The sequence below is a fragment of the Myotis yumanensis genome, unplaced genomic scaffold, assembly GCF_028538775.1.
Source record: "Myotis yumanensis isolate MYYU_CA2020_CCGP unplaced genomic scaffold, mMyoYum1.0.hap1 SCAF_23, whole genome shotgun sequence".
NCBI classification, from domain to species: domain Eukaryota; kingdom Metazoa; phylum Chordata; class Mammalia; order Chiroptera; family Vespertilionidae; genus Myotis; species Myotis yumanensis.
In genome coordinates this window covers 1,162,286-1,233,756 of record NW_027223774.1, presented here as the reverse complement: position 1 = coordinate 1,233,756, position 71,471 = coordinate 1,162,286, and the positions used below count along the sequence as shown (strand labels likewise).

At 45.7% G+C, this 71,471-nt stretch overlaps 4 protein-coding genes across 4 annotated transcripts in view; all 4 read left to right on the top strand.

The window, feature by feature from the left end:
- LOC139000225 (zinc finger protein 154-like) overlaps positions 1–1,933 on the top strand; it is a 2,790-nt gene extending 857 nt beyond the window's left edge. The window contains exon 2 of the mRNA XM_070402486.1: positions 1,155–1,933. Within this exon, the coding sequence (XP_070258587.1) occupies positions 1,155–1,933 (779 nt within the window). The remainder of the gene's footprint in view (positions 1–1,154) is intronic.
- A 10,077-nt stretch (positions 1,934–12,010) lies between these two features.
- On the top strand, positions 12,011–26,003 carry LOC139000224 (zinc finger protein 154-like). The gene is given in 5 exon segments (XM_070402485.1): positions 12,011–12,131; positions 12,793–12,864; positions 13,742–13,812; positions 23,182–23,305; positions 24,724–26,003. Coding segments are annotated over 5 exon segments (1,668 nt in total).
- Positions 26,004–50,886: 24,883 nt separating this feature from the next.
- On the top strand, positions 50,887–54,020 carry LOC138999643 (zinc finger protein 551-like). Its single transcript, XM_070401815.1, has 2 exons — positions 50,887–51,007; positions 52,285–54,020. Exons 1-2 carry the CDS (start codon positions 50,887–50,889, stop codon positions 54,018–54,020), a joined length of 1,857 nt encoding a protein of 618 aa, XP_070257916.1.
- Positions 54,021–64,991: 10,971 nt separating this feature from the next.
- Positions 64,992–68,030, top strand: LOC139000223 (zinc finger protein 551-like). Its single transcript, XM_070402484.1, has 2 exons — positions 64,992–65,112; positions 66,379–68,030. Exons 1-2 carry the CDS (start codon positions 64,992–64,994, stop codon positions 68,028–68,030), a joined length of 1,773 nt encoding a protein of 590 aa, XP_070258585.1.
- The last annotated feature ends 3,441 nt before the right edge of the window (positions 68,031–71,471 follow it).

The window sequence follows — 71,471 nt, the reverse complement described above, 5'->3', positions numbered from 1 at the left end:
TTACCATTAATGACATTTTGATGACTGATCATTTCATCTGTTACTTCATGGCTTTTGGCTACCTTCACCTTTGTCACCTTTTTGCATCATCTGACCCTCTGTACTGATCCCTGTGCAGTATTCTCCTACATGGACCAGCACGTGTGTTATGAGGTGCACATACATGCTTCAGTAGTCCTCGAACACTTGCTACTGAATTTTACTTGGATTAGACATAAGCACCCTTCTACAAAGCTCGCCCATGTCACCCGCAGATAAGCCCTTCTGAACACTGTTAGCAGAACAAGGAGCTGACGATCCTGCTTCGATTCCATGTGGTGCTTTCCATCTTTGTGTCATATTTCTGCTGAGGCTTTCCTTGCTTTATGATATTCAGAGTTCCAGAACTTCACAGGAGCTTGTTCCAAATACTTCCAGCACATCTCTTATTTTCAGGCAATTTCGTGGAATGCATGTATGATGTACAACATATTTTTGTAATGGAACTTCCCTCATCACCGTAGTCAACATCCAGTTCCTCCTCATTTCTCTGTTTTCAGGTTGCTTGCATAAAATGGATGATGAGGAGGCCTGTCCTGAGCATAGTGTATCTGTACAAGGAGAGTCACAGATCGGGGCACCTACGTCAGAGCCAGGAACCCAGAGTACTCATCTGTGTAAGTGGTGTTTCTCTCTATTAAAAGACATTCTGCACCTCACTGAGTCACAGGCAGGACACCTTGAGCAGAAAGCCTTCTTCAATGACACACGTGTGAGAGACTTCTGTGCAAACCCTCACCAGCAAGAGAGGGAAGCCAGTGGAGAGAAGCCCTGGAAAGAAGCTGTGAACAGGGACTCGTTTGTGACCAGGTGCAGCTTCTACTTATCAGGGCTGCCTTCATCCAGTAGGGAGGGTGGGGAAGACTTGCCAGCCATCTCAGAGCTTCTCGAGCACCAGGCCCCTCTCGCCACCAAGGAGCCACACAGTGGCAGTGAGATTTCCCTGAAACATCGCAGTGGAAAACATCATAACCAGTGGGGTCAATGTGAAAATGCTGCCAGCCACAACCAGAAAGTTGTTCAACAGAACGTCTGCTCTGGTGAAGTGAATAATGATTGTAACAAATCCAGAAAGATTTTTAGAGGAAGCTCTAGCCTCATTCAACATGGGATAGTTCACACTGAAGAAAAGCCATATGAATGTAGTGATTGTGGGAAGGTCTTCAGATGGAAGACTAACCTCAATCAACACCACAGACTTCACACTGGAGAAAAGCCGCATGTGTGTCGTGATTGTGGGAAGTCATTCAGGTATATGTCTGTTCTTAATCAGCACCAGAAAGTTCACACTGGGGAAAAGCCATATGAGTGTACTGATTGTGGCAAGACTTTCCGTCATAGGTACAGACTCACTGAACACCAGAGAGTTCACACTGGAGAAAAACCTTATGAGTGCAGTGAATGTGGGCAGTCCTTTAGCCTAAGGTTGATCCTCACTGATCACCAGAGAGTTCACACTGGAGAAAAACCTTATGAGTGTAGTGACTGTGGGCAGTCCTTCAGTCAAAGGTGTACCCTTATTAAGCACCAGAGAGTTCACACTGGAGAAAAACCTTATGAATGCAGTGAATGTGGGAAGTCCTTTAGACAAAGGTATACCCTCATGGAACACCAGAGAGTTCACACTGGAGAAAAACCTTATGAGTGTAGTGAATGTCGGCAGTCATTCAGACAAAGGCATGCCTTCACTGAACACCAGAGAATTCACACTGGAGAAAAACCTTATGAATGCAGTGAATGTGGAAAATCTTTTAGATGCCATGGTCACCTTTTTAACCACAAGAAAGTTCACACAAAAGAAAGGCCTCATGAGTGTATTGAATGTGGGAAATCTTTTGGCCGAAAATCTCACCTCCTTAGACACCTGATTGTTCACAATGGAGAAAAGGTTTAAATGAGCAGCAAACACTTTCTTTTTCTCATTGATAATAACAACACTGAAGGGGTCTCTTAGATACACATTTAACGGAACATAAACCCCTTTTATCACAACATGCACTCCACTAGATAAAAGTAAAAGTGATGCTTTAAATAACTGCATGGCACTTGCTAAGCTGCTCAGGCCTACTACCCGATTGAAATCAGTGGGAGTATTTCTGGCTGAGGCGATTTCACCTCCATGACATTGCTCACCTGAACAGGGTGCCTCAGTCACAGCCCCTGCGTGGTCAGGGAAAAGGAATTCTGTGTTTTCACCTTGGCCTGAGCAAACTGTGATTACTCCAAGCTCCTGGCAGGATCTTCATTCCTTTCTGACTAGGAAATGGAGTTGATTGAGGGTTCATCCAGTGCACCCATCCTCAGCTAAGTTGAGCTACCTCTCTCACGATATCACCTTACGCTGTGATGACTTGTTTCAGGTTCTAGTTCACCAACCTGCAAACCCATTGAATTTTCTAACATGTCTCGGGATTATGATCTTTTTGTCCAGGTGCATTTGCTCATGTACTAGTACCTTTCATTTTGTTGATTCTATTCATTGCCTGGATTTATTTGAAAGCACACTTGGGATCTGTCAGCATGTCCAGGGGAACAGATATTGTGGGAATCCCCAACCCGCTCTGCTTCCGAAGGCAAAGCGTGCAGTCAGAAAATCACTGTGTCCGGTATTCACTTGTAATGCAGTGCTGCCCAAGACCTGAAAAGAAAGCCGGCATGACTTGGTGGTTCTCATTTTCAGCCTTGTTCCTCCTGTGATTGCGGTCTGAGGTCATCCTGAAGATGGGGGGGGGGCTTTGTTGGGCTTCTGTGAAAAATGGGAATTATATTCTCTGTTCACAGTGTGTATTACATACTGTCAAGTTGCTCTGTGCTGTTAGGAATGACATTTCATAGGCTGGTGTCGCTTGTCTTGAGATTCTGAGGGTTAGGTTGAACTACAACTGGGTCAGAAACCCTGTATTCAGAGTGAATGGGAAAGAATGCAGTGAATTAAGTGAATCACACTTCTTCTGAATGTTTTTTATTATCTTTAAATTATTGTAGTAATTTCCATGCCAACAGCTCTACACCTACCTGTGCCACATCCTGTATTTACCTCTTGCCCTTTTGTAATCTCTCCTTCTATCTTCCCCAGCCCTAAATGCAGTCATTGATTTTCTTCCTTTACATGATTGGTTAATATTTTTTAAAGATTAGTTAATATTTTTCCTAATTTCAGAAGCACTATAAGGGGTATACAAATATTGCTTTCCTTCATGCTACACAGTTATTTTGAGATTCAACACGAATGCTTATGTGAATAGTTAATTATTTTTCATGGCTGAGTCATACTGTGTTCTGTGAATAACTATTTTTCCTATTGATCTGTCTATGGTTTTAGTTATTTCCAGGTTTGAGATATTAAAAATAAATCTGCTGGGAATATTGCCTGCAGGTCTTTATATAGATGTATGTACTACTTATCAAACTGATGCAGTGTAGGTGAATATTTTACCTGTTAGTATATGCAGAACTGTGGTCAAAAATGGTCATTCCCTCTGCCTTGCCACCCACCCACAGTAATGAAAATTCTAGTTTTTCCACAAACCTGCCAGCACATGTGATGTTTAATCGTTTTACTCATAGGCCGAATAATGAGTATAGTTTTAACTTGCTCTGTTTTAATTCCATTTCTCTAATAAATTGTCATGTTGAACGTTTTTTCAAGGAAATCTTTACACTGTCTTTGTCTCCTTTGTTGAAATGTCTGGTCAGAATCTTTTGCCAATTTTTAAAATGAATTTATTATTTAACTAGTAGGTTAGTGCAGCATCAAAGATATATTTATTCATTTCACTCAATCCTCAATGACTCAACTGACTTCTTTGCAATGTGAAACTATATTTATATATATTTATAAAATATTGTATTATTGATTTTAGAGGGGAAGGGAAAGGGATATAGAGATAGAAACATCAATGATGAGAGAGAATCATTGATCAGCTGTCTCTTGCACACCCCCTATAGGGGATCAAACCCATAACCTAGGCATGTGCCCTTGTTTGGAATCAATCCTAGGACCCGTCAGTCCCCAGGCCGAAGCTCTGTCCACTGAGTCAAACCTGTTAGGGATCAACCCCTTAATTCTTTTTTAAATAAATATATTTTTATTATTTCAAAGAGGAAAGGAGAGGTATAGATAGAGATAGAAACATCAATGATGAGAGAGAATCTTTGATCAGCTGCCTCTTGCACGTCCCCTACTGGGTAATGAGCCCACAACCTGTGCATGTGCCCTTGGCCGGAACCAAACCTGGGACCTTTCAGTTCACAGGCTGACGCTCTATCCACTGGGCCAAACGAGCTAGGGCCCCTTAATTCTTCTTGAAAAGTGTAATCCTCACCATAGGATATTGCTTTGAGAGAGAGAAGAAGGGTGGGCACAGACAAAAAAAAAGGAACATCCATGTGAGAGGAAACATGGACCTGTTGCCTTCAGTAATTGCAGGAGAGTAGATCAACCCACAACGTAGGTCTTCGCCCTCAACGGGAACCCAACATGCCCTTTGACTGAAGTGGGCGAATGAAATGAAGCTGCAAGAGATTGAGCCGCCTGGCCAGGGCAGCACCTGAAATCTTCACGTTTCCTTCAAGACCGTGAGTTAGTATGACTCAAAATTTGGGGGTATGTTTTGCATGTTGCCTGTTGGTTGTATGTGTGAATTGGCTGTGCCTTTGGGTGTTCCTGATGTGTGTATTGTGTTCTCTTTGTGTCTGTGTTCTATGTCTGTGTATGTCTGCTCTGGTGTGTGCGCGTGTGTTTGCATTGTGTGTGTGAGTCTGTGTTAGTGTGTGTGTGTGTGTGTGTGTGTGTGTGTGGTGTGTGTGTGTGTGTTCTCCGCAAGGTGTTCCCTGTGTCTGCAGTGTGTGTCTGTGTGAGCTTGGCCATAAGCCCTGCACCTGAGTGCCCAGCTAAGCCTGGGGGTGTCCTGTACCTGCATGTTCCTGTGTTTGTGGTGTCGGCATGTTTCCCTGGGAGTCTGTGCACTCCAGACACAGGCAGCTGCCTTGGCAGTCTCTGTAGGGATCAGGAAGGGGCCCCTTCTGTCCCTGCTCTTCCTGCCTCTCCTGTACCCCAGGGGGGGCCCTCTCAGGATTCAGGGATGGATGAAGTGAAAGGTCAGTTCATAGAACCCCCGGCTGTGGGAAGGGGAGGAATTAGGGAAGATTCTGATGGCAGACTGGAGTTAGAGAGTGTGCATGGGGAATGTGTGTGAAGGACACTAGGCTTCATGGATGAGCAGGGGATCCAGGTCCCATGAGAATGAATGAATGGGTGGGTGCATGTGGGGAGACCTGAGGGGAAAGGCTTCCAGGCTCCTAACCCCCCACTAGGAATGAGGAAGTGAACGTCCCTGGAGAGGGGTGTCCCTTGCCCATGTGAAAGCGAGGCTGACCCCTAGGGGAGGAAGGTGCCCGGGTCTACCAGAGCATCACTCCTAGACCGCTGGGACCTGGTCAACTGGGAGTGTGTGGCCGCAGAGGACACTGGGACCAGGAGGGAGAATTTGGCCCAGAGATCTCTTCACTGCGTTTGGGAAGAACTGTGGAGGGACTGTATTTTGCACAGGTTCCTGCACAGAACAAATGGAAATCACAGGGTCACCACTGATGTTACCGGCAGCATTTTCACCATCAGCCCCACCTGCTGGGGCCCTCACCTGGGCAACACAAATGACACAGGGCCTTGGAGGCAGGGAGGGCCTGATGTTCATGTAAAAGCACATGGATGCTGGAGGCTTCCAGCCTGTGCCCTTCCCAGTCAACACCCTTAACTTGTGGGTCTTCACCTCCACCCGAGTGTGGGACCCGAGGCAGCCAGGGGTTTACCCAGGTCACACTCAGAAGTGGGTTCTGAGTTCGCTGCCAATGCCATCTGCCAGAACTCCTTTTCTGAGGTTCACTGCTTTGGAACTTGCCAGTGATGGTTTAGGGCAGCGGTTCTCAACCTGTGGGTCGCGACCCCTGTTGCAGTTGAATGACCCTTTCACAGGGGTCGCCTAAGACCATCCTGCACATCAGATATTTACATGACGATTCATAACAGTAGCAACATTACAGTTATGACGTAGTAATGAAAATAATGTTGTGGTTGCGTCACAACATGAAGAACTGTATTTAAAGGCCCAGAAGATGGAGAGCGAGTGGTTTAGGGCAACCAGGGGACACAGTCCAACTGAATGAGGAGACAGGGACCCATCATGACAGATTCCCGCTGTCATTTCCTACCCATCCCCACTCCTCTCCTTGGCCCTGCACAGTCCCCACAAGAGCCTGGCACCACGTGGTCATGTTAATGGGGCCCATCGATTAAGTATGTCAGGTTCTCCTCCTGACCACCTGAGTGTGACTTCAACCTGTGATGTGCTCCGACCAATGAAATGTGCTGTGTTTGAAGCCTGTCGCCCCTAACAGAAGAGTCTGGACACACGGAGACTGGCCACTCCTATGTCCATCTCTAATAACACCCAGCAGCACCTACATGGGTGGTCTCTCCATTATCCTGGTCTCAGGAGAACAAGGGTGCACATGGGGTATGAACAAGAAAGATACCTTCTTTAATAAAAGCCACTAAAACTTTGGGACTGTTTATTACCCATAACACCCAGCTTGTCCTAATAGGAATGCATCTCCTATTCTGCCCTCTAGGAGGCAGCAGAGCTTAACATTAGAAGCCAGAGCTCTGTTATTACAAACACATGGGATTGACTGCCAGCCCTGACTTTATTAACTCTACAATCAGGCAATTTACCTTGTGTCTCTGAGTCTGGATTTCATTTCGATAAAATAGATCCTGAAATGATCTCAAGTTGTGGAGAGAATTGAGTGAAATAATAATAATGGAGGTAAAGCATTGAATCCAGGGCCTGGCACATGTAGTGAACATTCAGTAACTGTTAGCTCCATAGCTGCACAATGTGTGCTGACTACAGACATGCAGACAATGTAGGAAATGCTGACTTGTTGGCCTCTGTGTCCATTCAAATATTGCTTTTAAGCGAATAGGATAGAATTATGTATATATTCTCACAGCCTTATTTTTCTCTTAATAATGTGCTATTTCTGTGTTAAAAACTCTGTCCCTAACCAGTTTGGCTCAGTGGATAGAGCATGGGCCTGAGGACTGAAAGGTCCTGGGTTTGATTCCAGTTAAGGGCATGTACCTTGGTTGCCGGCACATCCCCAGTAAGGTAATTGCAGGAGGTAGCTAACAGATGTTTCTATCTCATCGATGTTTCTAACTCTCTATCCCTCTTCATTCCTCTCTGTAAAAAATCAATAAAATATATTTTATAAAATGATAATTAAAAAAAATAAGAACTCCAAGGGCAGCAGTGGTTCCATTGTTTGATTGTCCTCCCAAGTACAAAAAGGTTGCAATTCCTGGTGAGGCCACAAGACAGGTTCCTGGCTGGATGCCCAGATGGTGGGTAAGGGAGTGCAGGAAACATCCCACCTGTGTTTTCCTCCCTCCCTCTCATTTTCTCTCTCTCTAAAAAGAAAATTTAAAAAAGTAACTATATATCCATTTAGATTTGTAGTCTTCAGGAATAATTGATATAATTTCAACTCAGGGATCATTCTGAGCTTCATGGAATCTGAAATAATATCTCCAAATAAGAGCTCAGTTGCAGACAACACTCCCCATAACCCTGCCACCAGCCACCAAAACCTACGGTTGTCATTTCCCACAGCCATTCGGGCGCCCCAACACCAATATTCTCAATGGCCAGCCAGTGACTGGGATCCTAATGCCACCTGCGCGGCCTGGAAAGTACCTTACCCAAAGGGCAATGCGCCTAATGATGGCTGCGTTTAGCCAATGAAAGCCCAGGAGAGGCGCATGAGCCTGGCGCTCATTGGTTTGGGCGTGGCTTCCAGATTAGTCCTCCTGGTGGTCATTTTCACCTCTTTGTTCTATCGACTCAGTTAAAAATCCCAGTGGGAGGTATCAAGACTACAACAATCCGTCCGAGGCAGCGTCCCCGCTGTGCAGGGGGTGTCTGAGGCTTGTTGACCTTCAGCAGGCGGGATTGAGGTCTCCATGCTTCCCGGACTCCTCTCTGCTTACTGAGGTCAACTCAACCTCACCCCATTTACCCTCCATCCTACGGTGCTGGCGTCCCTCAGGCCCTGCAGCTGGCGTCCCAGCACCCAGAACAGTGAGTAGCTTGTAGGTGACACAGCACGTGATGGGGCGAAAGAGGGTGACGGGCTGCAATGCCGCTCAGTCAGGCCGTGGGGGTGTGGCTGAGCTGTGAGGACTCGGGAAACCCAGGCCTGTTTTGTGTTTAAAGGCAACAAAGAAGATGAGGAAAGTTTTGTGTGAGGAGTTTTACTTTCATCCTCAGGACGCTGGGGCCACGGGTGGTTGTGAACAGCAGAGGGACGCTGTCTGAGGTCGGGTTCTAAACATTTCCCCAGACTGCTGATAAGATTCACACCTTAAAAGGGAGAGGAGAGCAGTTAGGGATGGGAAGGAGGAGTCCTTTGAAAGATAAGGAACTTGACAAGAGTGTGCACTGAGGACCCAGCCCTGGAGGAATGCAGGCATCACCCAGCACCATGCCTGGGCCAGGACCCTGAGCAGCCTGAGCCCCTGGGTCCTAGGGTGGGTGCCAGGCCCTCAGGAGACCTTTAGTTCCCACAGGTTCCTGCAGGTGCAGAGGCACTTAAGGGTCTGTGTTGTGGAGCAGATTTCAGGGCCTCACACTCTCGCAGCCTCTTAGGTGGAGGTGTCCTGGGGCTGTCCGCCCCTCCTCCTGCCCTGGGACCTGCAGATACTCAGTCCAGAATCCTAAGTGCGTGACTAAGGTTGGATGAAGGGGTCCATGTTGTTCTGGAAAACAGTGGAATGAGATGTGCGAGGTCCTTCCAGGCACAGGTTCACATGTGGCAGAGGCTCAGAGTGAAGACAGCTGGTTCAGGAACCTGCAGGAATGCTTTTCTCTTTGATGGGAACAGGTAAGAATGGGAGCAGAGTCAGGTGTAGAGGAGCTTTGTGACAACACGGTTGTCTGTTCTGCAGGTGATGGGGGCATAGGGAGATGTAGAGCAGCAGAGGCAGGTGATCTGACTCAGGTCTCATTAGACGCCCTGTGGCTGCTGCATGGAGAGCAACATGGGTGAGAGGGAGGTGGTGTGATCATCTGGGACAGTGGTTGGCAAACTCATTAGTCAACAAAGCCAAATGTCAATGGTACAATGACTGAAATTTCTTTTGAGAGCCACATTTTTTAAACTTAAACTATATAGGTAGGTACATTGTTATTAACTTAATGAGGGTACTCCTAAACTGGCCTTTGCTAAAAACGTCCTCAGTCTGACTGAGGTACATTCGCTCAGGTCAACCCCTTCTAACTCTCCCATCCTCAACTCGTGCATGAATCATGCGCCTCTCCCGTGCTGCATATTCCTTGGCCCCCCTGCGTGCACTGTGTCTCCCATCACCCATCGACTGACACCCCCACTTTCTCTAACACCACTTCTTCAAAATAGACTGGACCAGGCCTAAAACTATCTTCTGTGCATGGGCCACGAAGTTTCAATCACACTGTACATGCGTGCTGGCATGTGGTATTTTGTGGAAGAGCCACATTCAATGGGCCAAAGAGCCCCATGTGGCTCTCAAGCCGCGGTTTGCCGAACACTGGTCTGGGAGAGTGTGATGGTAACTGGCCCCTGATGGTGGCTGTGGAGAGAGAAGACACAGTTTGATCCGGGATTGGTATTTTAGGCATGACCACCTTGATTTTCTAATTTTGAGACTGAGAGAGAGAGAGAGAGAGAGGGGGGTAAGAGCTAGAGATGAGATGAGGTTTGTATTTAGCATCCGGGGATATGGAAGCACCATCATCTTGCATAAAGACATTCATAGTTGGAAGGTTTATGTTCATTGCAGATAAAAACAAACAAACACTTATTTAGGCCTGTTACGGTGTGAGATATTTCAGAGAGCAGTTAAAGAGCATCTGGAACTCAGAGTAGTTGTTCAAGATGAAGACTACTGAAAAGGAGTGAAGCCTGCCTGGACCAGAGAGGAATTGTAGATCATCATTTTATTTTAATTTGAGGCCCTAGGTCCATGGAAACAAGGTGAGATTGGTGCTGTTGCATATTTACTTATTAAACACTCACCAGGAATATTCTGTGAGGCTTGGTGTGGCCTGGGGTGTTGCATTCAGTCTGGTTGATTTGCTTAGGGACATGAATGGCCATCTGTGAGACTGACCGGGCATGGGGTGAAGCATAGTAATCCCTCCTTTGGAAAACTGCTGTTTGAACTACTCTGTGATTCTTAGACAATCTCTTATTCTGTAGGTCTACTCTGTTATTTTTAGACTGTAAAATAACTTTGCTTGTTGCTTGAATAGAAAAGATAAACTTAATTGTCTGACCTTGCAAGCTAGCCATCTCACTGATACTCTGATATTGATGTCAGGTGCCTGTATAGATATGCGACTCAAGTTTACAAGTGTCTGTATAGATATGACAGGTGTTTGCTAGATATGATATATACCCCAGGTTACAAGTTGTCTACAAAAACAACTGGCACAAGGGCCTAAGAAAGATATAAAAAGAGAATTATTCCTCCTTTGGATGATCATAATTTGACAGAGGTAATCTGCTCTGAACCTGCATGCAATAGAGATGACTCCTAATAGGCTCGTTAAGGCATCTTGTCCAGCTTGCTGATTTTTGATACAACAGAGGTAAAGGGCCATCAGCCATGACACTTGAGTGGTGAGGGCTGTGACTGGGGATGGGCGATCATGTGCACCGCTGGTGGAGGTGGGCTCTGGATATCTAAGACTTGATGTGGTTCTCAATAGGTGAGGTTGAAGGAAAACACAATTTGGGAGTGAGGCCTTTATAGCAGGGCTCAAGGCTGCCTCCATGAGTGTGGACTCTCAGAGTTGGTGTAGAACATATTCCTGTTTGAATTTGCCAAGCAGTCACTACACCACACATACTGAGTTATGAGCAGGAAGTCAAGGAGATGACTATAGGGGCTGTGGGTGTGGGAGTGCAGGTGAGAGAGAAGTGTGGGAGAAGGAGTGATGTACCCTTGGAGAGGGAGTGAGAATTTATGGCCACAGGACACTGGATGTTGCAATAAGGGTGAATAAGGAGTGAGTCCATTTTTGGTGGTTACTGGCTGATATGATATATGATATGATATGATATGAGAAATTTTAGTGTAATTGTCTGAAAATAGGGGTGTTTTGGTGAGACCTGCCAGAAGCAGAGCTGAGTTGTCACATAGATGCACACCTTCCTATGGTTGTCGAGGGCTGACACATTGATCAATGGGAAGGAGATAGCATATATTGGTGTCAGCTGGGCTTGCATGTTTGCAGTGAATTGCGAAGGGAGATAAAAGAAACACATTACAGAGGCTGTGAATTATACATTTGGAGGAGAAGATGAATAGGAAATAAAGTGTTCTCGCCACATCAAATTTGTGTTGCCTTTAAAGATGTTCCCCTGGAAATGAAGCTGTGTGAGAGAAGTGTGGTTCAAAGAATTATGTTGAGCAGGTAGTGCAAGGTGATGGCCTCAACACCATGGTACCAGAGTCAGAAGGGTGAAGCACGAGGCCATGTTTTTTCATGTCTCTGAGGGAGATTACGGGCGATAACAAGAGTATTGCCTGACAAAAGCAGTGATAAATCATTCACATTTTCTTTATGGCCAACATCTCTCTCTTCCTTATGTTGGTGACACTGACTGTATAAACAAGAGGCTGTTTGGCTTACATGTGAGGACCAGAGGCATCTTCTCTCTGCTCAACTACCTTTATTGTTGTGGTAGGAACACTATTTGTAGGAATATAAGGAGAGAGTGACTTTGATGGACCCAAGGCCTGGTGTCTTGTCTGATGAATGGTAGAGGGAACAAATGGATGTGGAGGGTGGGAGGTATGGAGAACTTGAAATCCTAAGAGAGAAGCTAATCGTGGATTGAACTGTCCCCATTTTGACAGAATATGAACTTTGAGGACGTGGCCATTGTCTTCTCTGAGGAGGAGTGGGGGCTCCTTGATGAGGCTCAGAGACTTCTCTACTGCAATGTGATGCTGGAAGTGTTTGCACTTGTCTCATCTGCTGGTAAGACCATCACGTTTCTCCCAATGTCCTGAGGTGATGTCTACTCTTCCTTTTTTCTCCAAATGTATCTCTCATAGCCAGACCATGGGCTCTACTAATATTCCCCACTGTCCTTTCAAATCGGCTGTGGCTGCCAGGGGCGAGCTGTGTGGGGAGTCCTGAGCTCTGGAATTCCAAAGCATCCCTTACACCCACTGCCTTAGAAAATGCAAGAAGTGTCTGGAAGTCAGGAGTCTTGCAATGAGCAAAATGGGACCCACTTTGAACTTTCTCTTCCTGGGAAGGTGACTATGTCCTCATGGCATCCACTTCTACACCATTCATCTAGGTAAGGCTCTTTGTGACAGCCTGTGCCAGGTTATTGTCTTTATTTACATGAAAGTTCTCGGCTTGGGTGGGGCGGGGTCTCAGGAAATCAACATGGCAGAGTGAGCAGTTATGTCTGCTCTCACTCCTGCCCTCAGCGGATCCACTTCTCAGTGTCCCGGCAATCGCTGCAAGCACCTCTGAGTGAAAGCCGCCTTCGAGTTCCGACCAATGCCAGACAGTCCAGTCTCTCCTGTATGAGTCTGGGTCCCCAGAAGCTCGCCCAGGACGGGAGTTCAGAGCAGTCGGGAGTTTGAGACTCCCTCCCGATTGAAAATGACAACTGTGTCCTCAGCCCCCAGCCCTCTGCGCATGCGCATCCGTACCTCTGTACTTTACTTCCGCACCATACCTCCTCTGAGTCTCGGTATGCTTTTCTCTTTCCTTCTAGTTGTGGAATTTCCACTCAGCCAGCCTTCCTGTGATTCTGGATGATGTCTGTTCTGTCTTTCAGTTGTATTTTTGAAGTGGTTGTGCAAGGCAGCAATCTCCTGTGTTTACATATGGGGCCATCTTGGTTTTCCAAACCCTGTATTCTTTCTCAGGGTGAACTGGCAAGATGGTCTCTGATGAGGCCTGATCCTACTGAGTGGAAACTGGGGGAAGGTATCACATGAGGGCTTTTTTCAGATCAGACCAGGAACCCGCTTGTGTCCAACCATATTTAGGTGCAGGTGCATTTGTCCAAAACTTATTCTACAATTTGTTTACCATTATTGACATTCTGATGACTGATCATTTCATCTGTTACTTCATGGCTTTAGGCTACCTACACTTTGTCACTTTTTTGCATCACCAGTCCCTGGGCACTGCACCCTGTGCAGTATTCTCCTGCATAGATCTGCACATGTGTTATGAGGTGCACATACATTCTGAAGTAGTCCTCGAACCCCTGCTACTGAATTTTACTAAGAATAAGACATACGCAACCTTCTGCACAGCTTTCCCATGTCATCAGCAGATAAGCCCTCCTCAACACTGATAGTAGAAGAAGGAGCTGATGACCATGCTTCAATTCCATGTGGGGCTTGCCATCTTTGTGTCATATTTCTGGTGAGGCTTTCCTTGTTTTGTGATATTCAGAGTTCCAGAACTTCGCTGGAGTCTTACAAATCCGGCCAGCACACCTGTTATTTTCAGACAATTCCATGGAACACATGTATGATGTGCAACATATTTCTGTAATGGAACTTCCCTCATCACTGTAGTCAACATCCTTTTCCTCCTCATTTTTCTGTTTTCAGGTTGTGGGCATAAAACGGATGATGAGGAAGCCTGTCCTGAGCAGAGTGTATCTGTACAAGGACAGTCACAGGTCAGGCCGTCTAAGACAGAGCCAACAACCCAGAGGACCCATCTGTGTAAGCGGTGTTTCTCTGTATTAAAAGACATTCTGCACCTGACTGAGTCACAGGCAGCATACCTTGAGCAGAAAGCCTTCTTCAATGACACACGTGAGAGAGACTACTGTTTCAGTGCAAACCCACGCCAGCAACAGAGGGAAGCCAGTGGAGAGAAGCCCTGGAAAGAAGCTGTGGACAAGGCCTCGTTTGTGACCAGGTGCAGCTTCTACTTATCAGGGCTGCCTTCATCCAGTAGGGAGGTTGGGGAAGACTTGCCAGCCATCTCAGAGCTTCTGCAGCCCCAGGCCCCTCTCGACACCGAGGAGCCACACAGTGGCAGTGAGATTTCCCTGAAACATTGCAGTGGAAAACATCATAACCAGTGGGGTCAATGTGAAAATGCTGCCAGCCACATCCAGAAAGTTGTTCAACAGAGAGTCTGCTCTGGTGAAGTGAATAATAATTTCAAAAAATCCAGAAAGATTTTTAGAGGAATCTCTAGCCACATTCAACATGGAATAGTTCACACTAGAGACAAGCCATATGAGTGTAGTGATTGTGGGAAGGCCTTCAAATTTAAGACTAACCTCAATCAACACCACAGACTTCACACTGGAGAAAAGCCCCATGTGTGTAGTGATTGTGGGAAGTCATTCAGGTATATCTCTGTTCTTAATCGGCACCGGAGATTTCACACTGGGGAAAAGCCATATGAATGTAGTGATTGTGGGAAGGCCTTCGGATATAAGACTAACCTCACTGAACACGAGAGAATTCACACTGGAGAAAAGCCCTATGTATGTAGTGAGTGTGGGAAGTCATTCAGATATGTGTCTGTTCTTTATCACCACCAGAGAGTTCACACTGGGGAAAAGCCATATGAGTGTACTGATTGTGGCAAGACTTTCAATCATAGGTCCAACCTCACAGTACACCAGAGAGTTCACACTGGAGAAAAACCGTATGAGTGCAGTGAATGTGGGAAATCTTTTAGATGCTATAGTACCCTTTTCAACCACAAGAGAGTTCATACAGGAGAAAGGCCTCATGAGTGTAGTGAATGTGGGAAATGTTTTAGCCAAAAATCTAGCCTCCTTAGACACCTGATTGTTCACAATGGAGAAAAGCTTTAAAAGTGCACCGAATACTTTCTTTTTCTCATTGACAATAACAGCACTGAAGGGGTCCCTTTGATACACATTTAACATAAACCCCTTTTATCACAACATGCACTCCGCTAGAGTCCTCATGAAATTTCAAGTAGAAGTGATGCTTTAAATAACTGCATGGCACTTGCTAAGCTGCTCGGGTCTACTACTCGATTGAAATCAGTGGGATTATTCCTGGCTGAGGCGGTTTCACCTCCACCACCTGGCTCACCTGAACAGGGAGCCTCAGTCACAACCCCTGCGTGGTCAGGGAAAAGGAATTCTGTGTTCTCAACTCTGCCTGAGCAAACTGTGATTCCTTCAAGCTCGTGGCAGGATCTTCATTCCTTTCTGACTAGGAAATGGAGTTGATTGAGGGATCATCCTGCGCACCCATCCTCAGTTAAGTGCTACCTCTCAAGACATCACCTTATGCTGTGATGTATTGTTTCAGTTTCCAGTTCACCAACCTGCAAACCCGTTGAATTTCTAACACATCTCTGGTTTCTGATATTTTTGTCAAAGTTCTTTTGCTCATGTACTAGTACCTTCCATTTTGTTGGTCCTATGCATTGCCTGGCTTGATCTGAAAGCACACTTGGGATCTGTCCGCATGTCCAGGGGAACAGATATTGTAGGAATCCCCAACCTGCTGTGATTCTGAAGGCAAAGCGTAGTGTCAGAAAATCACTTTGTCCCGTATTCACTTGTAATGCAGTGCTTCCCAAGACCTGGAAAGAAAGCCGGCATGACTTGGTGGTTCTCATTTGCAGCCTGGTGCCTCCTGTGATTGAGGTCTGAGGTCATCCTGAAAATGGGGGTGGGGGGCTTTGTTCTGCTTCTGTGAACAATGTGAATTATATTCTCTGTTCACAGTGTGTATTACATACTGTCAAGGTGCCCTGTGCCGTTATGAATGGCATTTCATAGGCTGGTCTAGCTTGTGTTGAGACTCTGAGGGTTAGGTTGAACTTCAACTGGGTCAGAAACCCTGTATTCATAGTGAGTGGGAAAGAGTGCAGAGAATTAGGTGAATCGCACCTCTTCTGAACGTTACCCACAAATGACCAAGGACGTGTGACTTGTGTGGTCATTGTGGACAGGTGTCCTCAGTTCCTCCATCACTGTTTCCTGTGGCTAAAGTCATTTTTAGAGAAAATAATCTATATGGTCTGTATTCTCTTCTGGCCTCTCTAAGGTGTTCACCTCAAGAATTGCTCAACAGGCAAGACATGAAAGCTAGAGGAAGGGTAGTCCTGTAGTCAGTCCCAGGATGTGGCATTTGTGACCCAGTCAGCATTCCTGTTGATTCTGTTGGCCATAGTCTTCACTGCTTGCCAACATTTGCTGCCACTGAGGCAAGGCTGGTCCTCACAGGGAATTAGGAGAGAGATGGTAGAGCCCATATCATGTTGTCATTTTAACTTTCTAACAAGATAGGGATATCTAGGCCTATCTTTGGAAGCACATTTTAAGGTTTTATTTAGGTATATATGCAACTGACATGCAACAAAATGCACTTGTCTAATGTGTACTGTTTGGTGAGCTTGGGCATAGGGATCAAGCTCTGAAATGGTCACATGTGACATAAACTTATCTCTCACCCATATTCAGGTTAAGGCAAACCAGGCCTACAGATGTGAATATGCAAAACACAGAGTTGACTCTATTTTTCTAAATAAGTATTTTACATATTTAAAAATATTTTTATTGACTTTTTTCAAAGAGAGAGAGAGAGAGAGAGAGAGAGAGTGAGTAGTGGTGATATTAGAAAGACACATCAGACAGCTGCCTTCTAAACGTAAACTACATGGCACCCAGGTAGGCATGTGCCATGAGATGGAATGGAACCAGTGACCTTCTAGGGCAAGACATGGTGCTCAAAACCTGACGTTCACTAGCCAGGGAGGAGTTTATTCTTGTTTTTTATTATTTTTAAATTATTATAGTAATTTCCATGCCAACAGCTCTACACCTACTTTGCCACACCCTGTAGTTACCTCCTGCCCTTTTGTCATCTCTCCTCCTGCCTTCCTCAGCCCTATATGCAGTCATTGATTTTCCTTTCTTTACAAGATTAGTTAATATTTTTCATAATTCCATAAGCAGTATAAGGGGTACACAAATATTGCTCTCCTTCATGCTACACAGTTATCTTGAGATTCAACATGATGCTTATGTGAATAGTTGATTATTTTTTATTGCTGAGTCGTATTGTGTTCTGCAAATTACCACTTGATCTATTAATCTGTCAGTGGTTTTAGTTATTTCCAGGTTTGGGATATTAAAAATAAGTCTGCTGGTAATATTGCCTTCAATTCTTTATGTAGATGTATGTTTTACTTATCAAACTGATGCAGTGTAGGCGAATGTTTTACCTGTTAGTGTATGCAGAACTGTGGTCTAAAATGGCCATTCCCTTTGCCTTGCCATCCACCCACAGTAATGAAAATTCTAGTTTTTCCACAACCCTGCCAGCACATGTGATGTTTAATCTTTTTAATAATAGGCGGAGAAATGAGTATAGTGTTAACTTGCTTTGTTTTAATTCCATTTCCCTAATAAATTTTTATGTTGAACGTTTTTTCAAGCAATTCTTCACACTGTCTTTTTCTCCTTTGTTGAAATATCTGGTCAGAATATTTTGACAAATTTTAAAATAAATTTATTATTTTAACTAGTAGGTTAGTGCAGCATCTAAGATATATTATTTCATTTCACTCAATCCTCAGTGAGTCAACTGACTTCTTGGCAATGTGAAACTATATATTTTTTAAAAAAATATTTATTGATTGATTTTAGAGAGTAAGGGAAAGGGATAGAGAGTTAGAAACATCAATGATGAGAGAGAATAATTGATCGGCTACCTTCTGCATGCCCCCTACTGGGGATCAAACCGGCAAGCCAGGCATGTGCCCTTGCTTGGAATCAAATCCAGGACCCTTCAGTCACCAGGCCTACCCTCTATCCACTGAGCCAAACCGGCTAGGGCTCAACCCCTTAATTCTTAAAAAAAAATGTATATATATACATATTTTATTGATTTTTACAGAAAGGAAGGGAGTGGGTTAGAGAGTTAGATACATCGATGAGAGAGAAGCATCGATTAGCTGCCTCCTGCACACCTCCTAATGGGGATGTGCCCACAACCAAGGTTCATGCCCTTGATCGGAATCAAACCCGGGACCTTTCAGTCCGCAGGCCGACGCTCTATCCACTGAGCCAAACCGGTTTCGGCAAAGAAATATATTTTAAACAACAACAACAAACACCCGAGACCAGCTACCGAAAGCTGAAATTGCCATTTCCCAGCGCCAGTCGGCGCCCCAGCGCCAATACTTACAATGGCCAGTGAGCTACTGGCCTCCTAATGCCACCTGCCGGGCCAAGAAAAGTGCATTACCCAGAGGGCAGTGCGCCTAAGGGGGTTTAGCCAATGAAAGCCCAAGAGAGGGTCCTGGAGCTCATCGGTTTGGGCGGGACTTCCTGTGTCCTGTACCCGGCGGTCCTCAGAGTCCCAGGCTCCACTTCCGGGTCAGCCGGAGCAGGAGGCGGAGCGGGCGGCGTCCGCGCGGGGCCGGGTGTCTCTGAGGCTCGTGGCACCGCAACCCCCAGGACTGGGGTCCCCGGGGCTCCCCGCCTCCTCTCCGCCGACAGAGGCCCCTCGGCCTCACCCCATCGGACCCTCCAGCCTCGGGGCCGGCGCCGCTCGGGTCCCGCCGCCCAGGGCGCAGCGTCCGGCGCAGTGAGTCCCCGTGGGGCCCCGGGGTGTGAAGGGAGGGAGGGCGCCGGGCTGCGGGGCCGCCGGGGGAGGCCGTGTGGGGCTGAGCCGGGAGGGGGGCACCCAGGCCTGGTTTGTGTCTAAAGGCGACGGAGAGGACGAGCGGCGGGTGCGGGGGGAGGTTCACTTCCTGCTCCGGGCGCCGGGGCCGCGGGTGGTTGTGAGCAAAGAGGGACCTTGAGCCCCGAGGGCGGCGGGTCCGGGAGGGGGTTCACTTCCTGCTCACTGAGGTCAACTCAGCGTTACCCCCATTTACCCTCCATCCTAAGGTGCTGGCGTCCCTCAGGCCCTGCAGGTCCCGTCCCAGCACCCAGAACAGTGAGTAGCTTGTAGGTGACACAGCACGTGATGGGGTGAAAGAGGGTGACGGGCTGCAGTGCCGCTCAGTCAGGCCGTGGGGCTGTGGCTGAGCTGTGAGGACTCGGGAAACCCAGGTTTGTTTTGTGTTTAAAGGCAACAAAGAAGCTGAGGGAAAGTGTTGTGTTTTTTTTTTCCATTTTGTTTTTAAATATATTTTTATTGATTTTTTACCGAGAGGAAGGGAGAGAGATAGAGAGTCAGAATCATCGATGAGAGAGAAACATTGATCAGCTGCCTCCTGCACATCTCCTACTGGGGATGTGCCCGCAACCCAGGTACATGCCCTTGACCGGAATCGAACCTGGCACCTTTCAGTTCGCAGGCTGACGCTCTACCCACTGAGCCAAACCGGTTTCAGCAAGGGGGAAAGTTTTGTGTGAGGAGATTTACTTTCATCCTCAGGACGCTGGGGCCACGGGTGGTTGTGAACAGCAGGGGGACGCTGTCTGAGGTCGGGTTCTACACATTTCCCCAAACCGCTGATAAGAATCTCACCTTAAAAGGGGGAGGAGAGAAATTAGGGACAAGAAGGAGGAGTCTTTTGAAAGGTAAGGAACGTGGCAACAGTGTGCACTGAGGACCGAGCCCTGGGGGAATTCAGGTATCACCCAGCACCAGACATGGGCCAGGACCCTGAGCAGCCTGAGAATCTGGATCCTGGCGTTGGGTGCCAGGCCGTCAACAGACCTTTATTTCCTACAGGTTCCTGCAGGTGAGGAGCCGCTGAGGGGCCTGGGCTGTGGGGCTGATGTCAGGGCCTCACACTCTTGTGACCTCTGAGACAGTGGGGTCCTGGGGCTGACCAGCCTCTCTTCCTGCCCAGGGACCTGGGGACAGAAAAACAGACACAAATACCCGAATTAAGTCCATGACTAGGTTTGGATGAAGTGGTCCATGTTTTTCTGGCAAACAGTGGAATGAGATGTGGGAGGGCCTTCCAGGCACAGGTTTCAGATGTGGTAGAGGCTCAGAGTGAAGACAGCTGGTTCTGGAATCTGTAGGAATGTTTTTCTCTTTGATGGGAACAGGAAAGAATGGGAGCGGAGTCAGGTGTAGAGGAGCTTTGTGACAACACGGTTGTCTGTTCTGCAGGTGATGGGGGGGTGGGGGCAATGGGAGATTTGGAGCAGAGAAGGCAGGTGATCTGCCTCAGGTCTTATTAGACGCCCTTTGGCTGCTGCATGGAGAGCAATATGGGTGAGAGGGAGGTGGTGTGATCATCAGAGATAGTGGTGAAAACTCATTATTCAACTGAGCCAAATATCAACAGTTTAATGATTGAAATATCTCTTGAGAGCCAAATTTTTTATACTTAAACTATATGGGTAGGTACATTGATATTTACTTAATTAGGGTACTCCTAAATTGGCCTTTGCTATAAAAGTCCTCAATATGACTGAGGTACATTCACTGAGATCAACCCCATCCAACTCTCCCTTCCTCAACTCGTGCATGAATCATTCGTCTCTCCCGTGCTGCATATCCTTTGAGCCCCCTACCTGTGCCACGTCTCCCATCACCCATCCGACTGACATCCCCCACTTTTTCTAACACCACTTCTTCAAAATAGACTCACCCAGGCCGAAAACCATCTTCTGTGCATGGGCCACGAAGTTTCAATCACACTGTACGTGCCCGCCCGCATGTGGTATTTTGTGGAAGAGCCACACTCAAGGGGCCAAAGAGCCGCATGTGGCTCCCAAGCCCCAGTTTGCCCACCACTGGTCTGGGAGTGTGTGATGGGAACTGGCCCCTGAAGGTGGCCGTGGAGAGGGAAGAAACAGTTGGATCGGATTGGTATTTTAAGTTTGGCCACCTGGATTTTCTAATTTTGAAGTTGAGAGAGAGATATGAGTCAGTGATGAGATGAAGGTTTGTATTTAGCACCTGGGGATATGGAAGCATTATCATCCTGAATAAAAACATCCATAGTGGGAAGGTTCATGTTCATTGCAGATAAAAACAAACAAACAAACACTTATTTTGGCCTGTTAGGGTGTGAGCTATTTCAGAGAGCAGTTAAAGAGCATCTGGAACTCAGAGGAGTTGTTCAAGTCGAAGACTTCTCAAAAGGAGTGAAGACCGCTTGGACCAGGGAGGAGTTGTAGATCATCATTTTATTTTAATTTGAGGCCCTAGGTCCATGGAAACAAGCTGAGATTGGGGCTGGTGCATATTTACTTACTCAACACTCACCAGGAAAATTCTTTGAGTCTTGGTATGTCCTGGGCTGTTGCACTCTGCCTGGTTGATTTGCTTAGGGGCATGAGTGGCCATCTATGAGACTCACTGGGCATGGGGTGAAGCATAGTAATTCCTCCTTTGGAAAACTGCTGTTTGAACTACTCTGTGATTCTTAGACAATCTCTTATGCTGTGGGTTCAACTCCGTTATTTTTAGACTGTAAAATAACTTTGCTTTTTGCTTGAATAGAAAAGATAAACTTAATTTTCTGACCTTGCAAGCTAGCCATCTCACTGATACTCTGATATTGATGTCAGGTGCCTGTAAAGATATGCCACTCAAGTTTACAAGTGTCTGTATAGATATGACAGGTGTTTGCTAGGTATGATATATACTCCAGGTTAAAATCTGTCTACAAAAATAACTGACACAAGGGCCTAAGAAAGATATAAAAAGAGAATTTTCCCTCCTTTGGATGTTCAGAATTTGACAGAGGCAATCTGCTCTGAACCAGCACGCAATAGAGATGATTCCTAACAGGCTCGTTAGGCATCTTGTCCAGCTAGCTGATTTTTGATACAACAGGGGTAGAGGGCCATCGGCCATGAGACTTGAGTGGTGAGGGCTGTGACTGGGATGGGAGATCATGTGAAGCACTGGTGGAGGTGGGCTCTGGATATCTAAGACGTGATGTGGTTCTCAATAGGTGATGTTGAAGGAAAACACAGTCAGGGAGTGAGGCCTTTATAGCAGGGCTCAAGGCTGCCTCCATGAGTGTGGACTCTCAGAGTTGGTGTAGAACTTATTCCTGTTTGAATTTGCCAAGCAGTCACTACACCACACATGCTGAGTAATGAGTAGGAAGTCAAGGAGTTGACTATGGGGGCTGTGGGTGTGGGAATGCAGGTGAGAGAGAGGTGTGGGAGAAGGAGTGATGTACCCTTGGAGAGGGAGTGTGAACTCATGTCCACAGGACACTTGATGTTGCAATAGGGTGAATAAGAAGTGAGTTCATTTTTGGTGTTTACTGGCTGATATGATATGTGATATGATATGAGGAATTTTAGTGAAATTGTCTGAAAATAGGGGTGTTGTGGTGAGACCTGCCAGGTGAAGAGCTGAGGTGTCACATGGGTGCACACCTTCCTAGGGTTGTCGAGGGCTGACACATTGATCAATGAGAAGGAGATAGCATATATTGGTGTCAGCTGGGCTTACATGTTTGCAGTGGAATGGAGATGGGCGATAGAAAGAGAGAGAAACAAATTACAGACACTGTGAATGATACATTTGCAAGAGAAGTTGAGTAGGAAATAAAGTGGTCTCGCCATGGCAAATTTGTGTTGCCTTTGAGGATGTGCCCCTGGAAATGAAGCTGTGTGAGAGAAGTGTGGTTCAAAGATTTATGTTGAGCAGGTAGTGCAAGGTGATGGCCTCAAAACCATGGTATCAGAGTCAGAAGGGTGAAGCATGAGGCTATGTTTTTTCATGTCTCTGAGGGAGATTGCGGGAAATAACAAAAGTATTGCCTAACAAAATAAGTGATATGTCATTCACATTTTCTTTATGGCCAAAAACTCTCTCTTCCCTATGTGGGTGACACCCACTGTATCTACAAGAGGCAGTATGGCCTACATGTGAGGCCCAGAGCTCAGGTATCTTCTCTCTGCTCAACTGCCTTTATTGTTGTGGGAAGACACAGTAACAGTAGGAATATAAGAAGAGAGTGACTTGGATGGGCCCAAGGCCTGCTGTCTTGTCTGATGGAGTATAGAGGGAGCTTATGGATGTGGAGGATTGAAATTTTGAACAACTTGAAATCCTAGGAGAAAAGCTAATCGTGGATTGAACTGTCCCCATTTTGACAGAAGATGAACTTTGAGGACGTGGCCATTGTCTTCTCTAAGGAGGAGTGGGGGCTCCTTGATGAGGCTCAGAGACTTCTCTACTGCAATGTGATGCTGGAAGTGTTTGCACTTGTCTCATCTACAGGTAAGACCTTCAAGTTCCTCCCAATGTCCTGTGGTGATGTCTACTCTTCCTTTATTCTTCAAACTTGGCTCTCACAGCCATACCATGGGCTCTAATAATTTCCCCCACTGTCCTTTCAAATGGGCTGTGGCTGCCAGAGGCGAGCTGTGTGGGGAGTCCTGAGCTCTGGACTCCCCAAGCATCCCTTATACCTGCTGTCTCAGAAAATGCCAGAAATGTCTGGGAGTCAGGAGTCTTGCATTCATCTTAATGGGACCCACTTTGAACTATCTCTTCCTGGGAAGGTGAGTATGTCCTCATGGCTTCCACTTCTTCACCATTCATCTAGGTAAGGCTCTGTGACAGCCGGTGCCAGGTTATGGTCTTTACTTACATGAACCATAGCTGCACTTGTACCATCCTCTCTCAATTTTTGTTTGTAATATTTTCTTCCCTAAATACTATTGCAATCTGAATTGCTCTGGCTTCGTGCTGGCTGCTCACCTCCCTTATCTTTCATTAATACTCTGAATATTTAGGTTGTATGTTTTTATAGAGTAGAAGGTGCATGGAGAAGCCTGTGTTCTCTCTCAGGGTGAACTGGGAAGATAGTCTATGATGAGGCCTGATCCTACTGAGTGGAAACCGGGGGAAGGTGTCACATGAGGGCTTTTTCCAGATCGCACCAGGAACCTGCTTGTGTCCAACCATATTTAGGTGCAAGTGTGTTTGTCACCACCTATTTCCACATTTTATTTACCGTTATTGACATTTTGATGACTGATCATTTCATCTGTTACTTCATGGCTTTTGTTTAACTTCACGTTTGTCACCTTTTTGCATCCTCTGTCCCTCTGCACTGCTCCCTGTGCAGTATTCTCCTACATGGACCTGCACATGTGTTATGAGGTGTACATATATGCTTAAGTAGTCCTCGAACCCCTGATACTGAATTTTACTTGGAATAAGACATATGCAACCTTGTGCACAGCTTGCCCATGTCACCAGCACACAAGCCCAGCTGAACAATGTTAACAGAAGAAGGAACTGATGATCCTGTTTCGATTCCATGTGGTGCTTGCCATCTTTGTGTCATATTTGTGGTGAGGCTTTCCTAGTTTTGAATATTCAGAGTTCCAGAACTTCACTGGAGCCTTTAACAAATCCTGCCAGCACATTGGTTATTTTCAGATAATTGCATGGAACACATGTATGATGTGCAACATATTTTTGTAATTTAACTTCCCTCATCACTGTAGTCAACATCCATTTCCTCCTCATTTCTCTGTTTTTAGGTTGTTTGCATAAAACGGATGATGAGGAGCCCTGTCCTGAGCAGAGTGTATCTGTACAAGGACAGTCACAGGTCACGGTGTCTAAGACAGAGCCAGGAACCCAGAGGACCCATCTGTGTAAGCGGTGTTTCTCTGTGTTTAAAGACATTCTGCATCGGACTGAGTCTCAGGCAGCATACCTTGAGCAGAAAGCCTTCTTCAAGGACACACGTGTGAGAGACTTCTGTTTCAGTGCAAACCCTCACCAGCAACAGAGGGAAGCCAGTGGAGAGAAGCCCTGGAAAGAAGCTGTGAACAGGGCCTCGTTTGTGACCAGGTGCAGCTTCTACTTATCGGGGCTGCCTTCATCCAGGAGGGAAGTTGGGGAAGACCTGCCAGCCATCTCAGAGCTTCTCCAGCCCCAGGCCCCTCTCGACACTGAGGAGCCACATAGCGACAGTGAGATTTCCCAGAAACTTCTCAGTGGAAAAGGTCATAACCCGTGGGGTCAGTGTGATAATGCTGCCAGCCACAACCAGAATGTTGTTCAACAGAGCGTCTGCAAGGGAGAAGTGAATTATGAATGTAACGAATCTGGAAAAATTTTAAGAGGAGTCTCTAGCGTCATTCGACATAGGAAAGTTAACACTGGAGAAAAGCCCTATGTGTGTACTGACTGTGGGAAGGCCTTCAGCCGTAAGACTAACCTCAATCGACACCACAGACTTCACACTGGAGAAAAGCCCTATGTGTGTAGTGATTGTGGGAAGTCATTCAGGTATATCTATGTTCTTAATCATCACCAAAGAGTTCACACTGGGGAAAAGCCATATGAGTGTACTGATTGTGGCAAGGCTTTCAGTCATAGGTACAACCTCACTGAACACCAGAGAGTTCACACTGGAGAAAAACCTTATGAGTGCAGTGAATGTGGGAAATCTTTTCGATGCCGTGGTCACCTTTTTAAGCACAGGAGAATTCACACTGGAGAAAAACCTTATGAGTGCAGTGAATGTGGGAAATCTTTTCGATGCCGTGGTCACCTTTTTAAGCACAGGAGAATTCACACTGGAGAAAAACCTTATGAGTTTAGTGAATGTGGGAAGTCCTTCAGACAAAGGTGTAACCTTACTATGCACCAGAAAGTTCACACTGGAGAAAAACCTTATGAGTGTAGTGAATGTGGGAAGTTCTTCCGACAAAGGTGTATCCTTACTAAGCACCAGAGAGTTCACACTGGATAAAAACCTTATGAGTGTAGTGAATGTGGGATGTCCTTCAGACGAAGGAATGCCCTCACTGAACACCAGAGAATTCACACTGGAGAAAAACCTTATGAATGCAGTGAATGTGGGAAATCTTTTAGATGCCAGAGACACCTTTTTAACCACAAGAGAGTTCACACAAAAGAAAGGCCTCATGAGTATGTTGAATGTGGGAAATAGTTTAGCCAGAAATCTCACCTCCTTAGACACCTGATTGTTCACAATGAAGAAAAGGTTTAAACCTGCTCCAGATACTTTCTTTTTCTCATTGACAATAACAACATTGAAGGGGTCTCTTTGATACACATTTAACGGAACATAAACCCCTTTTATCACAACATGCACTCCGCTAGAGTCCTCATAAAATTTCAAGTACAAGCAATGATTTAAATAACTGCATGGCACTTGCTGAGCTGCTCGGGCCTACCACCAGATTGAAATCAGTGGGAGTATTTCTGGCTGAGGCGATTTCACCTCCACCACCTGGCTCACCTGAACAGGGTGCCTCAGTCACAGTCCCTGCGTGGTCAGGGAAAAGGAATTCTGTGTTCTCACCTCTGCCTGAGCAAACTGTGATTACTCCAAACTTATGGCAGGATCTTCATGCCTTTCTGACTAGCAAATGGAGTTGATTGAGGGTTCATCCAGTGCACCCATACTCAGCTAAGAAAAGCTACCTCTCTTAGGTTATCACCTTAGCTGTGATGAATTGTTTCAGGTTCCAGTTCACCAACCAGCAAACCGATTGAACTTTCTAACATGTCTCGGGTTTATGATCTTTTTGTCCAGGTGCTTTTGCTCATGTACTAGTTCTTTTCATTTTGTTGGTTCTATTCATTGCCTGGATTGATTTGACAGAACACTTGGGATCTGTAAGCATGTACAGGGGAACAGATATTGTGGGAATCCCCAACCCGCTGTGCTTCCGAAGGCAAAGCGTGGAGTCAGAAAATCACTGTGTCCAGTATTCACTTGTAGTGCAGTGCTGCCCAAGACCTGGAAAGAAAGCCGGCATGACTTGGTGGTTCTCATTTGCAGCCTGGTGCATCCTATGATTGCGGTCTGAGGTCATCCTGAAGATTGGGGTGAGAGGGCTTTGTTGTGCTTCTGTGAACAATGTGAATTAGATTCTTTGTTCATAATGTGTATTACATACTGTCAAGGTGCCCTGTGCCGTTATGAATGACATTTCATAGGCAGGTGTCACTTGTATTGAGACGCTGAGGGTTAGGTTGAACTACAACTGGGTCAGAAACCCTGTATTCATAGTGAGTGGGAAAGAGTGCAGAGAATTAGGTGAATCTCGCCTCTTGTGAACGTTACCCACAAATGACCAAGGACGTGTGACCTGTGTGGTCATTGTGGACAGGCGTCCTCAGTTCCTCCATCACTGTTTCCTGTGGCTAAAGTCAATTTTAGAGAATATAATCTACAGGGTCTGTTTCGTCTTCTTGCCTGTCTATGGTGTTAACCTCAAGGTTTGCTCAACAGGGAAGACCTCAAAGCTAGAGGAATTGTAATCCTGTAGTCAGTCCCAGGATGTGGCATCTGTGACCCAGTCAGCATTCCTGTTGATTCTGATGGCCATAGTCTTCTCTGCTTGCCAGTGTTCGTTGCCACTGAGGCAAGGCTGGTGCTCCCTGGAAATTAGGAGAGAGATGGTAGAGCCCATATAGGGTTGTCATTTTAATTTTCTAACAGGACAGAGATATCAGGGCCTTTATTTGGAAGCACATTTTAAGGTTTTATTTAGGTATATTTGTACTATTTGGTGAGCTTGGGCATAGGGATCAAGCTCTAAAACGGTCACATGTGACTTAAACTTATCTCTCACCATATACAGGTTCAGGCAGAAGCAGGCATACAGATGTGAATATGCAAAACACAGAGTTGACTCTCTATTTTTCTAAATAAGTATTTTACATATTTAAAAATATTTTTAACGACTTTTCACAAAGAGAGGAAGGGAGAGAGAGAGAGAGAGAGAGAGAGAGAGCGAGAGAGAGAAATGATATTATTAGAAAGAAACATGAAACAGCTGCCTCCTGCACGTGACCTACAGGGCATCCAGGCAGGCACGTGCCTTGAGCTGGAATGGAACCATTGACCTTTTTGGGTGATGGATGGTGCTCAAACACCTGAGGTTCACTGGCAGAGAAGAGTTTATTCTTGTTTTTTATTATTTTTATATTATTGTAGTAATTTTCATGCCAACAGCTCTACACCTACCTGTGCCACACCCTGTAGTTACCTCCTGCCCTTTTGTAATCTCTCCTTCTACCTTCCCCAGCTCTGAATGCAGTCATTGATTTTCCTTCTTTTACAAGATCAGTTAATATTTTTTTAAGATTAGTTAATATTTTTCATAATTCCAGAAGCACTATGAGGGGTATGAAATACTGCTTTCCTTCTTGCTACACAGTTATTTTGAGATTCAACAGGAATGCTTATGTGAATAGTTAATAATTTTTTATGGCTGAGTCATACTGTGTTCTGTGAAACACCAGTTTACCTATTATCGATCTGTCTGTGGTTTTAGTTATTTCCAGGTTTGGGATATTAAAAATAAATCCGCTGGGAATATTGCCTTCAGTTCTCTATATAGAGGTAGGTTTTACTTATCAAAGTGATGCAGTGTAGGCGAATGTTTTACCTGTTAGTATATGCAGAAGTGTGTTCTAAAATGATCATTTCATTTGGCTTTCCAAACACTTACAGAAATGAAATTTCTAATTTTTCCACAACCCTGCCAGCACATGTGATGTTTAATCCTTTTACTAATAGGAGGAGAAATGAGTATAGTATTAACTTGCTTTGTTTTAATTCCATTTTCCTAATAAATTTTTAAAAAATTTTTCCCTATTAAATTTTTTATGGTGAACCTTTTCTCAAGCAATTATTTACACTGTCTTTGTCTCCTTGTTGAAATGTCAGGTCAGAGTCTTTTGCCAATTTTTAAAATGAAATTATTATTTTAACTATAGGTTAGTGCAGCATCTAAGATATATAAGTAAATATATTTATTTATTTCACTCAATCCTCAATGACTCAACTGAATTCTTTGCAATGTGAAACTATAAATATTTTTTTAAAATATTTTTTATTGATTTTAGATAGGAAGGAAGTGGGATAGCGAGATAGAAACATCAATGATGAGAGAGAATCATTGATTGCCTTCCTAATGCTCGCCCCCTTCTGGGGATCAAACCCACAACCCAGGCATGTGGCCTTGCTTAGAATCAAACCCAGGACCCTTCAGTCCCCAGGCCTACGCTCTATCAACTTATCCAAACCGGCTAGGACTCAACCCCTTAATTCTTTTTTTAAAAAAGTATTTTTATTGATTTGAGAGAGGAAGGGAGAGGGATAGAGAGATAGATAGAATCATACACGATGAGAGAGAAACATCTATCAGCTGCCTCTTGCAAATCCCCTACTGGGAATCGCGCCGACAACCTGGGTTGTGCCATTGTACAGAATCGATCCTGGGACCCTTCCGACCACAGGCTGATGATCTATCCACTGAGCCGAACCAACTTGGGCCCCTTAATTCTTTTTTAAAATTGTAATCCTCATCTGAGAATATGTTTATTGCTTTGAGTGAAAGAGGGAGGGAGGGGCACAGAGAAAAAAAGAGGGACATCCATGTGAGAGGAAACATGGACCGGTTGCCTTCCATAAATGCCGGGCAGCAGATCAAATCCACAACCTGGTCTGCGCCCTCACCAGGAGCCAAGCATGACCTTTGATTTAAGTGGGGGAATGAAATGAAGCTGCAAGAGATTTAGCGCCTGGCCAGGGCAGCACATGAAATCTTCACATTTCCTTCAAGACCATGGGTTAGTATGACTCAGCATTTGGGAGAGTGTTTTGCATGTTGCCTGTTGGTTGTATGTGTGAATTGGCTGTCCCTTTGGATGTTCCTGATGTGTGTATTGTGTTCTCTTTGTGTCTGTGTTCTATGTCCATGTATGTCTGCACTGGAGTGTGCGTGCGTGTGTGTGTGTGTGTGTGTGTGTGTCCTGCGATACTGTCTGTATGACACTGTTGCTATGTTTGTGTCTAATGTGTTTGTTTCCAGTGTGTGTGTGTGTGTGTGTGTGTGTGTGTGTGTGTTCCCCTCAAGGTGTTCCCTGTGTCTACAGTGTGTGTCTGTGTGAGCCTGGCCATAAGCCCTGCACCTGAGTTCCCAACTGTGGCAGGGGGTGTCCTGTACCTGCGTGTTTCTGTGCTTGTGGTGTCGGTATGTTTCCCTGGGAGTCTGTGCACCCCAGACACAGGCAGCTGCCTTGGCGTCTCTGGAGGGGTCAGGAAGGGGCCCCTTCTGCCCCTGCTCTCCCAGCCTCTGCTGTCCCCCTGGGGGTCCCCTCTCAGGCCTCAGGAATCGATGAAATGAAAGATCAGTTCAAGGAACCCCAGGCTGTGGGTAGGAGAGGAAATAGGGAAGATTCTCCTGGCAGACTGGAGTTAGAGAGTGTGCATGGGGAATGTTTGTGAAGGACACTAGGCTTCCTGTAGGAGCTGGGGATCCAGGTGCCTTGGGAAGGAATGAGTGGGTGAGTGCATGTGGGGGGACCTGAGGGGAAAGACTTCCAGGCTCCTAACCCTCCACTAGGAGTGAGGAAGTGGCCGTCCCTGGAGAGGGGTGTCGCTTGCCCATGTGAATCGAGGCTGACCCCTCAGGGAGAAAGGTGCCCAGGTTTACCAGAGCATCACTCCTAGACCGCTGGGACCTGGTCAACTGGGAGTGCGTGGCCGCACAGGACACTGGGACCAGGAAGGAGAATTAGGCCCAGAGATCTCTTCACTGTGTTTGGGGAGAACTGTGGAGGGACTATATTTTGCACAGATTCCTACACAGAACGAATGGAAGCCACAGGGTTACCATTGATGTTATCAGCAGCATTTTCACCATCAGCCCCACCTGCTGGGGCCCTCACCTGGGCAACACAAATGACACAGAGCCTTGGAGGCAGGGAGGGCCTGATGTCCATGTAAAAGCACATGGATGCTGGAGGCTTCCAGCCTGTGCCCTTCCCAGTCAACACCCTTAACTTGTGAGTCTTCACCTCCACCCGAGTGTGGGACCCGAGGCAGCCAGGGGTTTACCCAGGTCACACTCAGAAGTGGGTTCTGAGTTCACTGCCAATGCCATCTGCCCAAACTCCTTTTCTGAGGTTCACTGCTTTGGAACTTGCCAGTGATGGTTTAGGGCAGCCGTTCTCAACGTGTGGGTCGCGACCCCTTTGGCGGTCAAACAAGCCTTTCACAGGGGTCGCCTAAGACCATCCTGCATATCAGATATTTACATGATGATTCATAACAGTTGCAATAAGACAGTTATGAAGTAGCAACAAAAATAGTTTTATGGTTGGGTCACAACATGAGGAACTCTATTTAAAGGGCCAGAAAGTTGAGAACCAGTGGTTTAGGGCAACCTGGGGACAAAGTCCACCTGGATGAGGAGACAGGGACCCGTCCAGATGGGCTCCCACTTTCATTTCCTACCCGTTCCCACCCCTCTTATTGGCCCTGCACCGTCTCGGACAAGAGGCGGGAACCATGTGGTCATGTTAATCAGGACCATCGAGTAAGTATGTCAGGTTCTCCTCCTGACCACCTGAATTTGACTTCAGCCTGTGATGTGCTCTTTACCATTGAAATGTGCTGGGAGTTATGCCTCTCACCTCTAACAGAAGAGTCTGGAAACAGAGACTGACCACTCCCTATGTCCATCTCTGATAACACCCAGCAGTACCTACATGGGTGGGCTCTCTTTTTTTCTGGTCTCAGGATAACAAGGATGTACATGGGGTACGAACAAGAAAGATACCTTCTTTAATAAATGCCACTAAAACTTTGGGGCTGTTTGTTACCCATAACATCTAACCTGTCCTAATGGGAATGCATCTCCTATTCTGCCCTCTAGGAGGCAGCAGAGCCTAACATAGGAAGCCAGAGCGGTGTTATAAGAGACACATGGGTTTGACTTCCAGCCCTGCCTTCATTTACTCCACAATCAGGCTATTTACCTCGAGTCTGTGAGTCTGGATTTCAACTCGATAAAATAGATTCTAAAACCATCTCAAGTTGTGGAGAGGATTGAGTGAAATAGTAATTATGCAGGTAAAGCCTTGAATCCAGGGCCTGGCACTTGTAGTGAACATTCAGTAACTGTTAGCTCCATAGCTGCACAATGTGTGCTGCCTGCAGACATGCAGACAACGTAGGAAATGTCCACTTGTTGGTCTCTGTGTCCTTTCAAATATTGCTTTTAAATGAATAGGATAGGATTATGTATATTCTTTCATATCCGTATTTTCATCTTATTAATGTGCTATTTCCGTGTTAAAAATAAAAACACTGGCCCTTACTGGATTGGCTCAGTGGATAGAGTGTCGGCCTGTGGACTGAAAGGTCCCAGGTTTGATTCCGGTCAAGGGCATGTACCTTGGTTGCTGGTGCATCCCCACCTGTATAGGAGACAGGTGATCAATGTTTCTAACTATCAATCCCTTTCCCTTCCTCTCTGTAAAAAAATCAATAAAATATGTTAAAAAATAATACAATAAAAACTCTGAGGGCTGGAGTGGTTCCGTTGTTTGAGTGTCCTCCCACGTACACAAAGGTTGCTATTCCTGGTGAAGCCACAAGACAGGTTCCTGGATGGATGCACAGATTGTGGGTAAGGGAGTTCAGGAGGCACCCCACCTGTGTTTTTCTCTCTCCCTCTCATTTTCTCTCTAAAAATAAAATTTAAAAAAAGTAACTATCTATACATCCATTTAGATTTGTGGTCTTCAGGAATAATTGACATAATTATCACCTCAGGGAGCATTCTGAGCTTCATGGAATCTGAAATAATATCTCCAAATAAGGGCTCAGTTGCAGATAACACTCCCCATAACCCTGCGACCAGCCACCAAAACCTAAGGTTGTCATTTCCCTCAGCCATTCGTGTGCCCCAACACCGATATTCTCAATGGCCAGGCAGTGGCTGGGATCCTAATGCCACCTGCGCGGCCTGGAAAGTTCCTTACCCAAAGGGCAATGCGCCTAATGATGGCTGCGTTTAGCCAATGAAATCCCAGGAGAGGCCTGGCGCTCATTGGTTTGGCGTGACTCCCAGATTAGTCCTCCAGGTGGTCATTTTGACCTTTTCATTCTATCGACTTAGAGGACCCAGCGGACAGCATCAGGACTAGCTTAAGCCGTCAGAGGCAGCGTCCCCGCTGTGCAGGGGGCGTCTCGGGCTTGATGACGTGCAACAGGCGGGATTGAGGTCTCCATGCTTCCCGGACTCCTCTCTGCTCACTGAGGTCAACTTAGCGTTACCCCCATTGACCCTTCATCCTAAGGTGCTGCCGTCCCTCAGGCCCTGCAGCTCGCGTCCCAGAACCCAGAACAGTGAGTAGCTTGTAGGTGACACAGCATGTGACGGGGTGAAAGAGGGTGACAGTCTGCTATGCCACTCAGTCAGGCCGTGGGGTGTGGCTGAGCTGTGAGGACTCTGGAAACCCAGGTCTGTTTTGTGTTTAAAGGCAACAAAGAAGATGAGGAAAGTTTTGTGTGAGGAGTTTTACTTTCATCCTCAGGACGCTGGGGCCATGGGTGGTTGTGAACAGCAGAGGGACGTTGTCTGAGGTCGGGTTCTAAACATTTCCACAAACTGCTGATAAGAATTACACCTTAATATGGCGAGGATAGAAATTAGGGACCAGAAGGGGGAGCCTTTTGAAAGATAAGGAACTTGGCAACAGTGTGCACTAAGGACTGATTCCTGGGGGAATTCAGGTATCACCCATCAAAAGACATGGGCCAGGGCCCTGAGCAGCCTGAGCCTCTGGATCCTGGCGTTGGGTGCCCGGCCATCAACAGACATTTAGTCCCTACAGGTTCCTGCAGGTGAGGAGCCGGTGAGGGGCCTGGGCTGTGGGGCTGATGTCAGGGCCTCACACTCTTGTGGCCTCTGAGACAATGGGGTCCTGGGACTGTCCAGCCTCTCTTCCTGCCCTGAGACCTGGGGACAGAAAAACAGACACGAATACCCGAATTAAGTCCATGACTACGGTTCGATGAAGTGGTCCATGTTTTTCTGGCAAACAGTGGAATGATATGTGCGAGGTCCTTCCAGGCACAGGTTTCAGATGTGGCAGAGGCTCAGAGTGAAGACAGCTGGTTCAGTAACCTGCAGGAATGCTTTTCTCTTTAATGGGAATAGGTAGAAATGGGAGCAGAGTCAGGTCTAGAGGAGCCTTGTGACAACACGGTTGTCTGTTCTGCAGGTGAAGGGGTCAATGGGAGATTCATAGCAGAGGAGGCAGGTGATCTGACTCAGGTCTCATCAGAAGCCCTGTGGCTGCAGCATGGAGAGCAATATGGGTGAGAGGGAGGTGGTGAGATCGTCTGGGAGAGTGGGATGGTAACTGGCCCCTGATGGTAGCCCTGGAGAGGGAAGACACAGTTGCATCTGGGATTGGTATTTTAGGTGTGGCCACCTTTATTTTCTAATTTTGAGTTTGAAAGAGAGGCAGGGTGGGGTCAGAGTCAGAGATGAGATGAAGGTTTGTATTTAGCATCTGGGGATTTGGAAGCACCATCATCTGGCATGAAGACATTCATAGTGGGAAGGTTCATGTTCATTGCAGATAAACATGAACTCACACTTATTTTGGCCTGTTACGGTACGAGGTATTTCAGAGAGCAGTTAAAGAGCATCTAGAACTCGGAGGAGTTGTTCAACATGAAGATGACTCAAAAGGAGTGAAGACCGCCTGCACCAGAGGGGAGTTGTAGATCATCATTTTATTTTAATTCGAGGCCCTAGGTCAATGGAAAGAAGGTGAGTTTTGGTCTGGTGCATATTTACTTATTAAACACTCACCAGAAATATTCTGTGAGCCTTGGTGTGGCCAGACTGCGTGCAACACCCCAGGCTACACCAAGGCTCACAGAATATTCCTGGTGCGTATTTAATAAATAAATATGCACCAGTCACAATCTCACCTTGTTTCCATCGACAATGATCGGCAAGCTCATTTGTCAACAGAGCCAAATATCAACAGTACTTCTTCAAAATAGACTCACCCAGGCCAAAAACTGACTTCTGCGAATGGGCCACGAAGTTTCAATCGCACTGTATGTGTGCGCCCGCCCGTGGTATTTTGTGGAGGTGCCACACTCAAGGGTTCAAAGAGCCGCATGTGGCTCATGAGCCGCAGTTTGCCCACCACTGACCTAGGGCGTCCAATTAAAATAAAATGAAAATACATCCTGCATATCAGATATTTACATTATGATTCATAACAGTAGCGAAATTAAAAGTATGAAGGAGCAAGAAAATAATTTTATGGTTGCGGGTTGCCACAACATTAGGAACTGTATTAAAGAGTCGCGGCATTAGGAAGGTTGAGAACCACTTGCTTAGGGGCATGAGTGGCCATCTGTGAGATTCACTGAGCATGGGGTGAAGCATAGCAATGCCTCCTTTGGAAAACTGCTGTTTGAACTACTCTGTTATTCTTACACAGTCTCTTATTCTGGAGGTCAACTCTGTTATTTTTAGGCTGTAAAATAACTTTGCTTTTTTGTTTGAATAGAAAAGATAAACTTAATTGTCTGATCTTACAAGCTACATCTAACTGATACGCTGATATTGATGCCAGGTGCCTGTATAGATATGATATTCAAGGATACAGGTCCCTGTATAGATATGACAGGTGTTTCCTACATATGACATGTACTCAAGGTTACAAGCTGTCTACAAAAATAACTGACACAATGGCATAAGAATGATATAAAAAGAGAATTATTCCTCCTTTGGGTGTTCAGAAATTGCCAGAGGTAAACTGATCTGAACCTGCACGCAATAGAGGTGACTCCTAACAGGCTCATGAAGGCATCTTGTCCAGCTCAGTGATTTTTGATACAACAGGGGTAGAGAGCCATCGTCCATGAGACTTGAGTGGTGAGGGCTGTGACTGGGATGGGAGATCATGTGCAGCACTGGTGGAGGAGGGCTCTGGATATCAATGACGTCATGTGGTTCTCAATAGGTGAGGTTGAAGGAAAACAGTCAGGGAGTGAGGCCTTTATAGCAGGGCTCAGGGCTGCCTCCATGAGTGTGGATTCTCAGAGTTGGTGTACAACATATTCCTGTTTGAATTTGCCAAGCAGTCACTACAACACACATGCTGAGTAATGAGTAGGATGTCAAGGAGATGACTGTTCAGGCTGCCAGTGTGGGAGTGCAGGTGAGAGAGAGGTGTGGGAGAAGGAGTGATGTGCGCTAGGAGTGGGAGTGTGAACTCATGGCCACAGGACACTGGATGTTGCAATAAGGGTGAAAACGGAGTGAGTCCATTTTTGGTGCTTGCTGTCTAATATGGTATGATATATGATATATGATATGATATGAGGAATTTTAGTGTAATTGTCTGAAAATAGGGGTGTTGTGGTGAGACCTGCCAGGTTCAGAGCTGACGTGTCACATAGAGGTACAACTTCCTATGGTTTTCAAGGGCTGACACATTGATCAATGGGAACGAGATAACATATATTGGTGTCACCTGGGCTTGCATGTTTGTACTGGAATCAGGAAGGGAGATAGAAAGAGAGAAAACACATTACAGAGCCTGTGAATTAGACATTTGGAAGAGAAGGTGAGTAGGAAATAAACTGTTCTCGCCATGACAAATTTGTGTTGCCTTTGAAGATGTGCCCCTGGAAATAAAGCTGTGTGAGAGAAGTGTGGTTCAAAGAATTATTTAGAGCAGGTAGTGCAAGGTGATGGCCTCAACACCATGGTACCAGAGTCAGAAGGATGAAGCCTGAGGCCATCTTTTTTCATGTCTCTGAGGGAGAATCCGGGCAATAACATGAGTATTGCCTGACAAAAGCAGTGATAAATCATTCACATTTATTTTATGGCCAACATCTCTCTCTTCCCTATTTGGTTCACCCACTGTATCGACAAGAGGCTGTGTGGCTTACATGTGAGACACAGAGGTATCTTCTCTCAGCTCAACTGCCTTTATTGTTGTGGTAGGAAAACTATTTGTAGGAATATAAGGAGAGAGTGAATTTGATGGGCCCAAGGCCTGGTGTCTTGTCTGATGAAGGGTAGAGGGAGCAAATGGATGTGGAGGGTGGGAAGTATGAAGAACTTGAAATCCTAAGAGAGAAGCTAATCATGGCTTGAACTGTCCCCCTTAGGACAGACTATGAACTTTGAGGATGTGGCCATTGCCTTCTCTGAGGAGGAGTGGGGGCTCCTTGATGAGGCTCAGAGACTTCTCTACTGCAATGTGATGCTGGAAGTGTTTGCACTTGTCTCATCTGCAGGTAAGACCTTCACGTTTCTCCCAATGTCCTGAGGTGATGAATACTCTTCCTTTATTCTCCAAACATAGCTCTGACAGCCAGACCATGGGCTCTACTAATATCCCCCACTGTCCTTTCAAATGGGCTGTGGCTTCCAGAGGCAAGCTGTGTGGGGAGTCCTGAACTCTGGACTCCCCAAGCATCCCTTACACCCATTGCCTCAGAAAATGCAAGAAGTGTCTGGCAGTCAGGAGTCTTGCAATGAGCTTAATGGGACCCACTTTGAACTTTCTCTACCTGGGAAGGTGACTATGTCCTCATGGCTTCCACTTCTACACCATTCATCTAGGTAAGGCTGTTTGTGACAGCCTGTGCCAGGTTATTGCCTTTACGTACATGAACCTCCGAGGCTTGGGTGGGGCAGTGTCCCTGGGGATCAACAGGGCAGAGTGAGCAGTTATGTCTGCTCTCAGTCCTGCCCTCAGATGCCCCAATCTCAGTGTCCCGGAAATCGCTGCAAGCACCTCCGAGATAAAGCCGCCTTCGAGTTGGGACCAATGCCAGACAGTCCAGTGTCTCCCATGTGAGTCTGGCTCCACAGAGACTCACCCGAACTGGAGTTCAGAGCAATCGGGAACTTGAGATTGAAAAAGACTACCATGTCCTCAGCCGCCAGCCCTCTCTGCATGCTCATCTGTACCTCTGTACTTTAGTTCCGCGCCGTACCTCCTCTGAGTCTCGGTATGCTTTTCTCTTTCCTTCTAGTTGTGGAATTTACACTCAGCCAACCTTCCTGTGGTTCTGGATGATGTCTGTTCTGTCTTTTAGTTGTATTTTTGAAGTGGTTGTGCTAGGCAGCAATCTCCAGTGTCTACCTATGCTGCCATCTTGGTTTTCCGAACCCTGTATTCTTTCTCAGGGTGAACTGGCAAGATGGTCTCTGATGAGGTCTGACCCTACTGAGTGGAAACTGGGGGAAGGTATCACATGAGGGCTTTTTCCAGATCACACCAGGAACCCGCTTGTGTCCAACCATATTTAGGTGCAGATGTGTTTTTCCACACCTTATTTCTATATTTTATTTACCATTACTGACATTTTGATGACTGATCATTTCATCTGTAACTTCATGGCTTTTGGCTACCTTCACCTTTGTCACTTTTTTGCATCACCTGTCCCTAGGCACTGATCCCTGTGCAGTATCTCCTGCATGGACCTGCACATGTGTTATGAGGTGCACATATATGCTTAAGTAGTCCTCGAACCCCTGCTACTGAATTTTACTTGGAATAAGACATAAGCAACCTTTTGCACAGCTTGCCCATGTCACCAGCACACAAGCTTTGCTGAAAATTTTAGCAGAAGAAGGAGCTGATGATCATGCTTTGATTCCATGTGGTGATTGCCATGTTTGTGTCACATTTCTGGTGAGGTTTTCATTGTTTTGTGATATTCTGAGTCCAGGAAATTCATAGGAGCCTTTAACAAATCCTGCCAGCACATCGGTTATTTTCAGACAATTGCATGGATCCCATGTATGATATGTAACATATTGTTATCATGGAACTTCCCTCATCACCATAGTCAACATCCAGTTCCCCCTCATTTCTCTGTTTTCAGGTTGTTGGCATAAATCGGATGATGAGGAGGCCTGTTCTGAGCTCAGTCTATCTGTGCAAGTAAAGTCACAAGTTAGGGCATCTAAGACAGAGCCAGCAACACAGAGGACCCATGTGTGTAAGCAGTGTTTCTCTGTGTTCAAAGACATTCTGCACCTGACTGAGTCACAGGCAGCATACCTTGAGCAGAAAGCCTTCTTCAATGACACACGTGTGAGAGACTTCTGTTTCAGTGCAAACCCTCGCCAGCAACAGAGGGAAGCCAGTGGAGAGAAGCCCTGGAAAGAAGGTGTGGACAGGGCCTCGTTTGTGACCAGGTGCAGCTTCTACTTATCAGGGCTGCCTTCATCCAGGAGGGAGGTGGGGGAAGACTTGCCAGCCATCTCAGAGCTTTTCCAGCACCAGGCCCCTCTCGACACTGAGGAGCCACACAGTGGCAGTGAGATTTCCCTGAAACTTCCCAGTGGGAAAGGTCATAACCAGTGGGGTCAATGTGAAAATCCTGCCAGCCACAACCAGAAAGTTGTTCAAAAGAGCATCTGCAAGGGAGAAGTTAATTATGCATGTAACAAATCTGGAAAAAGTTTTAGAGGAATCTCTAGCCTCATTCGACATAGGAAAGTTCACAGTGGAGAAAAGCCATATGAGTGTAGTGACTGTGGGAAGACCTTCAGATATAAGAGTATCCTCAGTCAACACCACAGAGTTCACACTGGAGAAAAGCCCTATGAGTGTAGTGAGTGTGGCAGACTTTCAGTCAGGGGTCCAACCTCACCGTACACCAGAGAGTTCACACTGGAGAAAAACCGTATAAGTGCAATGAATGTGGGAAGTCCTTTAGACAAATGTATGCCCTCACTGAACACGAGAGAATTCACACTGGAGAAAAACCTTATGAATGCAGTGAATGCTCGAAATCTTTTAGATTACATAATATCCTTTTGAACCACAAGAGAGTTCACACAGGAGAAAAACCTTATGAGTGTAGTGAATGTGGGCAGTCCTTCACACAAAGGTGTACCCTCACTAAGCACCAGAGAGTTCACACTGGAGAAAAACCTTATGAGTGCAGTGAATGTGGGAAGTCCTTTAGACAAAGGGGTAACCTCACTGCACACCAGAGAATTCACACTGGAGAAAAACCTTATGAATGCAGTGAATGTGAGAAATCTTTTAGACGCCATAATCACCTTTTTACCCACAAGAGAGTTCACACAGGAGAAAAACCTTATGAGTGTAGTGAATGTGGGAAATCTTTTAGCCGAAAATCTCACCTCCTTAGACACCTGATTGTTCACAATGGAGAAAAGCTTTAAAAGTGCACCGAATACTTTCTTTTTCTCATTGACAATAGCAGCACTGAAGGGGTCTCTTTGATACACATTTAATGGACTATAATCCCCTTTTATCACAACAGGCACTCCCCTAGAGTCCTCATAAAATATCAAGTAGAAGTGATGCTTTAAATAACTGCATGGCACTTGCTGAGCTGCTTGGGCCTACTACCCGATTGAAATCAGTGGGACTATTCCTGGCTGAGGCGATTTCACCTCCACCTCCTGGCTCACCTGAACAGGGAGCCTCAGTCACAACCCCTGCGTGGTCAGGGAAAAAGGATTCTGTGTTCTCACCTCTGACTGAGTAAACTGTGATTACTCCAAGCTCCTGGCACCATCTTCACTCCTTTCTGACTAGGAAATGGAGTTGATTGAGGGTTCATCCAGCGCACCCATCCTCAGCAAAGAGGACCTACCTCTCTCAGACATATAGTGGCTCCCACCTTATGCTGTGATGTATTGCTTCAGGTTCCAATTCACCAACCTGCAACCCCATGGAATTTAATAACCCGTCTCTCGTTTATGATCTTTTTGTTCAGGTGATTTACTCATGTACTAGTACCTTTCATTTTGTTGGTCCTATTCATTGCCTGGATTATTTGAAAGCACACTTGGGATCAGTCCGCATGTCCAGGGGAACAGATATTGTGGGAATCCCCAACCTGCTGTGCTTCCGAAGGCAAAGCCTGGAGTCAGAAAATCACTGTGTCCAGTATTCACTTGTAATGCAGTGCTGCCCAAGACCTCGAAAGAAAGCCGGCATGACTTGGTGGTTCTCATTTGCAGCCTGGTGCCTCCTGTGATTGAGATCTGAGGTCATCCTGAAGATGGCGGGGGGGCTTTGTTGGGCTTCTGTGAACAATGTGAATTATATTCTCTGTTCACAGTGTGTATTACATACTGTCAAGGTGCCCTGTGCCGTTATGAATGACATTTCATAGGCTGGTATCGCTTGTGTTGAGACTCTGAGGGTTAGGTTGAACTACAACTGGGTCAGAAACCCTGTATTCATAATGAATGGGAAAGAGTGCAGAGAATTAGGTGAATCTCGTCTCTTCTGAACGTTACCCACAAAGGACCAAGGACGTGTGACCTGTGTGGTCATTGTGGACAGGCGTCCTCAGTTCCTCCATCACTGTTTCCTGTGGCTGAAGTCATTTTTAGAGAAAATAATCTAAAGGGTCTGTTTCCTCTTCTGACCTCTCTAAGGTGTTCACCTCAAGGTTTGCTCAACAGGCAAGACCTCAAAGTTAGAGGAAGGGTAATCCTGTAGTCAGTCCCAGGGTGTGGCATTTGTGACCCAGTCAGCATTCCTGTGATTCTGATGGCTATAGTTTTCTCTGCTTGCCAATATTTGCTTCCACTGAGGCAAGGCTGGTGCTCCCAGGAAATTAGGAGAGAGATGGTAGAGCCCATATAGGGTTATCATTTTAATTTTCTATCAAGACAGGGTTATATAGGCCTTTATTTGGAAGCACATTTTAAGGTTTTATTTAGGTATATTTGTACTATTTTTTGACCAGGGATATAGGGATCAAGCTCTGAAACGGTCACATATGACATAAACTTACCTCTCACCCATTTACAGGTTAGGGGAAAACCAGGCATAGAGATGTGAATATGCAAAACACAGAGTTGACTCTATTTTTCTAAGTAAGTATTTTACATATTTAAAAATATCTTTAACGATTTTTCACAAAGCACGGAAGGGAGAGAGAGAGAAAGAGAGAGAGCAACAGAGAGAGAGAGAGAGAGAGAAATGGTGATATTAGAAAGAAACATCAAACAGCTGCCTCCTGCACGTCACCTACAGGGCATCCAGGCAGGCATGTGCCTTGAGCTGGAATGGAACCAGTGACCTTCTAGGGCAAGGGATGGTGCTCAAACACCTGAGGCTCACTGGCCAGGGAAGAGTTTATCCTTGTTTTTTATTATTTTTAAATTATTGTAGTAATTTCCAGCCAACAGCTCTACACCTACTTGTGCCACACCCTGTAGTTACCTCCTGCCCTTTTGTCATCTCTCCTTCTGCCTTCCCCAGCCCTAAATGCAGTCATTGATTTTCCTCCTTTACAAGATTAGTTAATATTTTTTTAAGATTAGTTAATATTTTTAGTAATTTCAGAAGCACTATAAGGGGTATAGAAATATTGCTTTCCTTCATGCTACACAGTATTTTGAGATTCAACACGAATGCTTATGTGAATAGTAAATTATTTTTAATGGCTGAGTCATACTGTGTTCTGTGAATAACCAGTTTACCTATTGATCTGTCTATGGTTTTAGTCTTTTCTAGGTTTGGGATATTAAAAATAATCCGCTGGGAATATTGCCTTCAGTTCTTTATACAGAGATATGTTTACTTATCGAACTGATGCAGTTTAGATGAATGTTTTACCTGTTAGTATATGCAGAACTGTGTTCCACAATGTTCATTCCCTTTGGCTTTCCACCCACGCACAGTAATGAAAATTCTAGATTTTCCACAACCCTGCCAGCACATGTGATGTTTAATCTTTTTAATAATAGACCGAGAAATGAGTATAGTGTTAACTTGCTTTGTTTTAATTCCATTTCTCTAATAAATTTAAAAAAATTTTTTCCCTAATAAATTTTTATGTTGAACGTTTTTTCAAGCAATTATTTACACTGTCTTTGTCTCTCTTGTTGCAATGTCTGGTCAGAATCTTTTGCCAATTTTTAAAATGAAATTATTATTTTAACTATATGTTATTGCAGATATATTTATTTATTTCACTCAATCCTCAGTGACTTAACTGAATTCTTTGCAATATGAAACTATAAATATTTTTCAAAGAATATTTTTTTAACTGATTTTAGATAGGAAGGAAGAGGAATAGAGAGATAGAAACATCAATGATGAGAGAGAATCATTGATTGCCTGCCTCATGCACGCCCCCTTCTGGGATCAAACTGAAACCCAGGCATGTGCCCTTGCTTGGAATCGAACCCAGGACTCTTCAGTCCCCAGGCTGATGCTCTATCCACTGAGCCAAACAGGCTAGGGCCCCTTAATTCTTTTTAAAATTGTAATCCTCATCAGAGGATATGTTTAATGCTTTGAGAGAGAGAGTAAGGGAGGGGCACAGAGAAAAAAAAAGGAACATCCATGTGGGAGGAAACATGGACCTGTTGCCTCCATAAATGCCGGGCAGCAGATCAACCCACAACCTGGTCTGTGCCCTCACCAGGAGCTGAACATGCCCTTTGATTGAAGTGAGTGAAGGAAATGAAGCTGCAAGAGATTGAGCCGCCTGGCCAGGGAAGCACCTGAAATCTTCATGTTTCCTTCAAGACCGTGAGTTAGTATGACTCAGCATTTGGGGGAGTGTTTGTTTTGCATGTTGCCTGTTGGTGGTATGTGTGAATTGGCTGTCCCTTTGGGTATTCCTGATCTGTGAATGTGTGTATTGTGTTCTCTTTGGGTCTGTGTTCTATGTCCCTGTATGTCTACTCTGGTGTGTGCATGCATGTGTCCATCATGTGTGTGTGTGCGTGTGTGTCCTGTGCTACTGTGTGTATGACACCGATTGGTTCTATGTGTGTGTCCAGTATGTGTGTGTGTGTCCAGTTTGTGTGTGTGTGTGTGTGTGTGTGTGTGTGTGTTTGTTCCCCTCAAGGTGTTCCCTGTGTCTGCAGTGTGTGTCTGTGTGAGCCTGGCCATGAGCCCTGCAGCTGAGTCCCCAGCTGTGGCAAGGGGTTCCTGTACCTGCATGTTTCTGTGCTTGTGTCGGTATGTTTCCCTGTGAGTCTGTGCACCCCAGAAACAGCCTACTGCCTAGGCAGTCTCTAGAAGGGTCAGGAAAGGGCCCCTTCTGCCCCTGCTCTTCCAGCCTCTGCTGCCCCCCAGGGGGTCCCCTCTCTGGCCTCAGGGATGGATGAAGGGAAAGGTCAGTTCATAGAACCCCAGGCTGTGGGAAGGGGAGGAATTAGGGAAGATTCTGATGGCAGACTGGAGTTAGAGAGTGTGCATGGGGAGTGTTTGTGAAGGACACTAGGCTTCGTGGAGGAGCTGCGATCCAGGTACCTTGCGAATGAATGAATGGGTGAGTGCATGTGGGGGGAGCTGAGGGGAAAGACTTCCAGGCTCCTAACCCCCCACTAGGAATGAGGAAGTGGACGTCCCTGGAGAGGGTGTCCCTTGCCCATGTGAAAGCGAGGCTGACCCCTAGGAGAGGAAGGTGTCCGGCTCCATGGAGCATCATTCTGGGACTTCTGGGCTCAGGTCATCTCCTGGGAGTGTGTGGCCAACCAGGACCCTGGGGTCAGGAGGGAGAATTGGGCCCCGAGATTTCTTCACTGTGGATGGGTGAACTGTGGAGGGACTGCATTTAGCACAGTTTCTGCACAGAATCTGCAGGGTCACCACTGATGTTCCCGGCAGCATTTTCACCATCAGCCCCACCTGCTGGGGCCCTCACTTGGGCAACGCAAATGACACAGGGCCTTGGAGGCAGGGAGGGCCTGATGTCCATGTAAAAGCACATGGATGCTGGAGGCTTCCAGCCTGTGCCCTTCCCAGTCAACACCCTTAACTTGTGGGTCTTCACCTCCACCCGAGTGTGGGACCCGAGGCAGCCAGGGGTTTACCCAGGTCACACTCAGAAGTGGGTTCTGAGTTCACTGCCAATGCCATCTGCCCAAACTCCTTTTCTGAGGTTCACTGCTTTGGAACTTGCCAGTGATGGTTTAGGGCAGCGGTTCTCACCCTGTGGGTCACGACCCATTTGGCGGTCAAACGAACCTTTCACAGGGGTCGCCAAAGACCATCCTGCATATCAGATATTTACATGACAATTCATAACAGTAGCAACATTTCAGTTATAAAGTAGCAACGAAAATCATGTTATGGTTGGGGCACAACATGAGGAACTGTATTTAAAGGGCCAGAATGCTGAGAACCAGTGGTTTAGGGCAACCAGGGGACACGGTCCACCTGAATGAGGAGACAGGGACCCAACCTGATGGACTCCCACTGTCATTTCCGACCCATCCCTGCTCCTCTCCTTGGCCCTGCACAGTCCCTGACAAGAGGCTGGCACCACGTGGTCATGTTAATGGGGCCCATGGAGTAAGTATGTCAGGTTCTCCTCCTGACCAGCTGAGTTTGACTTCAGCCTCTGATGTGCTCTGACCAATGAAATGTGCTGGTGTGAAGCCTGTCACCTCTAACAGAAGAGTCTGGACACCCGGAGACTGGCGACTCCCTATGTCCATCTCTAATAACACCCAGCAGCACCGACATGGGTGGTCTCTCCTTTATCCTGGTCTCAGTAGAACACAGGTGAACAGGAGGTATGAACAAGAAAGACACCTTCTTTAAGAAAAGCCACTAAAACTTTGGGACTGTTTATTACCCATAATAAGATCTAGCTGGTCCTAATGGTAATGCATTGCCTATTCTACCCTCTAGAATGGAGCAGAGCCTAACATTAGAAGCCAAGGGGTGTTATTAGAGACACATGGGTTTGCCTTCCAGCCCTCCCTTTATTAACTCTACAATCAGGCAATTTACCTCGAGTCTCTGAGTCTGGATTTCATCTTGATAAAATAGATCCTGAAAGGATCTCAAGTTGTGGAGAGGATTGAGTGAAATAATAATAATGCAGGTAAAGCACTGAATCCAGGGCCTGGCACATGTAGTGAACATTCAGTAACTGTTAGCTCCATAGCTGCACAATGTGTGCTGACTGCAGACATGCAGACAATGTAGGAAATGTCGACTTGTTGGCCTCTGAGTCCTTTCAAATATTGCTTTTAAGCGAATAGGATAGAATGATGTATATATTCCCATAGCCTTATTTTTTTCTTAATAATGTGCTATTTTTGTGTTAAAAGTAAAAACTCTGGCCCTATCCAGTTTGGCTCAGTGGATAGAGCATTGGCCTGCAGACTGAAAGGTCGCAAGTTTGATTCCAATCAAGGGCATGCACCTTGGTTGCAGGCACATACCCAATAGGGCGTTTGCAGGTAGCAGCTGATAGATGTTTCTCTCTCATTGATGTTTCTAACTCTCTATCCATCTCCCTTCCTCTCTGTAAAAAATCAATAAAACATATTTTATAAAATGATAATTAAAAAAAGGACTCTGAGGACTGGAGTGATTCCATTGTTTGAGTTTCCTCCCAGGGAAACAAAGGTTGCAATTCCAGGTGAAGCCACAATTCAAGATCCTGGCTGGATGCCCAGACCGTGGTTAAGGGAGGGGAGGAGGCACCCCACCTGTGTTTTTCTGTCTCCCTCTCATTTTCTCTCTCAAAATAAAATTTTTTAAAAAAGTAACTATCTACCTATCCATTTAGATTTGTAGTCTGCAGGAATAATTGACATAATATTTACAACAGAGAGCATTCTGACCTTCATGGAATCTGAAATAATATCTCCAAATAAGAGCTCAGTTGCAGACAACACTCCCCATAACCCTGCGACCAGCCACCAAAACCTAAGGTTGTCATTTCCCACCGCCATTCGGGCGCCCCAACACCAATATTCTCAATGGCCAGCCAGTGACTGGGATCCTAATGCCACCTGGGCGGCCTGGAAAGTACCTTACCCAAAGGGCAATGCGCCTAATGATGGCTGCGTTTAGCCAATGAAAGCACAGGAGAGGCGCATGAGCCTGGCGCTCATTGGTTTGAGCGTGACTCCCAGATTAGTCCTCCAGGTGGTCATTTTCACCTCCTCGTTCTATCGACTTAGAGGGCCCAGCGGGCAGCATCAGGACTAGGACAAGCCATCAGAGGCAGCGTCCCCGCTGTGCAGGGGGTGTCTGAGGCTTGTTGACCTGCAGCAGGCGGGATTGAGGTCTCCATGCTTCCCGGACTCCTCTCTGCTCACTGAGGTCAACTCAGCCTCACCCCATTTACCCTCCACCTACCACGCTGTCAGGCCCTGCAGCTCGCCTCCCAGCACCCGGAACAGTGAGTAGCTTGTAGGTGACACAGCACATGATGGGGTGAAAGAGGGTGACGGGCTGCAATGCCGCTCAGTCAGGCCGTGGGGCTGTGGCTGAGCTGTGAGGACTCGGGAAACCCAGGCCTGTTTTGAGCCTCAAAGCAACAAAGAAGAGGGAAAGTTTTGTGTGAGCAGTTTTACTTTCATCCTCAGGACGCTGGGGCCACGGGTGGTTGTGAACAGCAGAGGGACGTTGTCTGAGGTAGGGTTCTAAACGTTTCTCCAAACTGCTGATAACAATCTCACCTTAAAAGGGAGAGGAGAGCAGTTAGGGGTGGGAAGGAGGAGTCCTTTGAAAGATAAGGAACTTGACAAGAGTGTGCACTGAGGACCGAGCCCTGGATGAATGCAGGCATCACCCAGCACCAGGACTGGGTCAGGGCCCTGAGCAGCCTGAGCCCCTGGGTCCTGGGTTGGGTGCCAGGCCGTCAACAGACTATTTCTCATAGGTTTATGCAGGTGCCGAGCCACTTAGGGGTCCGGGTTGTGGAGCTGTTTTCAGGGCCTCAAACTCTCGTGGCCTCCGATGTCTTGGTGTCCTGTGTCTGTCTGACCCTCCTCCTGCCCTGGGACCTGCAGATACTCAGTCCAGAATCCTAAGTCCATGACTAAGGTTGTATGAACTGGTGCATGTTTTTCTGGCAAACAGTGGAATGAGATGTGCGAGGTCCTTTCAGGCACAGGTTCCACATGTGGCAGAGGCTCAGAGTGAAGATAGCTGGTTCAGGAACCTGCAGGAATGCTTTTCTCTTTGATGGGAACAGGTAAGAATGGGAGAGGAGTCAGGTGTAGAGGAGCCTTGTGACAACTCGGTTGTGTGTTCTGCAGGTGATGGGGGCAATGGGAGATTTGGAGCAGCGGAGGCAGGTGATCTGACTCAGGTTTCATTAGACGCCCTGTGGCTGCTGCATGGAGAGCAACATGGGTGATAGGGAGGTGGTGTGATCATCTGGGACAGTGGTTGGCAAACTGATCAGTCAACAGAGCCAAGTGTCAACGGTACAATGACTGAAATTTCTTTTGAAAGCCAAATTTTTTAAACTTAAAGTATATAGGTAGGTACATTGTTATTAACTTAATGAGGGTACTCCTAAACTGGCCTTTGCTAAAAACGTCCTCAGTCTCACTGAGTTACATTGGCTGAGGTCAACCCCTTCCAACTCTCCCATCCTCAACTCGTGCATGAATCATGCGCCTCTCCTGTGCTGTATTTCCCTTGGCCCCATGCCTGCACTGTGTCTCCAATCACCCATCCGACTGACACCCCCCACTTTTTCTAACACCACTTCTTCAAAATAGACTCACCCAGGCCGAAAACTATCTTCTGTGCATGGGCCACGAAGTTTCAGTCACACTGTACATGCCCGCCAGCATGTGGTATTTTGTGGAAGAGCCACACTCAATGGGCCAAAGAGCCGCATGTGTCTCACAAGCCGCAGTTTGCCGAACACTGGTTTTGAGAGTATGGGATGGTAACTGTCCTCTGATGGTGGCGATTGACATGGAAGACACAGTTGGATCCGGGATTGGTACTTTAGGTGTGACCACCTGGATCTTCTAATTTTGAAATTGAGAAAGAGAGAGAGAAAAAGAGAGAGAGAGAGAGAGAGAGAGAGAGAGATAAGAGTCAGAGATGAGATGAAGGTTTGTATTTAGCATCTGGAGATATGGAAGCACCATCATCCTGCATAAAGACATTCATAGTGCAAAGGTTCATGTGCATTGCAGATAAAAACAAACAAACACTTACTTTGGCCTTTTCGGGTATGAGATATTTCAGAGAGCAGTTAAAGAGCATCTGGAACTCGGAACAGTTGTTCAAGACGGAGACTACTCAAAAGGAGTGAAGACTGCCTGGACAAGAGAGGAGTTGTAGATCATCATTTCATATTAATTTGAGGCCCTAGGTCAATGGAAACAAGGTGATATTGTGACTGGTGCATATTTACTTTGTAAGCACTCACCAGGAATATTCTGTGAGCCTTGGTGGGGTGTTGCACTCAGTCTGGTTGATTTGCTTGGGGCATGAGTGCCCACCTGTGAGACTGACTGGGCATGAGGTGAAGCATAGTAATCCCTCCTTTGGAAAACTGCTGTTTGAACTAGTCTGTGGTGCTTAAACAATCTCTTATTCTGTAGGTCAACTCTTTTATTTTTAGACTGTAAAATAACTTTGCTTTTAACTTGAATAGAAAAGGTAAACTTTATTGCCTGACCTTGCCTGCTAGCCATCTCACTGATACTCTGATATTGATGCCAGGTGCCTGTATAGATATGATACTCAAGGTTACAGGTGTCTTTATAGATATGACAGGTGTTTGCTAGATATGACATGTACTCCAGGTTACAAGCTGTCTAGAAAAATAACTGACACAAGGGCCTAAGAAAGATATAAAAAGAGAATTATTCCTCCTTTTGGTGTCCCGATTTTGACAGAGGTAATCTGCTCTGAACCTGCACTCAATAGAGATGACTCTTAACAGGCTCATTAAGGCATCTTGTCCAACTCGCTGATTTTTGATACAACAGGGATAGAGGGCCATCGGCCATGAGACTTGAGTGGTGTGGGCAATGACTGGGGATGGAGATCATGTGCAGCACTGGTGGAGGTGGGCTCTGGATATCTAAGATGTGATGTAGTTCTCAAAAGGTGAGGTTGAAGGAATACACCATCAGGGAGTGAAGCCTTTATACCAGGGCTCAAGGCTGCCTCCATGAGTGTGGACTCTCAGAGTTGGTGTAGAACTTATTCCTGTTTGAATTTGCCAAGCAGTCACTACACCACACCTGCTGAGTAATGAGTAGGAAGTCAATGAGATGACTGTGGGGGCTGTGGGTGTGGGAGTGCAGATGAGAGAGAGGTGTGGGAGAAGGAGTGATGTACCCTTGGAGAGGGAGTGTGAATTCATGGCCACAGGACACTGGAATTTGCAACAAGGGTGTATAAGGAGTGAGTACATTTTTGGTGCCTACTGGCTGATATGATATGTGATATGATATGAGGAATTTTAGTGTAATTGTCTGAAAATACGGGTGTTGTGGTGAGACCTGTCAGGTGCAGAGCTGAGGTGTCACATAGATGCACACCTTCCTAGGGTTGTCGAGGGCTGACACATTGATTAATGGGAAGGAGATAGCATATATTGGTGTCACCTGGGCTTGCATATTTGCAGTGGAATGGGCAAGGGAGATAGAAAGAGAAACATATTACAGAAGCTGTGAATTAGACATTTGGAAGGGAAGGTGAGTAGGAAATAAAGTGTCCTCGCCACGACAAATTTGTGTTGGCTTTGAAAATGTGCCCTGGGAAATGAAGCTGTGTGAGAGAACTGTGGTTCAAAGAATTTTGTTGAGCAGATAGTGCAAGGTGATGGCCTCAACACCATGGTATCAGAGCGAGAAGGATGAAGCATGAGGCCATGTTTTTTCATGTCTCTGAGGGAGATTACGGGCAATAACAAGAGTATTGCCTGAGAAAATAAGTGATAAATCATTCACATTTTCTTTATGGCCAACATCTATCGCTTCATTATGTGGGTGACACCCACTGTATTAACAAGGGCCCTGTGGCCTATGTGGGAGGCCCAGAGCTCAGGTATCTTCTATCTGCTCAACTGCTTCTATTGTTGTGGGAAGACGCAGTATCAGTAGGAATAAAAGGAGAGAGTGATTTAATGGGCCCAAGGTCTGGTGTCTTGGCAGATGAATTGTAGAGGGAGCACATGGATATAAAGGGTGGGAAGTATGAAGAAATTGAAATCCTAAGAGAGAAGCTAATCATAGCTTGAACTGTCCCTCTTAGGACAGAATATGAACTTTGAGGATGTGGCCATTGTCTTCTCTGAGGAGGAGTGGGGGCTCCTTGATGAGGCTCAGAGACTTCTCTACTGCAATGTGATGCTGGAAGTGTTTGCACTTGTCTCATCTACAGGTAAGACCTTCATGTTTGTCCCAGTGTCCTGAGGTGATGTCTACCCTTCCTTTTTTCTCCAAACGTAGCTCTCACAGCCACACCATGGGCTCTACTTATTACCCCCACGTTTCTTTCAAATGGGCTGTGGCTGCCAGGGGTGAACAGTGTGGGGAGTCCTGAGCTCTGGACTCCCCAAGCATCCCTTACACCCACTGCATCAGAAAATGCAAGAAGTGTCTGGCAGTCAGGAGTCTTGCAATGAGCTTAAGGCGACCCACTTTGAACTTTCTCTTCCTGGGAAGGTGACTATGTCCTTATGGCTTCCACTTCTGCACCAGTTATCCGGGTAAGACTCTTTGTGACGCCTGTACGGGGTTATGGTCTTTACTTACAGGAACTGTAGCTGTCCTTGTAACATCCTACCTCAATTGTTGTTTGTAATATTTCCTTCCCTGAATACTATTGCATTCCGAATTGCTCTGGGTTGGTACTGGCTGCTCACCTCGCATGTATTTCATTCATTCTCTGAGTATATATCTTGTATGTATTTATAGAGTAGAAGGTGCATTGAGAACCCTGTATTTTTTCTCAGGGTGAACTGGGAAGATGGTCTCTGATGAGGCCTGAACCTACTGATTGGAAACTGGGGGAAGGTATCACATGAGGGCTTCTTTCAGATCACACCAGGAACCAGATTGTGTTTGATCATATTTAGGTGCAGATGCATTTGTCCACACCTTATTTCTACATTTTCTTTACCATTATTGACATTTTGATGACAGATCATTTCATCTGTTACTTCATGGCTTTTGTTTAACTTCACCTTTGTCACCTTTTTGCATCCCCTGTCCCTCTGCACTGCTCCCTGTGCAGTATTCTCCTACATGGACCTGCACATGTGTTATGAGGTGTACATACATGGTTAAGTAGTCCTAGAACCACTGCTCTTGAATTTAACTTGGAATAAGACATAAGCAACCTTCTGCACACCTTGCCCATGTCACCAGCAGACAAGCCCTGCTGAACACTGATAGCAGAAGAAGGAGCTGATGATCATGCTTCGAATCTATGTGGTGCTTGCCATCTTTGTGTTATATTTCTGGTGAGGCTTTCCTTGTTTTGTGATATTCAGAGTTCCAGAACTTCACAGGAGCCTTTTACCAATCCTGCCAGAACATCTCTTAGTTTCAGACAATTGCATGGAACACATGTATGATGTGCAACCTATTTTTGTAATGGAACTTCCCTCATCACTGTAGTCAACATCCAGTTCCTCCTCATTTCTCTGTTTTCAGGTTGTTGGCATAAAACGGATGATGAGGAAGCCTGTTCTGAGCAGAGTGTATCTGTACAAGGACAGTCACAGATCAGGGCGTCTAAGACAGAGCCAGCAACCCAGAGGACCCATGTGTGTAAGCGGTGTTTCTCTGTTTTCAAAGACATTGTGCACCTGACTGAGTCACAGGCAGCGTACCTTGAGCAGAAAGCCTTCATCAATGACACAAGTATGAGAGACTTCTGTTTCAGTGCAAACCTTCACCAGCAACAGAGGGAAGCCAGTGGAGAGAAACCCTGGAAAGAAGCTGTGGACAGGGCCTCGTTTGTGCCCAGGTGCATCTTCTACTTATCAGGGCTGCCCTTATCCAGTAGGGACGTTGTAGAAGACTTGCCAGCCATCTCAGAGCTTCTCCAGCCCCAGGATCCTCTCGACACTGAGGAGCCACACAGTGGCAGTGAGATTTCCCAGAAATTTCTCAGTGGAAAAGGTCATAACCAGTGGGGTCAATGTGAAAATGCTGCCAGCCACAACCAGAAAGTTGTTCAACAGAGCGTCTGCTCTGGAGAAGTGAATTATGCATGTAACAAATCTGGAAAAATTTTTAGAGGAATCTCTAGCCTCATTCTACATAGGAAAGTTAACACTGGAGAAAAGCCATATGAGTGTAGGGACTATGGAAAGGCCTTCAGATATAAGACTAACCTCAATCAACACCACAGAGTTCACACTGGAGAAAAGCCCTATGTGTTTAGTGACTGTGGGAAGTCATTCAGGTATATCTCTGTTCTTAATCAGCACCAGAGAGTTCACACTGGGGAAAATCCATATGAGTGTACTGATTGTGGCAAGGCTTTCAGTCATAGGTACAAGCTCACTGAACACCAGAGAGTTCACACTGGAGAAAAACCTTATGAGTGTAGTGAATGTGGGAAATCTTTTAGATGTCATGGTCACCTTTTTACCCACAGGAGAATTCACACTGGAGTAAAACCTTATGAGTGTAGTGAATGTGGGCAGTCCTTCAGAGAAAGGAGTACGCTTACTAAGCACCAGCGAGTTCACACTGGAGAAAAACCTTATGAGTGTAGTGAATGTGGGCAGTCCTTCCGAGAAAGCAGTACGCTTACTAAGCACCAGAGAGTTCACACTGGAGAAAAACCTTATGAGTGTAGTGAATGTGGGAAGTCCTTCCGAGAAAGGTCTACACTTACTAAGCACCAGAGAGTTCACACTGGAGAAAAACCTTATGAATGCAGTGAATGTGGGAAATCTTTTAGATGCCATGGTCACCTTATTACCCATAGGAGAATTCACACTGGAGAAAAACCTTATGAGTGTAATGAATGTGGGCAGTCCTTCAGAGAAAGGTGTACGCTTACTAAGCACCAGAGAGTTCACACTGGAGAAAAACCTTATAAGTGCTGTGAATGTGGGAAATCTTTTAGATGCCATGGTCACCTTATTACCCATAGGAGAATTCACACTGGAGAAAAACCTTATGAGTGTAGTGAATGTGGAAAGTCCTTCAGAGAAAGGGGTACCCTGACTAATCACCAGAGAGTTCACACAGGAGAAAAACCTTATGAATGCAGTGAATGTGGGAAATCTTTTAGATGCTATAGTAACCTTTTTAAGCACAAGAGAGTTCACACAGGAGAAAGGCCTCATGAGTGTAGTGAATGTGGGAAAGCTTTTAGCCGAAAATCTCACCTCCTTAGACACCTGATTGTTCACAATGGAGAACAGCTTTAAATGTGCACCGAATACTTTCTTTTTCTCATTGACAATTACAACATTGAAGGGGTCTCTTTGATACACATTTCACGGAATATAAACCCTTTTATCACAACATACACTCTGCTAGAGTCCTCATAAATTTCAAGTACAAGTGATGCTTTAAATAACTGAATGGCACTTGCTAAGCTGCTCGGGCCTACTACCCGATTGAAATCACTGGGAGTATTTCTGGCTGAGGCGATTTCACCTCCACCACCTGGCTCACCTGATTAGGGTGCCTCAGTCACAGCCCCTGCGTGGTCAGGGAAAAGGAATTCTGTGTTCTCACCTCTGCCTGAGCAAACTGTGATTACTCCAAGCTCCTGGCAGGATCTTCATTCCTTTCTGACTAGGAAATGGAGTTGATTGAGGGTTCGTCCAGTGCACCCATCCTCAGCTAAGAAGAGATACCTCTCTCAGGACATCACCTTATGCTGTGATGAATTGTTTCAGGTTCCAGTTCACCAACCTGCAAAGCGATTGAATTTTCTAACACGTCTCTGGTTTATGACCTTTTTTCCAGGTGCTTTTGCTCATGTACTAGTACCTTTCAGTTTGTTGGTCCTATGCATTGCCTGGCTTGATCTGAAAGCACACTTGGGATCAGTCCGCATGTCCAGGGGAACAGATATTGTGGGAATCCCCAACCTGCTGTGCTCCCGAAGGCAAAGCCTGGAGTCAGAAAATCACTGTGTCCAGTATTCACTTGTAATGCAGTGCTGCCCAAGACCTCGAAAGAAAGCCGGCATGACTTTGGTTCTCATTTGCAGCCTGGTGCCTCCTGTGATTGAGGTCTGAGGTCATCCTGAAGATGGGGGTGAGAGGGCTTTGTTCTGCTTCTGTGAACAATGTGAATTATATTCTCTGTTCACAGTGTGTATTACATGCTGTCTAGGTGCCCTGTGCCGTTATGAATGACATTTCATAGGCTGGTGTCGCTTGTATTGAGACTCTGAGGGTTAGGTTGAACCACAACTGGGTCAGAAACCCTGTATTCATAGTGAGTGGGAAAGAGTGCAGAGAATTAGGTGAATCTCGCCTCTTCTGAACGTTACCCACAAATGACCAAGGATGTGTGACTTGTGTGGTCATTGCGGACAGGCGTCCTCAGTTCCTCCATCACTGTTTCCTGTGGCTAAAGTCATTTTTAGGGAATATAAACTAAAACGGTCTGTTTCCTCTTCTGGCCTCTCTAAGGTGTTCACCTCAAGGTTTGCTCAACAGGCAAGACCTCAAAGCTAGAGGAATTGTAATCCTGTAGTCAGTCCCAGGATGTGGCTTTTGTTACCCAGTCAGCATTCCTGTTGATTCTGATGGCCTTAGTCTTCTCTGCTTGCCAGTATTTGCTGCCACTGAGTCAAGGCTGGTGCTCCCAGGGAATTAGGAGAGAGATGGTTGAGCCCATATAGGGTTGTCATTTTAATTTTCTAACAAGACAGAGATATCTGGGCCTTTATTTGGAAGCACATTTTAAGGTTTTATTTATGTATATTTGTACTATTTGGTGAACTTGGACATAGGGATCAAACTCTAAAAAGGTCACATGTGACATAAACTTATCTCTCACCCATATACAGGTTCGGGCAAAACTAGGCATATAGATGTGAATATGCAAAACACAGAGTTGACTCTCTATTTTTCTAAATAAGTATTTTACATATTTAAAAATCTTTTTAACATCTTTTCACAAAGAGAGGACGAGAGAGAGAGAGAGAGAGAGAGAGAGAGAGAGAGAAAGAAAGAGAGAGAGAGAGAGAGAGAGAGAGAGAGAGAGAGAGAAATTCTGAGATTAGAAAGAAACATCAAACAGCTGCCTCCTGCACGTCACCTACAGGGCATCCAGGCAGGCATGTGCCTTGAGCTGGAATGGAACTAGTGACCTTTTAGGGCAACGGATGGTGCTCAAACACCTGACGCTCACTGTCCAGGGAAGAGTTTATTCTTGTATTTTATTATTTTTAAATTATTGTAGTAATTTCCAGCCAAAAGCTCTACACCTACTTGTGCCACACCCTGTAGTTACCTCCTGCCTGTTTGTAATCTCTCCTTCTGCCTTCCCCTGGCCTAAATGCAGTCATTGATTTTCCTTCCTTTACAAGACTAGTTAATTTTTTTAAGATTACTTCATATTTTTCATAATTTCATAAGCACTATGAGGGGTATAAAAATATTGCTTTCCTTCATGCTACACAGTTATTTTGAGATTTGACACGAATGCTTCTGTGAATAGTTATTTTATATGGCTGAGTCATACTGTGTTCTGTGAATAACTAGTTTACCTATTATTGATCTGTCTATGGTTTTAGTTATTTCCAGGTTTGGGATATTAAAAATTAATCTGCTGGGAATATTGCCTTCAATTCTATCTATAGATGTATGTACTACTTATCAAAGTGATGCAGTATAGGCGAATGTTTTACCTGTTAGTATATGCAGAACTGTGTTCTAAAATGGTCATTCCCTTTGGCTTTCCACCCACCCAAAGAAATGAAAATTCTAGTTTTTCCATAACCCTGCCAGCACATGTGATGTTTAATCTTTTTAATAATAGGCCAAGAAATGAGTATAGTGTTAACTTGCATTGTTTTAATTCCATTTCCCTAATAAATTAAAAAAAATTTTTTCCCTAATAAATTTTTATGGTGAACGTTTTTTTAAGCAATTATTTATACTGTCTTTGTCTCTTTCGTTGCAATGTCTGGTCAGAATCTTTTGCCAATTTTTAAAATGAAATTATTATTTTAACTATAGGTTATTGCAGATATGTTTATTTATTTCACTCAATCCTCAATGACTCAACTGAATTCTTTGCAATGTGAAACTATAAATTTTTTTCAAAATATTTTTTCATTGATTTTAGAGAGAAGGGAGACGGATAGAGAGATAGAAACATCAATGATGAGAGAGAATCATTGATTGCCTGCCTCATGCATGCCCCCTTCTGGGGATCAAACCCACAACCCATGCATGTGCCCTTGCTTAGAATCAAACCCAGGATCCTTCAGTCCCCTGGCCGTCGCTCTATCCACTGATCCAAACAGGCTAGGAATAAATCCCTTAATTCTTTTTTTTTTAAAAATATTTTCATTGATTTGAGAGAGGAAGGGAAAGGGAGAGAGAGAGAGATAGAAACATACATGATGAGAGAGAAACATCTATCAGCTGCCTCTTGCACATCCCCTACTGGGAATCGCGCCGACAACCTGGGTTATTCCCTTGTACAGAATCGAACCTGGGACCCTTCAATCCACAGGCTGATACTCCAATCAGTGAGCCAAACCAGCTAGGGCACCTTAATTGTTTTTTAAAATTGTAATCCTCATCTGAGGATATGTTTATTGCTTTGAGAGAGAGAGGAAGGGAGGGGCACAGAGAAAAAAAAAAGGAACATCCATGTGAGAGGAAACATGGACCGGTTGCCTCCATAAATGCCGGGCAGCAGATCAACCCACAACCTGGTCTGTGCCCTCACCAGGAGCCGAACATGCCCTTTGATTGAAGTGAGCGAATGAAATGAAGCTGCAAGAGATTTAGCGCCTGGCCAGGGCAGCACCTGAAATCTTCATGTTTCCTTCAAGACCGTGAGTTAGTATGACTCAGCATTTGGGGGAGTGTTTGTTTTGCATGTTGCCTGTTGGTTGTATGTGTGAATTGGCTGTCCCTTTGGATGTTCCTGATGTGGGTATTGTGTTCTCTTTGTGTCTGTGTTCTATGCTTGTGTATGTCTGCTCTAGTGTGCGGGTGTGTGTGTCCATCATGTGTGTGTGTGTGTGTCCTGTGATACTGTGTGTATGACACCGATTGTTTCTATGTGTGTGTCCAGTGTGTGTGTGTGTGTGTGTGTGTGTGTTCGTTACCCTCAAGGTGTTCCCTGTGTCTGCAGTCTGTATCTGTGTGAGCCTGACCATGAGCCCTGCAGTTGAGTGCCCAGCTGTGGCAGGGGGCGTCCTGTACCTGCATGTTTCTGTGCTTGTGTCGGTATGTTTCTCTGTGAGTCTGTGCACCCCAATCACAGGCAACTGCATAGGCAGTCTCTGGAGGGGTCAGGAAGGGGCCCCTTATGCCCTGCTCACCCAGGTTCTGCTGCCCCCCAGGGGGTCCCCTCTCTGGCCTCAGGGACGGATGAAGGGAAAGGTCAGTTCATAGAATCCCAGGCTGTGGTAAGGGGAGGAATTAGGGAAGATTCTGATGTCAGACTGGAGTTAGAGAGTGTGCATGGGGAATGTGTGTGAAGGACACTAGGCTTCGTGGAGGAGCTGGGGATCCAGGTGCCTTGGGAAGGAATGAGTGGGGGGGTGCATGTGGGGGGACCTGAGGGGAAAGACTTTGAGGCTCCTAACCCCCACTAGGAATAAGAAAGTGGACATCCCTTGAGTGGGGTGTCCCTTGCCCACATGAGAGCCAGGGTGACCCCAACGGGAGTAAGGTTCCCCGGGCTCCATGGAGCATCATTCCGGGACTTCTGGGCTCTGGTCATCTCCTGGGAGTGTGTGGCCAACCAGGACCCTGGGGCCAGGAGAGAGAATTGGGCCCTGAAATTTCTTCACTGTGGACGGGTGAACTGTGGAGGGAGTGCATTTAGCACAGTTTCCTGCACAGAAACTGCAGGGTCATCACTGATGTTACCGGCAGCATTTTACCATCAGCCCCACCTGCTGGGGCCCTCACCTGGGCAACACAAATGACACAGGGCCTTGGAGGCAGGGAGGGCCTGATGTCCATGTAAAAGCACATGGATGCTGGAGGCTTCCAGCCTGTGCCCTTCCCAGTCAACACTCTTAACTTGTGAGTCTTCACCTCCACCCGAGTGTGGGACCCGAGGCAGCCAGGGGTTTACCCAGGTCACACTCAGAAGTGGGTTCTGAGTTCGCTGCCAATGCCATCTGCCCGAACTGCTTTTCTGAGGTTCACTGCTTTGGAACTTGCCAGTGATGGTTTAGGGCAGCGGTTCTCAACCTGTGGGTCTCGACCCCTTTGGTGGTCTAACGACACTTTCACGAGGGTCGCCTAAGACCATCCTGCATATCAGATATTTACATGACGATTCGTAACAGTAGCAACATTCCAGTTATGAAGTAGCAACAAAAATAATGTTATGGTTGGGTCACAACAGGAGGAACTGTATTTAAAGGGCCAGAAGGCTGAGAACCAGTGGTTTAGGGCAACCAGGGGACAAAGTCCACCTGGATGAGAGACAGGGACCCATCCTGACGGACTTCTGCTGTCATTTCCAGCCCATCCCCACCCCTCTCCTTGGCCCTGCACAGTCCCCAAGAAGAGGCGGACACCACGTGGTCATGTTAATGGGGCCCATCGAGTAAGTATGTCAGGTTCTCCTCCTGACCACCTGAGTTTGACTTCAGCCTGTGACGTGCTCTGACCAATGAAATGTGCTGGGAGTGAAGCCTGTCACCTCTAATAGAAGAGTCTGGAAACATGGAAACTGGCCACCGCCTGTGTCCATCTCTAATAACATCCAGCAGTACCTACATCGGTGTCTCTCCTTTATCCTGGTCTCAGGATAACAAGGGTGCACATGGGGTATGAGCAAGAAAGATACCTTCTTTAATAAAAGTCACTAAAGCTTTGGGACTGTTTATTACCCATAAGATCTAGCTGGTCCTAATGGGAATGCATCTCCCATTCTACCCTCTAGGCGGCAGCAGAGCTTAACTATAGAAAGCAGAGCTCTGTTATTAGAAACACATGGTTTTGACTGCAAGCCTTGCCTTTATTAACTCTATAATCAGGCAATTTACCTTGAGTCTCTGAGTCTCCATTAAAATAGATGCTAAAACGATCTCAAGTTGTGGAGAGGATTGAGTGAAATAATAATAATGCAGGTAAAGCATTGAATCCAGGGCCTGGCACCTGTAGTGAACATTCAGTAACTGTTATCTCCATAGCTGCACAATGTGTGCTGCCTGCAGACATGCAGACAACGTAGGAAATGCCAACTTGTTGGCCTCTGTGTCCATTCAAATATGGCTTTTAAGCGAATAAGGTAGAATTATGTATATATTCTCATAGCCTTATTTTTCTCTTCATAATGTGCTATTTCTGTGATAAAAATAAAAACTCTGGCCTTATGCAGTTTGGCCCAGTGGGTAGAGCATCGGCCTGCAGACGGAAAGGGCCAGAGTTCGTTTCCGGTCAAGGGCATGTACCTTGGTTGCAGGCACATCCCCAGTAGGGAGTGTGCAGGTGGCAGCTGATAGATGTTACTCTCTCATCAATGTTTCTAACTCTCAATCCATCTCCCTTCCTTTCTGTAAAAAATCGTTAAAATACATTTTATAAAATGATAATAAAAAAATAAAAACTCTGAGACATGGAGTGGTTCCGTTGTTTGAGTGTCCTCCCACGGACACAAAGGTTGCAGTTCCTGGTGAAGCCACAAGACAGGTTCCTGGCTGGATGCCCAGACGGTGGGTAAGGGAGGGGAGGAGGCACCCCACCTGTGTTTTCCTCTCTCTCATTTTCTCTCTCAAAATAAAATTTAAAAAAGTAACTATCTACATATCCATTTAGATTTGTGGTCTTCAGGAATATTGACATAATTTTCACCTCAGGGAGCATTCTGAGCTTCATGGAGTCTGAAATAATATCTCCAAATAAGGGCTCAGTGCAGACAACACTCCCCATAGCCCTGCCACCAGCCACGAAAACCTAAGGTTGTCATTTCCCACCGCCATTCGGGCGCCCCGACACCGATATTCTCAATGGCCAGTGACTGGGATCCTAACGCCACCTGCGCGGCCTGGAAAGTTCCTTACCCAAAGGGCAATGCGCCTAATGATGGCTGCGTTTAGCCAATGAAAGCCCAGGAGAGGCGCATGAGCCTGGCTCTCATTGGTTTGGGCATGACTCCCAGATTAGTCCTCCAGGTGGTCATTTTCACCTCCTCGTTCTATCGACTTAGAGGACCCAGCGGGCAGCATCAGAACTAGGACAAGCCGTCAGAGGCAGCGTCCCCGCTGTGCAGGGAGTGTCTGAGGCTTGTTGACCTGCAGCAGGCAGGATTGAGGTCTCCATGCTTCCCGGACTCCTCTCTGCTTACTGAGGTCAACTCAGCCTCACCCCATTTACCCTCCACCTACCACGCTGTCAGGCCCTGCAGCTCGCGTCCCAGCACCCAGAACAGTGAGTAGCTTGTAGGTGACACAGCATGTGACGGGGAGAAAGAGGGTGATGGGCTGCAATGCCGCTCAGTCAGGCCGTGGGGCTGTGGCTGAGCTGTGAGGACTCGGGAAACCCAGGTCTGTTTTGTGTTTAAAGGCAACAAAGAAGATGAGGCAAAGTTTTGTGTGAGGAGTTTTACTTTCATCCTCAGGACGCTGGGGCCATGGGTGGTTGTGAACAGCAGAGGGACGTTGTCTGAGGTCGGGTTCTCAACATTTCTCCAAACTGCTGATAAGAATCACACCTTAAAAGGGAGAGGATAGAAATTAGGGACCAGAAGGAGGAGTCTTTTGAAAGATAAGGAACTTGGCAACAGTGTGCACTGAGGACCGAGCCCTGGGGGAATTCAGGTATCACCCAGCACCAGAGATGGGCCAGGGCCCTTAGCAGCCTGAGCCCCTGGATCCTGGCGTTGGGTGACAGGCCGTCAACAGACCTTTAGTTCCTACAGGTTCCTGCAGGTTATGAGCCGCTGAGAAGCCTGGGCTGTGGGGCTGATGTCAGGGCCTCACACTCTTGTGGGCTCTGAGGTCGTAGTGTCCTGGGCTCTCCAGCCTCTCTTCCTGCCCTGAGACCTGGAGACATAAAAAGAGACACAAATACCCGAATTAAGTCCATGACTAAGGTTGGATGAAGTTATCCATGTTTTTCTGGCAAACAGTGGAATGAGATGTGGGAGGTCCTTCCAGGCACAAGTTTCAGATGTGACAGAGGCTCCGAGTGAAGACAGCTGGTTGAGGAACCTGTGCGAATGCTTTTCTCTTTAATGGGAACAGGTTAGAATGGGAGCGGAGTCAGGTCTAGAGGAGCTTTGTGACAACACGATTGTCTGTTCTGCAGGTGAAGGGGTCAATGGGAGATTCAGAGCAGAGGAGGCAGGTCATCTGACTCAGGTCTCATTAGAAGCCTTGTGGTTGCAGCATGGAGAGCAATGTGGGTGAGAGGGAGGTGGTGAGATCGTCTGGGAGAGTGGGATGGTAACTGGCCCCTGATGGTAGCCCTGGAGATGGAAGACACAGTTGGATCTGGGATTGGTGTTTTAGGTGTGGCCACCTTTATTTTCTAACTTTTAGTTTGAAAGAGAGACAGGGTTGGGTAAGAGTCAGAGATGAGATGAAGGTTTGTATTTAGCATCTGGGGATTTGGAAGCACCATCATCTGGCACAAAGACATTCAAAGTGGGAAGGTTCATGTTCGTTGCAGATAAACACAAACAAACACTGATTTTGGCCTGTTAGCGTATGAGATATTTCAGAGAGCAGTTAAAGAGCATCTGGAACTCAGAGGAGTTGTTCAAGATAAAGGTGACTCAAAAGGAGCGAACACCGCCTGGACCAGAGAGGAGTTGTAGATCATCATTTTATTTTAATTTGAGGCCCTAGGTCAATGGAAAGAAGGTGAGTTTTGGTCTGGTGCATATTTACTCATTAAACACTCACCAGGAATATTCTGTGAGCCTTGGTGTGGCCAGACTGAGTTTCACACCCCGGCTACACCAAGGCTCACAGAATATTCCTGATGAGTGTTTAATAAGTAAATATGCACCAGCCCCAGTCTCACCTGTTTCCATTGACCTAGGGCAATGATCAGCAAACTCATTTGTCAACAGAGCCAAATATCCACAGTACTTCTTCAAAATAGACTCACCGAGGCCAAAATCCGACATCTGCGAATGGGCCACGAAGTATCAATCGCACTGTATGTGCCCGCCCACATGTGGTATTTTGTGGAAGAGCCACACTCAAGAAGCCAAGCAGCTGCAGGTGGCTCAAGAGCCAAGGTTTGCTGACCACTGACCTAGGGCGTCCAATTAAAATAAAATGAAAATACATCCTGCACATCAGATATTTACATTATGATTAAAGACAGTAGCAAAATTACAGGTATGAAGTAGCAACGAAAATAATTTTATGTTTTGGGGTTCCCACAACATGAGGAACTGTATTAAAGAGTCGCGGTATTAGGAAGGTTGAGAACCACTGGCTTAGGAGAATGAGTGGCCATCTGTGAGACTCGGTGAGCATGGGGTGAAGCATAGTAATCCCTCCTTTAGAAAACTGCTGTTTGAAACTGCTGTTTGAACTACTCTGTGATTCTTAGACAATCTCTTATTCTGGAGGTCAACTCTGTTATTTTCAGACTGTAAAATAACTTTGCTTTTTTGTTTGAATAGAAAAGATAAACTTAATTGTCTGACCTTGCAAGCTGATATTGATGCCAGGTGCCTGAATAGATATGATACTCAAGGTTACAGGTGTCTGTATAGATATGACAGGTGTCTGCTAGATATGATATGTACTCCAGGTTACAAGAGGTCTACAAAAATAACTGACACAAGGTCCTAAGAGAGATATAAAAAGAGAATTATTCCTCCTTTGGGTCTTCAGATATTGACAGAGGTAATCGGTTCTGAACCTGCACCCAATAGATATAACTCCTAACAGGCTCATTAAGGCATCTTGTCCAGCTCGCTGATTTTTGATACAACAAGGGTAGAGGGCCATCGGCCATGAGACTTGAGTGGTGAGGGCTGTGACTGGGGATGGGCGATCATGTGCACCGCTGGTGGAGGTGGGCTCTGGATATCTAACACATGATGTGGTTCTCAATAGGGGAGGTTGAAGGAAAACACAGTCAGGGAGTGAGGCCTTTATAGCAGGGCTGAAGGCTGCCTCCATGAGTGTGGACTCTCAGAGTTGGTGTAGAACTTATTCCTGTTTGAATTTGACAAACAGTCACTACACCACACATGCTAAGTAATGAGGAGGAAGTCAAGGAGATGACTGTGGGGTCTGTGGGTGTGGGAGTGCAGGTGAGAGAGAGATGTGGGAGGAGTGATGTGCCCTTGGAGAGGGAGTGTGAATTCATGGCCACAGGACACTGGGTGTTGCAATAAGGGTGAGTAAGGAGTGAGTCCATTTTTGGTGCTTACTGTCTGATATGATCTGATATAATATGAGGATTTTTGTGGAATTGTCTGAAAATAAAGGTGTTGTGGTGAGACCTGCCAGGTGTAGAGCTGAGGTGTCACATAGATGCACACCTTCCTATGGTTGTTGATGGCTGACATTGATCAATGAGAAGGAGATAGCATATATTGGTGTCAGTTGGGCTTGCATGTTTGCAGTGCATTTGGAAGGGAGACAGAGAGAGAAAAACATTACAGACGCTGTGAATTAGACATTTGGAGGAGAAGATGAATAGGAAATAAAGTGTTCATGCCACGGCAAATTTGTGTTGCCTTTGAAGATGTTCCCATGGAAATGAAGGTGTGTGAGAGAAGTGTGGTTCAAACAATTATGTTGAGCAGGTAGTGCAAGGTGATGGCCTCTACACCATGGTACCAGAGTCAGAAGGGTGAAGCATGAGGCCATGTTTTTTCATGTCTCTGAGGGAGATTACGGGCGATAACAAGAGTATTGCCTGACAAAATAAGTGATAAATCATTCACATTTTTTTTATGGCCAATATCTCTCTCTTCCCTATGTGGGTGACACCCTCTCTATATACAAGAGGCAGTGTGGCCTACATGTGGGGCCCAGAGCTCAGGTACCTGCTCTCTGCTCAACTGCCTTTATTGTTGTGGGAAGACACAGTATCAGCAGGAATATAAGAAGAAAGTGACTTTGATGGGCCCAAGGCCTGGTGTCCTGTGTGATGAAGAGTAGAGGGAGCATACAGATATGGAGGGTGGGAATTATGAAGAACTTGAAATCCTAGGAGAAAAGCTAATAATTGCTTGAACTGTCCCCATTTTGACAGAATATGAACTTTGAGGACGTGGCTATTGTCTTCTCTGAGGAGGAGTGGGGGCTCCTTGATGAGGCTCAGAGACTTCTCTACTGCAATGTGATGCTGGAAGTGTTTGCACTTGTCTCATCTGCTGGTAAGACCTTCACATTTCTCCCAATGTCCTGAGGTGATGTCTACTCTTCCTTTATTCTCCAAATGTATCTCCCACAGCCAGACCATGGGTTCTACTAATATCCCCCACTGTCCTTTCAAATGAGCTCTGGCTGTCAGGGGTGAGCTGTGTGGGAAGTCCTGAGCTCTGGACTCACCGAGCATCCCTTACACCCGCTGCATCAGAAAATGCCAGAAGTGTCTGGCAGTCAGGAGTCTTGCAATGAGCTTAATGGGACCCACTTTGAACTTTCTCTTCCTGGGAAGGTGACTATGTCCTCATGGCTTCCACTTCTCCACCATTCATCCACGTAAGGCTCTGTGACTGCCTGTGCCAGGTCACTTACATGAACCAGAGCTGTACTTGTAACATCCTACCTCAATTGTTGTTTGTAATATTTCCTTTCCTGAATACTATTGTATTCCGAATTGCTTTGGGTTAGTGCTGACTGCTCACCTCCCTTGTATTTCATTCATTCTCTGAATATTTAGGTTGCATGTATTAATAGAGTAGAAGGTGCATGGAGAACCCTGGAATTTTTTCAGGGTGAACTGGGAAGATGGTCTCTGATGAGGCCTGATCCTACTGAATGGAAACTGGGGGAAGCTATCACATGAGGTCTTTTTCCAGATCACACCAGGAACCCGCTTGTGTCCAACCATATTTAAGTGCAGGTGCGTTTCTCCACACCTTATTTCTACATTTTCTTTACCATTATTGACATTTTGATGACTGATCATTTCATCTGTAACGTCATCGCTTTTGGCTACCTTCACCTTTGTCACTTTTTTGTATCACCTGTCCCTGCGCACTGCTCCCTGTGCAGTATTCTCCTATATGGACCTGCACATGTGTTATGAGGTGCACATACATACTTAAGTAGTCCTAGAACCTCTGCTCTTGAATTTAACTTGGAGTAAGACATAAGCAACCTTCTGCACAGCTTGCCCATGTCACCAGCAGATAAGCCCTGCTGAGCACTGATAGTAGAAGAAGGAGCTGATGATCATGCTTCGAATCTATGTGGTGCTTGCCATCTTTGTGTCATATTTCTGGTGAGGCTTTCCTTGTTTTGTGTTATTCAGAGTTCCAGAACTTCACAGGAGCCTTTTACCAATCCTGCCAGCACATCTGTTATTTTCAGACAATTGCATGGAACTCATGTATGATGTGCAACATATTTTTGTAATGGAACTTCCCTCATCACCATAGTCAACATCCAATTCCTCCTCATTTCTCTGTTTTCAGGTTGTTGCCATAAAACAGATGATGAGGAGACCTGTTCTGAGCAAAGTGTATCTGTACAAGGAGAGTCACAGGTCAGGGCGTCTAAGACAGAGCCAGCAACCCAGAGGACTCATCTGTGTAAGCGGTGTTTCTCTGTGTTCAAAAACATTGTGCACCTGACTGAGTCACAGGCAGCGTACCTTGAGCAGAAAACCTTCTTCAATGACACAAGTGTGAGAGACTTCTGTTTCAGTGCAAACCCTCACCAGCAACAGAGGGAATCCAGTGGAGAGAAGCCCTGGAAAGAAGCTGTGGACAGGGCCTCGTTTGTGACCAGGTGCAGCTTCTACTTATCAGGGCTGCCTTCATCCAGTAGGGAGCTTGGGGAAGACTTGCCAGCCATCTCAGACCTTCTCCAACAGAAGGCCCCTCTGGACACTGAGGAGCCACACAGTGGCAGTGAGAGTTCCCAGAAAATTCTCAGTGGAAAACGTTATAAACAGTGGGGTCAATGTGAAAATGCTGCCAGCCACAACCAGAAAGTTGTTCAACAGAGCCTCTGCAAGGGAGATGTGAATGATGCTTGGAAGAAATCTGGAGAAATTTTTACAGGAATCTCTAGCCTCATTCAATATAGGAAAGCTCACAGTGTAGAAAAGCCATATGAGTGTAGTGATAGTGGGAAGGCCTTTGGATATAAGACTAACCTCAATCAACACCACAGACTTCACATTGGAGAAAAGCCCTATGTGTGTAGTGACTGTGGGAAGTCATTCAGGTATATCTCTGTTCTTAATCGGCACCAGAGAGTTCACACTGGGGAAAAGCCATATGAGTGTACCGATTGTGGCAAGACTTTCAGTCTTAGGTACAACCTCACTGTACACCAGAGAGTTCACACTGGAGAAAAACCTTATGAGTGCAGTGAATGTGGGCAGTCCTTTAAACGAAGGTGTACCCTCACTGAACACCAGAGATTTCACACTGGAGAAAAACCTTATGAGTGCAGTGAATGTGGAAAGTCCTTTAGAGGAAGGAGTAACCTCACTGAACACCAGAGAGTTCACACTGAAGAAAAACCGTATGAATGTAGTGAATGTGGGCAGTCCTTCAGACGAAGGCATGCCCTCAGTGAACACCAGAGAGTTCACACTGGAGAAAAACCTTATAAGTGCAGTGATTGTGGGAATTCTTTTAGACGCCATGGTCACCTGTTTAAGCACAGGAGAATTCACACTGGAGAAAAACCTTATGAGTGTACTGAATGTGGGCAGTCCTTCAGACAACGGTGTACCCTTACTAAGCACCAGAGAGTTCACACTAGAGAAAAACCTTATGAGTGCAGTGAATGTGGAAAGTCCTTTAGAGGAAGGAGTAACCTCACCAAACACCAGAGAGTTCACACTGAAGAAAAACCTTATGAGTGTAGTGAATGTGGGAAGTCCTTCGGACGAAGGCATGCCCTCAGTGAACACCAGAGAATTCACAGTGGAGAAAAACCTTATGAATGCAGTGAATGTGGGAAATCTTTTAGATGCTATAGTCACCTTTTTAAGCACAAGAGAGTTCATACGGGAGAAAGGCCTCATGAGTGTAGTGAATGTGGAAAACATTTTAGCCGAAAATCTCACCTCCTTAGTCACCTGATTGTTCACAATGGAGAAAAGCTTTAAATGTGCAGCGAATACTTTCTTTTTCTCTTTGACAATAACAACACTTAAGGGGACCCTTTGATACACATTTAACAGAACATAAACCCCTTTTATCACAACACGCACTCCCCTAGATTCCTCATGAAATTTCAAGTATAAGTGATGCTTTGAATAACTGCATGGCACTTGCTAAGCTGCTCGGGTCTACTACTCGATTGAAATCAGTGGGATTATTCCTGGCTGAGGCGATTTCACCTCCACCACCTGGCTCACCTGATCAGGGAGCCTCAGTCACAACCCCTGCGTGGTCAGGGAAAAGGAATTCTGTGTTCTCACCTCTGCCTGAGCAAACTGTGATTCCTTCAAGCTCGTGGCAGGATCTTCATTCCTTTCTGACTAGGAAATGGAGTTGATTGAAGGTTTATCCAGCGCACCCACCTCAGCTAAGAAGAGCTACCTCTCTCAGGGACATCGTGGTTCTCACCTTATGCTGTGATGAATTGTTTCAGGTTCCAATGAACCAACCTGCAAACTCGTGGAATTTTCTAACACGTCTCTGATTTATGATCTTTTTGTCCAGGTGCTTTTGCTCATGTACTAGTACCTTCCATTTTGTTGGTCCTATGCATTGCCTGGCTTGATCTGAAAGCGCACTTGGGATCCGTCCGCATGTCCAGGGAAACAGATATTGTGGGAATCCCCAACCTGCTGTGCTCCCGGAGGCAAAGCGTGGAGTCCGAAAATCACTTTCTCCCGTATTCACTTGTAATGCAGTGCTGCCCAAGACCTGGAAAGAAAGCCGGCATGACTTGGTGGTTCTCATTTGCAGCCTGGTGCCTCCTATGATTGCGGTCTGAGGTCATCCTGAAGATGGGGGTGAGAGGGCTTTGTTGTGCTTCTGTGAACAATGTGAATTATATTCTCTGTTCACAGTGTGTATTACATACTGTCAAGGTGCCCTGTGCCGTTATGAATGACATTTCGTAGGCTGGTGTCGCTTGTATTGAGACTCTGAGGGTTAGGTGGAACTACAACTGGGTCAGAAACCCTGTATTCATAATGAATGGGAAAGAGTGCAGTGAATTATGTGAATCTCGCCTCTTCTGAACGTTACCCACAAAGGACCAAGGACGTGTGACCTGTGTGGTCATTGTGGACAGGCGTCCTCAGTTCCTCCATCACTGTTTCCTGTGGCTAAAGTCATTGTTAGAGAAAATAATCTAAAGGGTCTGTTTCCTCTTCTGGCCTCCCTACGGTGTTCACCTCAAGGTTTGCTCAACAGGCAAGACCTCAAAGCTAGAGGAAGTGTAATCCTGTAGTCAGTGCTAGGATGTGGCATTTGTAACGAAGTCAGCATTCCTTTTTATTCTGGTGGCGATAGTCTTCACTGCTTGCCAGTATTTGCTCCACTGAGGCAAGGCTGCTGCTCCCAGGGAATTAGGAGAGAGATGGTAGAGCCCATATAGGGTTGTCATTTTAATGTTCTAACAAGACGGGGATATCTAGGCCTTTATTTGGAAGCACATTTTAAGGTTTTATTTAGGTATATTTGTACTATTTCGTGAGCTTGGACATAGGGATCAAGCTCTAAAATGGTCACATGTGCCATAAACTTATCTCTCACCCATTTAGAGGTTAAGGCAAATGAAGGCATATAGATGTGAATATGCAAAACACAGAGTTGACTCTCTATTTGTCTAAATAAGTATTTTACATATTTCAAAATATTTTAACGACTTTTCACTAAGAGAGGAAGGGAGAGAGAGAGAGAGAGAGAGAGAGAGAGAGAGAGAGAGAGAGAAATGATATTATTAGAAAGAAACATCAAACAGCTGCCTCCTGCACGTCACCTACAGGGCATCCAGGCAGGCACGTGCCTTGAGCTGGAATGGAACCAGTGACCTTTTAGGGCAACGGATGGTGCTCAAACAACTGACCCTCACTGGCAGGGTGGAAATTATTCTTGATTTTTATTATTTTTAAATCATTGTAGTAATTTCCATTCCAACAGCTCTACACCTACTTGTGCCCCAACCTGTAGTTACCTCCTGCCCTTTTGTAATCTCTCCTTCTGCCTTCCCCAGCCCTAAATGCAGTCATTGATTTTCCTTCTTTTATGAGATTAGTTAATATTTTTCTAAGATTAGTTAATATTTTTCATGATATCAGAAGCACTATAAGGGGTATACAAATACTGCTTTCCTTCATGCTACACAGTTATTTTGAGATTCAACACGAATGCTTATGTAAATAGTTAATTATTTTTTATGGCTGAGTCATACTGTGTTCTGTGACACACCAGTTTACCTATTATTGATCTGTCTGTGGTTTTAGTTATTTCTTAGGTATGGGATATTAAAAATAAATCCGCTGGGAATATTGCCTTCAGTTCTCTATATAGAGGTATGTTTTACTTATCAAAGTGATGTAGTGTAGGCGAATGTTTTACCTGTTAGTATATGCAGAACTGTGTTCTAAAATGATCATTCACTTTGGCTTTCCAACCACTTACAGTAATGAAATTTCTAGTTTTTCTACAACCCTGCTAGCACATATGATGTTTAATCCCTTTAATAATAGGACGAGAAATGAGTATAGTATCAACTTGCTTTTTTAAATTCCATTTTGCTAATAAATTTTTTACAATTTTTTCCCTAATAAATTTTTCATGGTGAACCTTTTCTCAAGCAATTATTTACACTGTCTTTGTCTCCTTGTTGAAATGTCTGGTCAGAATCTTTTGCCAGTTTTTAAAATGAAATTATTATTTTAATTATAGGTTAGTGCAGCATCTAAGATATATTTATTTATTTCACTCAATCCTCAATGACTCAACTGAATTCCTTGCAATGTGAAACCATAAATATTTTTTAAAGAATATTTTTTTTATTGATTTTAGATAGGAAGCAAGAGGCATAGAGAGATAGAAACATCAATGATGAGAAAGAATCATTGATTGCTTGCCTCATGCACGCCCCCTTCTGTGGATCAAACCCGCAACCCAGGCATGTGCCCTTGTTTGGAATCAAACCCAGGACTCTTCAGTCCCCAGGCTGATGCTCTATCCACTGAGCTAAACTGGCTAGGTCTCAACCCCTTAATTCTTTTTAAAAAAAAATATTTTTCTTGATTTCAGAGAGGAAGGGAGAGGAAGGGAGAGAGAGAGGGAGTAACATAAACGATGAGAGAGAAACATCTATCAGCTGTCTCTTGCACATCCTCTACTGGGAATCGGGCTCACAACCTGGGCATATGGCCTTGTCCAGAATCGAACCTGCGACCCTTCTGTCCACAGGCTGATGCTCTATCCACTGAGCCAAACAGGCTAGGGCCCCTTAATTCTTTTCAAAATTGTAATCCTCATCTAAGGATATGTTTAGTGCTTTGAGAGAGAGAGGAAGGGAGGGGCACAGAGAAAAAAAGGAACATCCATGTGAGAGGAAACATAGACCGGTTGCCTCC

Excerpts from the sequence above, each read along its gene's own strand:
- LOC138999643 (XM_070401815.1), top strand. The coding sequence starts at position 50,887 with ATGAACTTTGAGGATGTGGCCATTGTCTTCTCTGAGGAGGAGTGGGGG. Across the intron at positions 51,008-52,284 it reads TGCACTTGTCTCATCTACAG|GTTGTTGGCATAAAACGGAT; the intron begins GTAAGACCTTCA and ends CTCTGTTTTCAG.
- LOC139000223 (XM_070402484.1), top strand. The coding sequence starts at position 64,992 with ATGAACTTTGAGGACGTGGCTATTGTCTTCTCTGAGGAGGAGTGGGGG. Across the intron at positions 65,113-66,378 it reads TGCACTTGTCTCATCTGCTG|GTTGTTGCCATAAAACAGAT; the intron begins GTAAGACCTTCA and ends CTCTGTTTTCAG.